The 72,089-nt window shown below is 36.3% G+C and overlaps 5 protein-coding genes across 7 annotated transcripts; 2 read left to right on the top strand and 3 right to left on the bottom strand.

The window, feature by feature from the left end:
• Window positions 1–36,368: 36,368 nt before the first annotated feature.
• On the bottom strand, window positions 36,369–37,154 carry LOC111876461 (uncharacterized mitochondrial protein AtMg00810-like). The gene is made up of 2 exons (XM_023872989.1): window positions 37,075–37,154; window positions 36,369–37,008 (listed from the first exon to the last, which is right to left on the bottom strand). Exons 1-2 carry the CDS (start codon window positions 37,152–37,154, stop codon window positions 36,369–36,371), a joined length of 720 nt encoding a protein of 239 aa, XP_023728757.1.
• A 6,491-nt stretch (window positions 37,155–43,645) lies between these two features.
• LOC111876432 (phosphoglucan phosphatase LSF1, chloroplastic) lies at window positions 43,646–46,459 on the top strand. Its single transcript, XM_023872954.3, has 7 exons — window positions 43,646–44,177; window positions 44,296–44,402; window positions 44,488–44,944; window positions 45,012–45,205; window positions 45,283–45,717; window positions 45,806–45,950; window positions 46,011–46,459. Exons 1-7 carry the CDS (start codon window positions 43,857–43,859, stop codon window positions 46,128–46,130), a joined length of 1,779 nt encoding a protein of 592 aa, XP_023728722.1. The 5' UTR covers window positions 43,646–43,856; the 3' UTR covers window positions 46,131–46,459.
• On the bottom strand, window positions 46,421–50,358 carry LOC111876433 (protease Do-like 1, chloroplastic). Of its 3 annotated transcripts, none has more exons than XM_023872956.3 (8): window positions 49,794–50,358; window positions 49,380–49,502; window positions 49,086–49,257; window positions 48,900–48,937; window positions 48,477–48,828; window positions 48,257–48,391; window positions 48,097–48,177; window positions 46,421–46,735 (listed from the first exon to the last, which is right to left on the bottom strand). In XM_023872956.3, exons 1-7 carry the CDS (start codon window positions 50,192–50,194, stop codon window positions 48,100–48,102), a joined length of 1,299 nt encoding a protein of 432 aa, XP_023728724.1. In that variant the 5' UTR covers window positions 50,195–50,358; the 3' UTR covers window positions 46,421–46,735; window positions 48,097–48,099. The 3 variants fall into 3 exon arrangements, with proteins under 3 accessions (XP_023728724.1, XP_023728723.1, XP_052624510.1); XM_023872955.3 differs by lacking the exon at window positions 46,421–46,735 and adding an exon at window positions 47,839–47,986 and having other exon boundaries at window positions 49,794–50,357; XM_052768550.1 differs by lacking the exon at window positions 46,421–46,735 and having other exon boundaries at window positions 47,839–48,177; window positions 49,794–50,356.
• A 1,420-nt stretch (window positions 50,359–51,778) lies between these two features.
• Window positions 51,779–54,843, bottom strand: LOC111876430 (protein KINESIN LIGHT CHAIN-RELATED 2). Its single transcript, XM_023872953.3, has 2 exons — window positions 54,538–54,843; window positions 51,779–53,982 (listed from the first exon to the last, which is right to left on the bottom strand). The coding sequence occupies exon 2, from the start codon at window positions 53,925–53,927 to the stop codon at window positions 51,882–51,884; it is 2,046 nt and encodes a 681-aa protein (XP_023728721.1). The 5' UTR covers window positions 53,928–53,982; window positions 54,538–54,843; the 3' UTR covers window positions 51,779–51,881.
• Window positions 54,844–67,666: 12,823 nt separating this feature from the next.
• Window positions 67,667–68,250, top strand: LOC122196636 (DNA-directed RNA polymerase subunit alpha-like). Its single transcript, XM_052768133.1, has one exon. It carries the CDS (start codon window positions 67,670–67,672, stop codon window positions 68,210–68,212), a length of 543 nt encoding a protein of 180 aa, XP_052624093.1. The 5' UTR covers window positions 67,667–67,669; the 3' UTR covers window positions 68,213–68,250.
• The last annotated feature ends 3,839 nt before the right edge of the window (window positions 68,251–72,089 follow it).

Genomic DNA, 72,089 nt, shown 5'->3' with positions numbered 1-72,089 from the left:
AAGTTACCAAATTAATTCCAATTAATTCTATGACTTATATTAATCAAATAACAATATATTATTCTTTATATTATTCTCATAATATACTAATAATATTTACTCTCTCTTAATAAATCATCCTATCAAGTTGCTATGGTGAAGGCAACCCAAAAGGACCATGCACAACCGGGTCAAATACTTGCCTAATATAGTTGCAGCTTTAGACACTATTCCAACAGTAAAGTCGCAAACTTTACGTGCATGCAAGGCTTTAGGACCCTTAAATGGAAAAACTAAGCTTGCAATGAAGTCTCACACTTGAGGAAAGGCTCCTACCAAGCATGACTGATGACTTTATGGATCTAGAGGTCAAAGGGAGTCCAGATCTGAAGTTACAACTTCGGATCTTAGCTTAAACATGGGAAGCCTTTCATAAAATCCATCCAAAGGAGGTCAAAAGAGAGATGAGCTAAAGGAACTGCTTAATACCTTCCAGGGAGTGACAACTGATGAACCTCTTAGCTCTCCACGAGTTCCTAGCCTTGATTTCCTTGCTTCCCCAAGTGTTTCTTCTTCAAAGTTCCTCCTCCAAGCTTGAAAACACCACAAGAATACACACACATGATTTAAGGTTGAGAAGGATAAAGGGCAGTAGAGGGGTGATATGTGTATTTTTATATATATTTTTATGCACTTTATCTCAATATTTTGGCCTTATTTATTCTATTTTAGAACTAAAAAGTACTCATAATACTTTGAATTATGTTTTGCAGCTATTCGTTGCCGATGAACCACAAAAGAAAAGACTGAAGCAGAAACCGGGCTTAGAAGCTTAAAGAAATCAAAAATGCTGAAGGAGTGACTTACGCCCCGCATCCAGAGTGATTACGCCCAGCGTAATGACCAAAGCAACTTACGCCCCGCGTAAGGTAATAGTACGCGCCACGTAATCGCTTACACCGGATAAACTTGATCGCGTGATTATCCTAAGTACGCCCAGCGTACTTAGGTCAGCCACAAAGACTATAAATGTCGATTTTTAGCTAACCAGAAAAGGGGGATTCGACTTCTAACCTAATTTAGTCGACAATTAACTTCTGTTAAGCCGTTTTGAGGGTCTAGAAGGCGGCCGGAAGGCCGTTAAGCTAACGGGAGCAGAGATCGGAAGGATTGGAGAGCGGATACATGTTGATTATCATATGGTTTGCTGACGTGACCATGTTTGGCATTCCATGGTGGTACTTTTCTGTATTTAGTTTCTGATTTAGGTGTTAAAACCTTTTACTTTGTGTTTATGATTGAATGAAGTTTTGATTATTAGACTAATTGCTATATCAAATAGTTTATTTGTGTTTAATTTATTTTGCCAAGCTTGGTAAAAGATCCTCATGTGTTAATGATGATTATTTTTTGTTAATTGTTAAGTAAATTGAGTTGCTTGAACATCTGCTTGATTTGCTTGTCTCTTATGATTTTTGATGACCATCGAGATTATAAGACTAGAAATAACGAATGTGAAACTAGGATTAATTTGAGAATAAGTAAGTTAATGTGTGAGCCTTGTTTGATGACCATCAACAAGAGGTTGATTAAATGTTTACATTAATTAACTATATTTACAAGTCTTGCTTGATACGAACTGAATACTAGGAAGCATGTTAGTTTAATCAACTGATCACTGTTTGAATTGACTTGTTTGCTAAAGGATTAGTTATAGTGAGCATGAATCTAATCATTTTAGGAATCGGTGAACATTGAATAAATGAATTTGTGTATGCAATTGTCTATGTTTTTAAAGTGTAATTTATCTAAACCAAAGTACCTGAAGAGATGTGCTTTCCTGTTAGTTTATCGAGAATTGCTAGTTTGAGATTTATTAAACCATTTTATTTATTATTTTCGTGTAACCTGTAACCTATAATCAAATATATTAAATTAATCCACCGTTCCCTGTGATCGACACCCGACTTACCTAAGCTATACTGTAATCTGACTAGGTACACTGCCTATAAGTGCATAGATAGTCTAAGTTTGTTAGGTTATAAATATTAAAATTAGTGGGTACTTTTGTGCACATCAAGTTTTTGGCGCCGTTGCCGGGGAACGGCTTGTCATTAATTAATTTATTTGATTATTCGTTATTTATTTTTAGTTAGTTTTTATTTTTAGTTTGATTTTCGATGATATCATTTCACTTGTCGGGAAGGTTCTTGTTTTTATTTTGCAGGAATTTGAGATTGTACACATTGCTTGAGTTTACTTTTTGCATGGGTTTCGTGATTGCAAGCGATTAGGGAATTCTTGACCTGCTTAGCCTACTACTTTGTTGATTTGTCCAACTCAATCCATGAGGCGTAGTATAGCAAGGCGTATTGTGGTGGTTAAGTGGAAGACCGAGCTCTTGCTGTTCTTGACTAGTTAGGTCACTTCTTGTTCCGCTTTTAGTTAAAGGTGCAAGGAAAACAAAGGAAATATTCTAACGGGTCCCGAAAGTGGGTGTTTTCGCAAACCAATTCTTGCATGCAAAGGTTTTTGATCAACCATTGTTGTTTGATCTTGACAAAGATAAGTGATTATGACATCTCAATTTTTTTTATCACTCATCGTGAAGTCATCATTAGCTTAAGAAATTAAAAAGAAAAAAAAATAAATAAGTTTTAAGTCCCTAGATGAAATGATTAAAAAGAAAAGGAAATTCAATTAAAAGAAGAAAGGAAAATTTAATTACGCCCCGCGTATGTTTAATTACGCCATGCGTAATAAGACCCGAATCGCGGATGAACATCTCAGGGTGTTGGGGTTACGTCCCGCGTACCCTTGAGTTACGCCCCGCGTAACACAGCGACCAGGTATATCTTTTGACCCTTTGACTTCTTCTTTATTCTGTTCACAACTCTTCTCTCAAACACGAACTGTGACGGCGATTTCATCCAATAATCTCGATTTTGCTTCTTTTCTTGTCAAATTCAACACACAAATTATGGCTCGAAGGGCACAAAGAACCAACCCTCCCGAGGATGTGACTGATCATCGTTTTTTACAATTTCCGCAAACGTTGAACGATGCTACCCGGGCGCGTTATGTCACCAACTTGAGCTTGCTTCTCACAAAGGAGATTGATATTGCACCCTCTTTCGACTAGGAGTTGGCTACCAGGACTGGACTTGTTGCATTGATCCAGGAGTTTTTGCAATATACACACTCGGACGCGAGTGGTGTGAAATTGTTTGTGTGTCAGGGATTGGCGCGTTTGTTCAGGATCCAGGAGCCTGTGTATCGGGAGTTTTTGCTGGAGTTCTACGCTACAGTTTCCTATGATCCTAGGAAGCCACTCGATGACAGGACAACCTTTGCTTTCAGACTAGGAGGAGTGAGCCGGGAATGCAGCGTGATAGAGCTTGCGACTCGGGTGGGTATTTACACAGCCGACGAGACGAGGAGTGTCCACTTCCCGGCATTCCTTGCTGACTGTCTCACGGAACGGCCAGCGGACTATAATGAGAACACATTTTGGGTCGAGATTACAGGAGGAGTTTATACACCATCTACCGCTCGAGGGGGGATGATTCGGTCCACTACATACCGAATGTTGCACCGGTTGATTTCTATGTCTCTCACGCATCACAAGAATAGTGAGAGAGTGCCTTCGACGGACCTATATTTCCTATGGGCACTAGTTACTCCAGGGAGGCACCTGAACCTTCCAGTTGCTTTAGCTGCATACTTGGGACGGAGGGCCAGGGGACTTCGGGGAGATAGCCCGATATGCGGAGGGCATTTTATCACACGGTTAGCTCGATCATACCAGTTGATGACACGTGAGATCACGAGATCGATGGTGTTTCACGACATGAGGCCGATGAGTCTTCAGCTATTGGAGTCGATGCGCGTATTAGAGCGGGGTGGTGATGGTGTTTTGAGAGTTCGAGCAGATGATGTGGCAGATGAGGAGGGTGCTGCCGAGCCACAGCCGAGACGGGTCCAGCGGCGTAGACCTGCTCCTCGGGGAGCGCAGCAGGGACCTGAGCCGGAGATCGATATGCGCTACTTAGCTAAGGGCATTGATCGTCTTGACTTGAGGGTCCAGAACCTTAGCGAGTATGTTGCACATGTGGACATGCAACAGCGGTGGCAAGGGAATGCATTGAATGCATTCTTTGCTCACCAGGGGTTTCAGTATTCGGTTCCCTTTCCACCACCATTCCAGTCACGATTTGATGGGGCCGGTACTTCTGGGACACAGCCACATGATGATGGAGATGACGAGTGATCCTTTTTATTTTTATCTTTATTTGTGTTATTTTTAGTTTAGTTTAGTTTTTAGTATTTGGTCTGTAATTAAACTTTGATTTAGTTTGATTTAGTTTGTTTTCCATGTTGATGCTCTTTGGTTGTTTAGATTTCTGCAGAATTTTCGCCCTTAGGAAGCTGGCAGTAAGTTCAGCAGCTAGGTCCGACTGTTGCTAGAGAGAGCGGTATGAGAGTTGAAGATTATAGTCGAGACCCATGAATTGTCATAAGTGTGGGGTGCATATTTATTTCGTGAGCGATCGTTTTGAAGATTGGCATTGTTACGATGTTTTGACTCTTATGATATGGATGAGCAGTTCCCATACTATAGAGTTTTATTTCGACGCGAGGAAGAAGTATCGTCCCGGCTGCCATGACATGGTTGACATTTTCCTATGTTATGGGGGATTTTCATCGCGAGTAGAGGATGTCATTCTTGACGAGACGACGTGGTCGACACTTTCCCACGTCATGGTTACTATACTTTGCATTTATTTGCAATATTTTGCACCACATTTTTGAAGATGGCGGTCTTGATTTTATTTTTCAGCAAATTCAGAGGCAGCAGTTCCAGTTTTCAATCTTTCGGCGAAATTTGAAGCAACTTGTAGCAGCCCCATTCGATCTCACCACAGCTACCCAGGGGAGTCTGTTCCTTTTTCTCCTTTTTATGTTCTTAATTTGTTTTAGCATACAATGAGGGCATTATATGAATTAAGTGTGGGGTAGGGGGTCGGTAAAAGTAAATTAAAATTAAGAGAAAAATGAAATTGCTAGAATTTACAAAATTTAAAATTTTAAAAAACTTGAAATAATAGTTTAATTTAGAAAATCTAGTGATAATTTAAATTTTGCTAATATTGTATGAAATGATCCGATGAGAACTCAAATGTTTAGTTGAGCCAATATACGTTATAGTGCATTTGTGGCCTCCCTTATTTTAGTGAAATCATGGAACAAAAACATAACCCCGCTCGGTTTGAGGGATGCAATATGTTTAGCAGCCTAAACGTGAAATGTATCCAGGAAAATTATTATCATTAACCAATAAAGGTTGAGGTTGAGCGCCTCTGCTTAAGCATGTAGGGTTTTGAGTGAAAAAAAAAAGTAAGGTATACATGTAAAAAAAAAAGAAGAAAGAGAATTACGAAAAAAGTTTGAAGAATTTTGGAGCAAATAAAGTAAAGATCAAAAGATCAAAATTCTGAAGAAATCCAAAAAGTTGAAGATACCAGAAATCAATTCAAATAAGGTGTTGAATTCAAAGAAATCAAAGATCAAAATGCCAAAGAAATGAAGAATTCAAATAAAGCTCCATAATGGTATCGGAAAGTTGTAATTCTAGATTATGTATGCTTAGGTTGCTCAACTAAAAATACCTTGAGGATTAGGAGGTTTTCTGCGGATGGATTCGGAGGGTTGCATAAAATGAGCATTGTTCGGAAAAAGTGGGCGAGTTTTTATGAAGATTGTGAGTATTTAAAATATGGGGGGGTGCTTTAGGAAAATATTAGACACAAATGTACGCGTTGAGGTCTTGGCATAATGGCTGAGTTTTAAATGGATTGTTTAGTGCGATATTGGTAAAATAAAAGTAAATTTGCTTGGGGGCAAGCAAAGGCTAAGTGTGGGGTATTTTGATATGTGTATTTATATATATATATTTTTATGCACTTTATCTCAATATTTTGGCCTTATTTATTCTATTTTAGAACTAAAAAGTACTCATAATACTTTGAATTATGTTTTGCAGCTATTCGTTGCCGATGAACCACAAAAGAAAAGACTGAAGCAGAAACCGGGCTTAGAAGCTTAAAGAAATCAAAAATGCTGAAGGAGTGACTTACGCCCCGCGTCCAGAGTGATTACGCCCAGCGTAATGACCAAAGCAACTTACGCCCCGCGTAAGGTAATAGTACGCGCCGCGTAATCGCTTACACCGGATAAACTTGATCGCGTGATTATCCTAAGTACGCCTAGCGTACTTAGGTCGGCCACAAAGACTATAAATGTCGATTTTTAGCTAACCAGAAAAGGGGGATTCGACTTCTAACCTAATTTAGTCGACAATTAACTTCTGTTAAGCCGTTTTGAGGGTCTAGAAGGCGGCCGGAAGGCCGTTAAGCTAACGGGAGCAGAGATCGGAAGGATTGGAGAGCGGATACATGTTGATTATCATATGGTTTGCTGATGTGACCATGTTTGGCATTCCATGGTGGTACTTTTCTGTATTTAGTTTCTGATTTAGGTGTAAAAACCTTTTACTTTGTGTTTATGATTGAATGAAGTTTTGATTATTAGACTAATTGCTATATCAAATAGTTTATTTGTGTTTAATTTATTTTGCCAAGCTTGTTAAAAGATCCTCATGTGTTAATGATGATTATTTTCTGTTAATTGTTAAGTAAATTGAGTTGCTTGAACATCTGCTTGATTTGCTTGTCTCTTATGATTTTTGATGACCATCGAGATTATAAGACTAGAAATAACGAATGTGAAACTAGGATTAATTTGAGAATAAGTAAGTTAATGTGTGAGCCTTGTTTGATGACCATCAACAAGAGGTTGATTAAATGTTTACATTAATTAACTATATTTACAAGTCTTGCTTGATACGAACTGAATACTAGGAAGCATGTTAGTTTAATCAACTGATCACTGTTTGAATTGACTTGTTTGCTAAAGGATTAGTTATAGTGAACATGAATCTAATCATTTTAGGAATCGGTGAACATTGAATAAATGAATTTGTGTATGCAATTGTCTATGTTTTTAAAGTGTAATTTATCTAAACCAAAGTACCTGAAGAGATGTGCTTTCCTGTTAGTTTATCGAGAATTGCTAGTTTGAGATTTATTAAACCATTTTATTTATTATTTTCGTGTAACCTGTAACCTATAATCAAATATATTAAATTAATCCACCGTTCCCTGTGATCGACACCCGACTTACCTAAGCTATACTGTAATCTGACTAGGTACACTGCCTATAAGTGCATAGATAGTCTAAGTTTGTTAGGTTATAAATATTAAAATTAGTGGGTACTTTTGTGCACATCAAGGGGAGGCTAGGGGAGGCCAATGATCCTTTAAATAGGGTGCAAAACCCTGAGATTTAGGGTTTCATCTGCCAGCTCCTACTCGTCGAGTCCCTTCTTGGACTCGGCGAGTAGGTCATTAAAATGTGTGGACCAACCCGCTGCTACTCGGCGAGTAGGGCATCAACTCGCCGAGTAACCCTTGAAATCAAGAACTCATACACTAAGCCAATACCTGAAAATCGGGGCGTTATAATTCTCCCCCACTTGAACTTGACTTCGTCCTCGAAGTCTGCTGCAGCGAATAACTCTGGGTAATGCTCCCGTATTTCAACCTCCGACTCCCACGTCCACTCGGACCCTTTCCGATGCTCCCACTGAACTTTCACCAAAGGTATCTCCTTATTCCTTAGAATCGTCATCTTCTTCTCTAGTATGGCCACATGCCTTTCTACATAGTTCAAGCGCTCATCAACCTGTACGTCATCCAGTGAGACTACCGCCTCTTGGTCCGTGATGCACTTCCGTAACTGCGAAACATGGAACGTGCTATGAATCCGACTAAGTTCCTCCGGAAGCTCAAACCTATAGGCCACTTTGCCCACCCTGGCGATGATCCTGAATGGCCCAATATACTGAGGGCCCAATTTTCCCCTCTTCCTGAAGAGGATCACACACGCTTCCAGGGTGAGACCTTCAGGAGTACCGTGTCACCTACCTGAAATTCCAACTCAGATCGGCGTCTGTTAACGTAACTCTTCTGCCGACTCTGAGCTGTCTGCAATCGCTGCCTGATCTGCTGAATCTTCTCGGTAGTCTGCAAGACCACCTCCGTCCAACCCATTACCCTGTGACCTACCTCGCCCAAACAAACCGGGGTGCGACACCTACGCCCGTACAATAGCTTGAATGGCGGGGCGCCAAGACTGGAATGATAGCTGTTGTTGTAGGCGAACTCCGCAAGCGGTAGGTGAGAGTCCCAAATCCCACCGAATTCGATGACACACGCCCTCAACATATCCTTGAGGGTCTGAAAAGTTCGCTCACTGTGGCCGTCTGTCTGCGGGTGGAATGTTGTGCTAAAATGCAATGGCATGCCCAGCTCCTCGTGAAACTTTTTCCAGAAGCGGGAGGTAAACCTAACATCCCGATCCGAGACAATGGAAACGGGAATCCCATGGTGAGACACGATCTCGCGAACGTACAACTCGGCCAACTTCTCAGCCGACGAACTCTCCCGTATGGCCAAGAAATGGGCGCTCTTGGTCAATCGATCCACGATGACCCAAATGACGTCAAACCCCTTCATCGTCCTTGGTAACTTTGTGATAAAACCCATCGTGATCTGTTCCCATTTCCACATGGGAATCTCCAGGGGCTGCAGCTTGCCATGCGGCCTCTGATGCTCGGCCTTGACCATCCTACATGTCAAGCACCTCTCGACGTACCAGGCAATCTCGCGCTTCATACACGCCACCAGTAGCTCAAACTCAAATCCCAGTACATCTTGGTGGCCCCTGGGTGAATAGAGAAATGAGACTTATGAGCCTCCTCCATAACCGTCTGCCTAACCCCACCCGACATTGGAACCCAAACCCGACCACATCGGGTCAAAAGTCCCCGACTATCCCGCACAAACCGGGTATTCTCACCCTTGATCCTTTCCAGCTTTCAATTCTCCGGTCGCATGCCCTTTATATGGGCATCGATGATCAAACTTACAAGCGGAGAATCCACCGATATTCTCATACATACCGCGGGAGTGGAAGACCCAGCTGACTTGCGGCTCAAGGCATCCGAAACCACATTTTCCTTACCAGGATGGTAAAGGATCTCGCAATCGTAGTCCTTGACTACATCCAGCCACCTGCGCTGCCTCATGTTCAGGTTCGGCTGATCCATGATATGTCTCAAGCTCTTATGATCCGTGTAAATGGTGCAGCGGACCCCATAGAGGTAATGTCTCCATATCTTGAGGGCGAACACCACCGCCCCCAGCTCCAAGTCATGCGTAGGGTATCTCGTCTCATGCGACTTCAGCTGCCGCGAAGCGTAGGCTATCACTCGTCCTCTCTTCATGAGGACCGCCCCTAAACCTGTGATGGGGGCATCACATAACACCACAAAATCCTCAACTCCCTCCGGGAGTGTCAAGACTGGTGCCTCACACAAACACTGACGGAGGGTCTCAAACGCCCTCTGCTGCTCGGGGCCCCACCGGAAGTCCACCCCCTTCATCGTCAGACGAGTGAGGGGTACTGCAATCTTGGAGAAATCCCGTATGAACCTCCGGTAGTACCTTACCAATCCCAGAAAACTTCTAATATCTGAGGGAGATTTCGGAATCTCCCACTGCATAACCGCCTTGATTTTGGCCGGATCGACCAAAATCCCCTCTTGGTTGATGAGATGCCCGAGGAACTGGACTCCTCTCATAACCAGAACTCGCACTCTGAGAACTTGGCGTACAGCCGTTCTCGCCTCAGAACTCCCAACATCTCTCACAGATGCTCCTCATGCTGCTCTCGGGTCTTGGAATACACCAAGATATCATCTATAAACACTATGGCGGAGCGATCAAGCATCGGTCTGCAGTCCCGATTCATCAGGTCCATGAACACTGTTGGCGCGTTGATGAGCCCAAACGGCATCACCACGAACTCGTAATGTCCATAACGAGTTTAGAATGCGGTCTTCTCCACGTCCTCCTCCCTGACCCTGACCTGGTGATACACATAACTCAAATCTATCTTGGAAAACCATGATGCACCCTACAACTGATCGAAGAGATCGTCTATCCTCGGGAGTGGGTAACGGTTCTTCACCGTTAGCTTGTTCAACTCCCGGTAATCAATACACATCCGGTGTGAACTGTCCTTCTTCCGGACAAAAAGAATCGACGCTCCCCATGGAGAACTGCTAGGTCGAATGAACTGCTTGCCCAGCAGTTCCTGCAGCTGCGACAATAGCTCCTGCATCTCTGGGGGCACCAATCGGTACGACACCTTAGCTATAGGGGCCGCACCCGACACTAGGTCGATCCTGAACTCGACCTGCCTCTCCGGAGGCATCCCTGGCAATTCCTCCGGAAACACATCTGCAAACTCCCTGACCACTGGTACATCAAAAACCGAGGTCTGGTCCCTAACTCGCGTATCTACCACATATGCCAGATAACCCATACACCCATGCTGAATGTACTGCCGAGCCCTGGCAACCGAACAAAATCCTGAGCCTACCCTAGTGCCCTCACCATATATAACCAGTTCTCCCCCACTTGGGGTCCGAACTACCACTCGCTGGCCCTTGCAATCAATCATAGCACCGAACCGACTGAGCCAATCCATGCCCACAATCATGCACACCTCCCCCATGGGGATCGGAATCAGATCTATCGGAAAAGACACCCCGAAAATCTCTAAGTCACATCCTCGATAAACTGAAGAAGCAGAAACCCCGTGTTCGTTGGCGATAGACAATCGCAACGGACACTCTAACTCGCCCACTGGCGCACTGAACTCTCTACTAAAAGACTGAGACACGAAGGACGGACTCGCCCCCGAGTCAAATAAGACCAAAGCAGGCAAATAGTTCACCAAAAATGTACCAACAACCACATCTGGTGCTGCTCTGGCCTCCTCCACCGTAAGCTGGAAAGCATGACCCTGAGCCTTCGGAGGCTCTGTCCTGACCGGTCTGCCATCCGTGATCCTCAAGGTAGCCGGCGCTGCAGCCTGCACCGACTGGGCGGAAAGTAGTGGACAGTTGGCCCTCATGTGACCAACCTGGTTGCAGTGATAACATAACCTCATACCCTGAATTGGGGCGGCCTGGCGACAATCCTTCATGTAATGCCCCTCCTTGCCACACTTGTGGCACCCAGTCCCAACCCGACATACGCCAGAATGACCCTTGCCGCATTTCCCACAAGTGCGGCCTTGTTGACCCCCGGTCCTAGTATCAGCGGTCTTAGACCGCTTCGCCGCCGGCTGAGATAGTGTCGGGGCCGGCGGCTGCTCCCTTAACTGCAGCTCAATCTCTAACTCCCGCCGTCTGGCGGCCTCCTGCAACTCCAGAAGAGTATCACATCGTTGGGTAGATACAAACTGTCTGATATCAGTCTTGAGCATACTCAAATAACGAGTCATCTGATACTGCTCGGAAGCAAACTCTAGGCAGAACATCGCCCGCTCAGTGAACATACGGGTGATCTCCGTCACCGACTCTCCATCCTGTTTCAAGCTCAGAAACTCCTATGCCAAACATTCCCGCTCAACCCTTGAAATGTAACGGGTGCGGAACATATCCCTGAACTGCTCCCAAGTAACAGCAGCTCTTTGATCATCAGTGTAAGCCTCAGTTGCAAGTCTCCACCAGTCCTTGGCCCCGGACCTAAGCAGGTTCAGAGCACACCTGACCTTTTGGTCAGCAGGACACGACCAAGTGAAGAAACACCCCTCCACATCTGAAACCCATCTCATAGCCTTGATGGGATCTTGTGTCCCATCAAAAGTAAGGGGCTTCGTGTTATCGAAGTCGCTGTACTGAAAATCCCTACCAACTCCTCCCCCGGTCGTAGATACAGCTGATGCAGCTGCTGTGGCGACTGTCTCTGCAAGGGCTGCGTAACGCTCATCAAAATACTCCATCATAGCAGTCTTAATCGACCCGAATATCTCCGGCAACTCGGCCCAGAACAACGCAACAACCTCATCATGCAGGATCGCTCAGATCCTGTCATCCATCTCATCTGGCCTCATCTGGCAGATAGTCTCGGGCGTTGTCAGCTCCCCCTGTCCACCCTCTCCTGATCCTAATCCTGATCCCGAATAGGATCCGGTCACAAAGCGCCTGGTCATCACCATTCTCGCAACCCAACACAAGGTATTAGATAACTCATACGAATAATTGGGGACCAACCCCCGACAAAACCTAGGGGTTGTGACTTCCTTGTTACGCGTATGGGTCCTGTGCTTTCAGTAGTACGGGCCCATACTACTTTCCACACCTACCCATATTTGTCCCAAGTATCATCACAAGGCCCTAACAATACACATAATCATATTAAGCACTCAAGCCTCATTGCTAAAAGGAAGGCTAAATGCCTCGAAGTCGGCGGACTCCTCCCAATAACCTATCTACCCATAAAACTTCCACCAACCCTGCAGCACTAGCGTACACTAGCCATACATAACGTTGGACCCTATAGACTTTCGAATATTCAAATCTACCCTAAGCTCCCAATCAAACAAGAACAGAACATAAGGCTAAATCAAACATTCTCAAGCTATAAGATCTTAATTATGTACAACCATGATGCCTACACTAGATAACTACAGTAATAATGTCAATTTCATATAAGGAAAGACCCTTGGCTAGCAGGCATCATGTATCAGGCAATTCTATCATGCAATTCCTGAAGATCCCTAGCCTAGCACTAGCATGCTGTTCTAACATATCACATAATCAAATAACTATATGGTATTTTGGGGTCTACTTACTTGCTCCGACTGAGTGTACACCCTGCATCCTCCTTTATTTATTTTGAAAACCTTTTTAGAAAAATCATTTTGAAACCCCTTTCCATGATTTGAGACTGGAGTTACATGAGGGTTCCTCCAATTCACTCAAACCAAGGCTCTGATACCAACTTGTAACACCCAAAAATTTCAAACCAATTTAAACTTTTAAAACATTTCAAGTTCATCAAAATATTACAACTTTGTTTTCAAAATATTAATTATCAGAGTATTCCCAGAAACATAAACATAATATGAGGAGTTGTACGATCATGCCTTCGCCTTGCCGCGATCCCCTGATGTACCTGAAACAATAAACTGAAACTGTAAGCCCGAAAGCTTAGTGAGTTACCCCCAAAATACCGATACACACACAGTCCCCATAGCAATGTCAACATTAACATATCATACCAATCAAACAGAACAGCATGTACTGGTCCACAACTTTACAAGCTGAACTACCCTGTGGGCCCTCAGTACGAGTCTGGAATGCCTACCGGGCCCTTAGCTCGTATCTGGAATGCCATCGATCCCTCAGTACGAGTTTGGAATGCCTATCGGGCCCTCAACTCATATCTGGAATGCTCCCGAGTCCTCGGTATGAGTCTGGAATGCCTACCGGGCCCTCAGCTCATATATGGAGTACTTTAGGGTCTGTTGGCTACCACATGGAGCAGTACAACCTCAACCCATCCCACATAACATGTCGACATGTAACAGATAAATGCACATACAGATAACCAATCAGTATCACAGGTAGTCCTACAGATCTACCAGACTAGCATATCAACTGGCATACATCACTAACTCAAACCTAACATATCAACAACTAGTAAGATATCAAATCCAATGGGCTGGCCTTGGTGCCTTAGACCCCTTAGTATAGTGAGGATAACTCACATCGCAACTGACGTCAGAAAACTAGAAAGCTTCAGCTCCCGGATCACCAACACGAACTTCACTACCTATGATTACCATACAATCCTTTTTCATAAGTTTCCACATTATCATAACACCCTCAGAAGTCATATGGTCAACTCTTGGTTAAAGTCAACGCTCATAGTCAAAGTCAACAGTCCATGTTGACTCGACTCGTCGAGTGCAGTTCATCGACTCGTTGAGTCCTTCCTGAACTCGAGAAGTTGTGAAATCCTTGATTGGCTCGTCGAGTTCCCTTTTAACTCGTCGAGTTCATACGTCCAAGAATTGGGAGAAACCCTACCCGACTCACCGAGTCCAAGGCAATCTTCAACGGACTCGCCAAGTTGTTCATCCAACTCATCGAGTTCATGGCTATCTTCAACGGGCTCGCCGAGTTGTTCATCCAACTCGCCGAGTCCTTGCAGACCTTCATCCATGCAGACGCTTTTTAAGTCATGGCAAGGTTCCAAATTTCAGATCCAAGCTTCTAGGGCATGTTTATCACGTAAAGTCGCAAACTTTACGTGCATGCAAGGCTTTAAGACCCTTAAATGGCAAAACTAAGCTTGAAATGAAGTCTCACACTTGAGGGAAGGCCCCTACCAAGCAAGGCTGATGACTTTATGGATCTAGAGGTCAAAGGGAGTCTAGATCTGAATTTACAACTTCAGATCTTAGCTTAAACATGGGAAGCCTTTCATAAAACGCATCCAAAGGAGGTCAAAAGAGAGATGAGCTAAAGGAACAACTTAATACCTTCCAGGGAGTGACAACTGATGAACCTCTTAGCTCCCCATGAGTTCCTAGCCTTGATTTCCTTGCTTCTCCAAGTGTTTCTTCTTCAAAGTTCCTCCTCCAAGCTTGAACACACCACAAGAACACATACATACACACGATTTAGGGTTGAGAGGGACAATGGGCAGTAGAGGGGAGGCTGGGGGAGGCCAATGATCCTTTAAATAGAGTGCAAAACCCCGAGATTTAGGGTTTCATCTGCCAACTCCTACTCGTCGAGTCCCTTCTTGGACTCGACGAGTAGGTCCTTAAAATATGTGGACCAACCCACTGCTACTCTGCGAGTAGGGCAATCAACTCGCCGAGTAACCCTTGAAATCAAGAACTCACACACTAAGCCAATACCTGAAAATCGGGGTGTTACTGATGTCCTAATGGATAAAGTTGGAAATTTTATCCATTTAGTCATTGAGAAGGACTAGATCTAAAGTTTTGGGATTAGATCTGTAAGGATTAAGCTCATAATGAAGAAATAAGAGTTCTACCAGCAATCAGGATGTGGCCAAGGAGGGTCCATATTGTGGTGGAATGTTGATTCGCGATTGTGTTGTCCTGACATTCCCACCACCTGACCAAGGAGGGCCCACGACATGGCGATGTGGCTAAGAGGTCTCCACGTCGTGGTCACTATTAACTTGGTAGACCATTGACTTTTGTTGACCATAATGAAGAACATGTGAATCACAACAAAGAGGAGGAGATCGTCAGTCTTCCTCCGGGAGGTGGTCCCGGAACGAGGCTCTGACAATTAAGTCAGTGAGGGTCTAAGAGGGTGGAAAGCATAAAGAGAGAATTGAATGGTTCTTTTTCTTCTGGCCCCTTCTCTTGGAGGAGAAGGGTGCCTTTTATACCTGCGGATAAGGGGAACAGATCAAAAACAATATCTTCTACCTTTTCAGTTTTGGCACAGGCTGATAGCTTGTGATTGGAAGATCGTGTTCCATGAGTGGTTGTTCGCTATTGGTGCAGACTTTGCTAGAAGCGGCGTTCGGAGCACTACACCTGTTGCTCTGGCGAACTCTTGTTACTGTTTTGTCTTCAAAGTTAGCCTTGGCGCTTGGGCACCAAGGAATGGATACGAGGTCTCGAAGGAGAGGGAGAAGGCCCGACGTTAGTAATGCGTTGCTCCTTGGCCGGTCCGTCTGTTGACCTAGTGATTCCGTTATCTTTGATGGATTCCTAGTGGGATACGTCAAAAGTTGACCATTGACTTTTGTTGACTATTAACTTTTGACCAATTTGACCTTGGGTTAAAATTGGAGGTTTTGGGTTGTGGATTAAGGAGTTATATTTATTGGTGCCAATCGGTTCGTAGGATTAATCAGTGCGAGGAGAGAGAGTGTTGTCGCCGTTCTGTAGTTTTGCGCTTCAGGTGAATTTCTCACTATGCCATGTATCCCATTGTATATCCTTTGCATGGTAGGATAGAGGTACTGTCAGAGTACAAGTATGCTAGTTGACTAGGATAAATCATTGCTATACATGTGCAGTTAGAACACTTGGTGTCTTGGTATGCTAGATTGGTAGGGTCTCGCCTGTTGATCATATGACACTGTTAGGAGTTATGTATGGTTAAGGTAACGAGGGAAGGCCAGTTATCATGTTCATGTATGATTCACCAACGAAGGACTTAACTGAGAAGTGGTCAATGACAGGGTATGTAATACGCTACTATATGTTATGTGTTTATGTACATGATTATGTGGTAATTATAACACTGGTTCTATGTAGGTTAAGTTGGATAGCCTGATAACTCCTGGTATAACGCCTTATTGTGATGTTTTTGTCTGATTGTTAGCTCTCGGTGGATCATCTGTTCGGCAGTCTATCTAATCTATGACCGCATACGAATTTATGGATTATATGAAAGACCAAGAATTGACCCCCAACAATTACATGAAAGACCATGGGAGGACCATGGAATTTGTATGAATGACCATGGGAGGACCATGACATTTGTATGAAATACCATGGGAAGACCATGGCAACAGTACATAAGAATACAGAAGGAAAAAGTAGTTAAGACTTCAGGAGGACTACATCAATAATTTATTGTAAGAGTGTGGCAAGACCATAGCATTCACACCTTTTTTGTATTGATATGTATGTTGTATGTATGTTGATAGATGGGAGTTATAGTCGAGGACCTCGTGTGGATGCATTGTATGTATAGTTGAATATGTGGTATATTGGGGAACTCACTAAAATATAAGTTTAGAGTTGTGGATTAAATGTTTCAGGTTGTTCATGAGAAGATCTTGGTGAGACTGTACACACGCATCGAAGATATCCATTTTCGAGGTTTTGTAACTCAACTATGATAATGTATGGTTTCAATCAAACAAATGTCACTCAAGGGTTTTTGAGATAAAGGTTTTAAATGGTTAATCTATTTTATAAATAAAAAATCTCTCTATATTTTTTGGGACGTTACATAATTACTTATAATATCTACTGCTAGCTAGGGTCTATAACATTGCTAATCCCCAAAGGATGACCCAGTTCGCTACAAAAGTGACCTGAAGACCCAGTGTACCAAGTGAGGTATGGCTCTTACCCGCAACACTGTCTCTGGTTCTTCGTGTTCACTACTTCGACTTTGTATGTACGAGTACGATGCATTGTCTTTCGAGAGTGTTGTAATTGGTATTTTCCACACTCATACCCCCATCCACATGTGATGCTTGATCCAACATCCCCGAGTAGCTAACATCACTCTAGTCCCCATACACCGTTGTGCACATATTCCATGTTTCAAAATGGTTATCTAGAAAACCACTCGACATCACCTTGGCTAAAGTTGTTACCCAACGGCATTCTTCCACAACTAAATATGGATAGGGTACGTGCCTAAATTTAGTTTCCTACCCTTTACAGCTATACCCCCTCTACATGTGTTTCCCTTTTTAATTAATTTATAATTAATTAATTCGCTTGCATGGTTCTTACACACTCCTCACCATTCGACATTATGTAATCATGCTTGTACTTTATTCATCAATTCATGACATATTAATCTACAAATCATATTACAAATGAATGTAAACAAAATAAACCATTTAAACAATATTCTCCACTAGCTTGAATTGCCTAATTCCAAGATAAATATGTTATACCAGCATTGCATCATGCATCAACTTCACATTTTAATCATCAAACATAATCCTCACCTCTAGCACGATAACCGCTTATTTTATGCAAATTCATCATCTCATGATTTCTAGCATGTAATTTTTACCCTATTTCATTTACCTATAGAGAAACAACAATACATCACAACTCATACTTCATACATAAATAAGATTATAACATCACATACAAAGTTCTAGACCAATAGAATTGTACCAAAACATGCAAGCTTCCATATTTGTACTAGACAACCACAAGAATGATTCACCTCAAATCCAAGTTATAGGAAGCAATAAATTGAGGAAGAAACTCTCCAATAGACCATTAAGCACCCTAAAAGGTTGCATAAAATCCTATGACACCCGGTTTTTCGTAATAGGTGTTATTTTATGAAATATGGATATTATGAAAGGGATAGGTGAGATAAACCCTAGAAAGGGTTAACTTTTAAAATTTTAATTATTAAAATATTATTGAAGAATGTTGTAGTTGTTTGATGAGGATTCTGTGGATATAAAGTTTGTTGAAAACGAAGTCCGTATGAGAAAGTTATGGCTATTTGAAGTTTAGATGAAAGTAGGATGCTATTATGAGTAAGTCAATAGAAGTCAAGTCAAAGGTCAACCTTTGACCACCACGACGTGAAACATGATTGTCACGACGTGAGATGTGATGAATCGACGAGACACATGGCGGGAGAGTGCAACGCGTGGCAGAACCAGGTCTAGACACTGCTCACGACGTGAGATCTTGCAAAGTATAAAAAAAGAGTGTTTTTAGTGTCATTTGGAAGGTTCTGGTTCACATAAGCGAAGTGCTGCCGGGATTCGGTTGCGGGAGATCGTATAAAGTGATTTGTGCTGATATACGGGAGATACGGGGCCCACAGAGGTATAATTTACCCCGTTATTATGTAATATTTTTATACTAAATTATAGTTGGGATTGGATAGATTTGAGTATATGTAGTGTACATATACTTATATCTGTGATGTGGTGTTGTTACGGACCTGTTGGTGAGATTTGTAAGTATATCTCACGGTAAGATAGTTAGTTGGGACTGTCAAGGTTATAAAAAAAGAGTGTTTTTAGTGTCATTTGGAAGAGTGTATCTGAGATCTTGCAAAGTATAAAAAAAGAGTGTTTTTAGCGTCATTTGGAAGGTTCTGGTGCATGTAAGCGATGCACTGCCCGGATTCGGTTGTGGGAGATCGTATAAAGTGATTTGTGCTGATACACGGGAGATACGAGGCTCACGGAGGTATAATTTACCATGTTATTATGTAATTGTTCTATACAACATTATTTTTGGGATTGGATAGATTTGAATATATGTTATGTACATATACTTGTATCTGTGATATGATGCTATTACGGACCTGTTGGTTAGATTTGTAAGTAAATCTCATGGTAAGATAGTTAGTTGGGACTATCAAGGTTGTAAAACCTAATCTACTGAAATTTCTAGATATGGTAGATTTGGTTATTGGCTTATGGGGTTAAGCCTAGTATTGATATATTATTTTATTTAATGAGCTTGACGACAAATAGTCATGGGGTGTAGTTAAGGGTAAATTATAACAGGTTCTAAGGAACTTGGAAATTGTTGGTTAGGTACCGGTTTGTGACAAACGGGAAAGTTGTATAGGTCAAGGACCGAAGTAGTGTGTCAACCAAGTGATTAGGAGAGTAACACTACTCTAACATCCGTTGTTGTTGGTACATGCACATTTTGGTATATGTGTATTTGTGATTAGTATGACATTATATGGTACATCGGGATGGTATAATTATTTGAATATGTTATCTCGGATTAGAGATATGGTACTTGATTAGTTAAATTGGTTATAATGAAATATTGATATATTGGTTTATATTTATCTCGGATGTAAGATAGTATCATTTGACAGGTTTGGGCTTAGCGCTTTACTAAGCATGTGATTATCATGCAAAAAGGTTTCTGTTAGATCTCTTAGGAGATATTGTGAATATATCTTCCTAGTGGATTATTTGTTATTTGGATTATGTTTTTATGTTATTGTAGTTGTCATTCACTAAGTCATGAGGCTTACATTGTTTGTTTGTATATGTTTTGCAGGTTAAAGATTGTAGCACCTGGCTCGATCATGTGCTTGCTGCCAGCATTATCCTTATGATAACTTCTTTGTGCTCCATTGTGCCAGTGTATACCAAAATGTTTTGTAAAATTTTCATAATTATGGATTGTATTTTTGGGGCATACCTGGTGTGAAAAATATGGGCGTTACATGATGGTATCAGAGCTGTGGTTTAAGTGAATTAGGAACTTAAACCGTAAAGTGGAAAATGTTATTTGATTATGCCTGCTATAAATACCTTGGAATAATATATATATATATATATATATATATATATATATATATATATATATATATATATATATATATATATATATATATGTAAGACCACGACATGAGAATCACAAGGTGAAGAATGATCATGGCCACAATGTGATTATAGATGGACCATAATGTAAGGATTACATTTTGTCTAAGGCTAGCTTTCAGCTAAATGACCTGTTTTAGATGATAGGCCATGAAATTACTATATACAGTTGATTGATGTTTAGTATTTGTTAGTATCTATCTTTTAACCGTGTGAGCTGATAATTATTAACCGTGTTTGTGATACGAGATTAGAGCCAGAATGTGGCTGGAAATTATGAAGTTAAAACTGTGCTCTGGAATGAAAGCAAGATACTTAATATTAGTCATGATGAATTTGGGAGACGTGAGGAGAAATATTTTCGGGATATGAACCCGGTAGAAGAAACTGATACTTAATATATGAATATTTGGAGATGAGTAGTGAATATGAGTAAACTTTGTTTTATTTACAAAATTTTGATTCATATATTTGTCATAAAGTGGCAATGACATGAAAATGTCGGTGTTTGAAGTATCCTGAGAAAAATATGGAAATGGATGTAAGGATAACTTCGGTATATTTTTTATTTGGTGGTTATCTCAGATTGGAGATACCATAGGAATTGAAAATATATGTATGTATATAAGTGTATGTACGGTAATCTTTGTATCAGAGTTACCACTCGAATAAGGATGAATTATTAATGTCACTGGTTGATATGATGCCAGAAAGGTTGACTTTGAAATGTCACATATTGACAACATAGTAAGAGGTATAGGTGTTTGATTGACCTATTGCATGTATAGAAGATACCAGTATGAGTGGATTTACTATGTATCTGATTTACATTATGGTATTAAAGACCATAATGGATTGGGCGAACTCGAGAAATTTTGATGTAATAAATTCATGTGAATGATGAGATGTGGAAATGTGGGATTCACTGATATGATATTCGGTAATAATTGATAATTAATGGTATGTGTGATCTCAGATTGGAGATCATGGTTTGTAGTTAATTGATTTGGTAATAATGAAATACCCGTAACTTGGAAGGAGTCGTAAATCGAGTACCTTGTATTAGTTGAGAATGTTAAATAGAAATAGTTGATTTTAATTAAGCAATAAGTGAGTACTACTTGTTGCAAAGAATACGATGACAATAAATAAAATTTATAATTAATTAGAATTATTTAGGGATAGTGAATATATTCCTATCCTTATTATGTGAGATTTTTTGTGTTATGAACTTCTCACGAATAAATATGAATCGATTGTGAGGCTCAAGGAAAAGTGTTAATAATCGAAAGGAAGCTTAAAATGAGATGTAGAAATTTGATGGTAATTGATAGCTCATAACCATTTTGTATTGAAAATGGTTATCATTGTTGATAAAGATATATTTGTATTGTAGTGTAAATGTATAGGGCATTTATGTTAAGAAAATAATAGTAAATTGTGACAGTATAATGTACAACCATGCATTTTTATGCAATTGTAGTGGAGGTTGTGATTTAATAGTTCTTCTTGGAAGGACTATAAGTTAATGGAATTCTTAATTATAGCACGAGACTTCAGGAGATTCCAGGGACAAAATCTTTTGAAGGGGGGAAGACTTGTGACACCTGGTTTTTCGTAACAGGTGTTATTTTATGAAATTAGGATATTACGAAAAGGATAGGTGAGATAAACCCTAGAAAGGGTTAATTTTTAAAATGTTAATTATTAAAATATTATTAAGGAATGTTGTAGTTCGTGTGATGAGAATTCTGTGGATATAAAGTTTGTTGAAAACGGAGTCTGTATGAGAAAGTTACGACTATTTGAAGTTGAGATGAAAGTAGGATGCTATTATGAGAAAGTCAACAAAAGTCAAGTCAAAGGTTAACCTTTGACCACCATGACGTGAAACATAATTTTCACGACGTGACATTTAACTCTCACGACGTGAGATGCGATGAATCGACGAGACCGTGGCGAGAGAGTGCGACGCGTGGCAGGACCATGTCCAGACACTGCTCACGACGTGAGCTTATAATGCTCATGACATGAGATCTTGCAAAGTATAAAAAATAGTGTTTTAGTGTCATTTGGAAGGTTCTGGTTCACATAAGCGAAGTGCTGCCGGGATTCGGTTGCGGGAGATCGTATAAAGTGATTTGTGCTGATATACGAGAGATACGGGGCCCACAGAGGTATAATTTACCCCGTTATTATGTAATATTTTTCTACTAAATTATAGTTGGGATTGGATAGATTTGAGTATATGTTGTGTACATATACTTGTATCTGTGATGTGGTGTTGTTACGGACCTGTTGGTGAGATTTGTAAGTATATCTCACGGTAAGATAGTTAGTTGGGACTGTCAAGGTTATAAACCCTAATCTACTGAAATGTCCTGATATGGTAGATTTGGTTATTGGCTTATGGGGTTAATATTAGTATTGATACATTATTGTGTTTAATGAGCTTGGTGACAAATAGTCACGAGGTGTAGTTAAGGGTAAATTATACCAGGTTCTAAGGAACTTGGAAATTGTTGGTTAGGTACCGGTTTGTGACAGACAGGAAAGTTGTATAGGTCAAGGACCGAAGTAGTGTGTCAACCAAGTAATTAGGTGAGTAACACTACTCTAACATCCGTTGCTGTTGGCACATGCACATTTTGGTATATGTGTATTTGTGATTATTATGGCATTATATGGTACCGCAAGATGGTATAATTATCTGAATATGTTATCTCAGATTGGAGATATGGTACTTGATTAGTTAAATTGGTTATAATGAAATATTGATATATTGGTTTATATTTTTCTCGGATTAGAGATAATATCATTTGACAGGTTTGGGGTTAGTAAGCATGTGATTATCATGCAAAAAGGTTTATGTTAGATCTCTTTGGAGATATTGTGAATATATCTTCTTGGTGGATTATTTGTTATTTGGATTATGTGTTTATGTTATTGTAGTTGTTATTCACTAATTCGTGAGGCTTACGTTGTTTGTTTGTAAATGTTTTGCAGGTTAAAGATTGTAAAGCCCGACTCAATCTTGTGCTTGCTGCCAACACGATCCTTGTGATAGCTTCTTGTGCTCCAGTGTGCCAGTGTATAACAAAATGTTTTGTAAATTTTTTATAATTATGGATTGTATTTTTGGGGTATATCTGGTGTGAAAAATTTGGGCGTTACAAATCCCAATTAGAAACAAGCAATCAAAACAGAAAACAAAGTCTAAGTTTCATATTTTGAAGTTTCATAGCCTAACCCCTTTTTAGTGTTTTAAGCGTAAAACAGAATCTACAACTGTAAACATGATGTTATCAGACTTTATGGAAACTAGACTCGATTTCCCACAACTTTATTCTTGTGGTGAGTTTCTCTAATTCGTACCAGAATGGCCTCTACAACCCTTGCAATATAGGTCATAAATCTATCCAAATTTCTAATTTTGCCAAACATTACCAAAACCCTAAACTCATGTTGAACAATTATCCACAACACATCTAATGCACTAGATACAAAAAATAGGATATAGGAGAAGGATTATTATCCCTGTAAATCTGATATGGTGCTAGGAACAAGGTAGGAGAGAAGAAACCAAGCTACACACCAAGAGTTCACCAAAGAAAGACCCAAACTTCTCTTCAGTCGATTGTAACTCCAAGAATGGAAGATACTCAATGACTCTCACTCACTTAGGGTTTGTTGGTTAAAAATGTTATTTTAGGGTGAGTTAAATACATGATAAGTTTCATTCTAGGCCCCTAAAGTATAAGAAAATGACTCCATGAACCTTATACATGATCAAGAATCATTTTCTTGCACTTCAGCCCTCATAAGTTAACTTTAACCACGCTAAAAGGTTAAATTAACTTATTAACATAATGGAAACTAACCTCGATCATACAACGGGAAATTTGGGTCGTTACAATCAAACAACTTAAAAATCCAAATTTGTCGCTACCTCTCTATCATCCCACCTCCCCTCATATTCAACACCCCTTGCTTTCTACCGCTACATCATAAAGAGAAACAACCACCTTCATATGGCTTCCTTTAAAACATAAGGTTTATTAAAAAAACAAAATATGTGGATATGGTACATTATAAATCAAAAACCGAAATTAGTACTTGGGTTGATAATATAAAGAAAAAGGGAAAGAAAAGGATGATGTCGAGTTATTGATTTTTCTACATCTATGTATTTTTGATTTCGTACTTGCATCTTTAGGTTATCAAATTTTTATGCATCTTTATGGGATTTACCTAATAGTGGAACTAAGAAGAGAAATATAAATATGATGTTGGATTAACCAATTTTTTTCATGCAAAACTATTGGTTTTCAATGAAAAACTTACACTCGGGTTAAACATTTTTTTTCCTTCTATTTCTTCATGCAAATTTATTGGTTAATCGATTTTTTCTAGATATCTTTAAGTTGTCGATTCTTTAGAAAAATATGAATAGATAGAGAAAAGATGATGCTGGGTTCAATTTCTTTTTGCACCTATAGGTATTAATTTTTGAATTTTATCTTTGTTTTGGTTTATAAATTTTAGCTGAAAAACTCACTCTCAAGATCCATTTAAAGACAAAAGTGAGTAGGTTGTTTGGGGGGTTTCATCGAAGATGACAAGAGTAGGAGGATTGGTGACATGGATCTGGATGGGAGTAGATGTGTTTGTTAGGGGGAGGGGGGGTGAGGTTAGACTAGTGGGGCCCAATAAAATAAATAAACAAATAATATAAGTTCAAAAAAATCTAATAAGGTTTATATAGTCAATTTATGTTGGTCCGAGACCAACCGAAACAAAAACAAACTATTGTTATGATGAGTGTTAAAAAAATTAGCAAACACACCAAATAGTAGAAAAAATCTAATAAGGGTAATATAGTAAATTTAAGTTGGTTTGAGGCCAAAACCGAAACAAAAACAAGATATTGTTATGATGAGTGTTAAAAAAAATGAGCAAACACACTAAATAGCAGAAACCACATAGACCATTAATGTAAAATTCCTTTAAAATCTAAATCGAAAGTCATAGATATTAACAATACTAGGTTATAACCCGCGTACTACACGGTTGACAAAATAAAATACATAGAGACAACAAAAATTATAATCACTAATTATGAATTTACAAACAATTATTTTTATACAAAATTTGATGTTTTGTTTGTAAAATCTATCATCGTTATTACTTAATTAATCTCTAAAATTGTTATTACTTAATTAATATCTAAAATTGTTTTAAATTTCAGAGTAATCAATACCACTGTATGATTTAAAAATCTTAAAGTAATGTAACCTAACAAACATATATGAATAATAGACAACAAAATTCAAATCTATATAGATAAATAAAAGCTAAGCCATTAAAAATCAAATAATATTTAGATTGGAAACCGATATTTGAGTTTGAGGTCCAATTAAACCAAACCAATTTCGATTTCTCTTACTTAATTTGATTACACTACTTTTGAATTATCCATTGATTAAAATATATAAAGTTGGCAGATGTTTCACAAATTATAAATTTTATCATTTTAAAAAAGAATATTGGAACATAAGTTAGATATTAATCCAAAGAACATGAAGAAAACACTACATCAGTAAAATCATGTTATCCTGCAACACAAGATTTCTTTGCCTTTCTCGATAGTATATATCATCTTGATTTTCCTATCTAATGTTTTATATAAAATCAAAAGTGTATGTCCATCAAGTAGCATGACACATTTTCCTTTCAAAGAAAATTTCAAAATGACAAATTTGCCATATGTTCTTGAAAGGATATGTTGACTTCATATCATAGCTACTAACATATTTGAGTAGTATATTGGTTGAGTTGACCAGAAAGTCGTTGATTATAGAAGATCTGCATATACTTTCATTTCCAGCCCTCTGGCTCATATTTCGAGTCCTAAACTTTGAGTCTTGTATAAGAAAAAACGACTAATAAATAAGTAATCAACTTGCTTTCAAGAATCATGTTGCCACATATAAGTCTTTTCAAGGTGAATATTTATTCTGAAATTAGAGAAAATGATATAACATGATAAATGTATGTGCCTACCCTCCATCTACGTCCACGTCAAGGCATAAATAGATCATACACAAGTCAAAGGACCTCCCTTTGATCAAAAGTTGCCAAAACCACTTGGGTTGTGGTGACTTGGTAAGGCATGTGGAAGACATGGTGGATAACCTATTGACCCATGTTCAAATCCTGGCACCACTCAGCCCTTGTGGCCATGGAGGTTCGCCTGCAGTGACTCCAGGGCATGAGGCAAAGCCTCATGTTTGCAGCGGGGGATTAGTCGGTGCACGAAAGCTGGCCCGGAAACCCTCGTTAGGGAAGTTCCCTTTTCCAAAAAAAAGTTGCCCATGCATTAAGAGCTTTATGAGGTCACATAATGAAAGAACGACATTGAACATTTTATTGTAAAAAGCTATAATTGGGTAGTTTTGCAATCTTTAATTGGTCATACTCTTTATAGCTCATTACAAGATTACCATATACATAAGCGGTTAAAGCCTCTAGAAAGTTCTATTCATAAGATCAAGCAACGTGTGTAACACAAAACTATCATAAACAAAGGACATTGGGTGACAACTTGATAAGATAATGGTTTGGAGGGTTTGATAGGTGACATGAAAATTAATTCAAACATTGGGTTATAACCAAAGCCAAATATCATAAACATAAAATTTAGTTCAAACTGGTCCAATTAAATTTTCCCCAAAAACATTTGATTACCTGTAAAAAAAAGTCTATCGGTAGTTTTGCCCAAATCAAAATTAGCCCTTTATGACATACACATACTGGAATGATTTCTTCGAATTCAAGGGGAAAACATTTAGTTTTCAATTAATACAGTTATAGAAAAAGAAAAATAGTTAACGAAAAGGTGCGTATGAAAGTGAAAAGTGCAAGAAATACATTTGGAATATAAATTAATTGAATTACCTTTGAACAACCATGGTGATTTTTCCAGCATCCTCATCATGTTGCATTATCTTCTGATCCGAGCCTACATATATTATTCAAAATCAGGAGCGACAGTTGAATTCCATTGAATCAACCGTTCAATCATACTCTTACAATACTCATTTGATAGTTTTAACTGCAACAATTGTGACTTTTCTCTCAAGCATTTCATCAAACAGATTATGTGCATTAGAGAATCATGCAAGAGAACTTACAATACCAGGGAAAGGGTCACTAAAAACAGATGTGTAGACATTCTTTTAACTAACAACATAATCCTCAGAAATTGCTTCAACAAAGAACTTGAAGCTAAAGAGATTTTTTCTTAATTAAACAACACTACCAGATTATAGGATTGATGTTATAATATCGAGAACAAACACAATCCAATTCTAAAAACTGAGTAGACGATGATCAAACCTTGTCTACTTTCTGATATCTACACGAAAGAGAATATCTTGTTCTTTGAATATATGAAGCCAAATTTAAAATTCATAAAATGAATATGAATGAAGCACTTACATATAGTTATTTTGCAAAGAACATGACTGATGGTGGTGTGGGAAGATAAAAGACGCTCTGATCTTCTTCCAGACAAAGACTTCAATACACTCTAGGTTGTGGTGGTGGTCGTCTGCTTTAAAGTGTTCTAGGCCAGGAGAAACTGCATGTCGTTTTAAATATAAACCAAATTCTCCAAGATTTGGGGATTTGATGTATTTTAAAATTTGAACCATGATTTGGTTTCCAAAACTATTGAAGAAATTGCAGAAGAAACGGTGGAAAGATAGAAGGTTTTCAAATTTCTTGCTATTTTTTTTTTGGATACTATCGATTTGAAATTGATGAAAAGAATAAGTATATGTTTGACTGCTGGGCAAATATGGAATTTCACTTAGGCGTTTTGAGGGGAAAATTAGATCGGGGAGGGGCTTAGCAATTGTCACATGGCAATAGAGGTTATTATTTATTAGGATTAGGGATAGGGATGAGTTATATTGTTTAAAAGTATTGATTATTACAAAGAGATAAAAATGATATATCAACTAACATTCATATTATTTTTCCGTTTTGAACTGAATTTTAAAAAATGTAAGCTAGTTGATATTCTTTCTATTTTTAGTTCTATTATAACAAAAATGGGAATTAGATAACAAGTTAAATAGCTTTTAATGACTACACCCTTTTTAAAATGTCATATCCGAATTGATGCACAAATGTGATACTCCATATGCATCATCAACTATTAAAGACGATATAAATTTGATATCGAAACATACCGTGTAGGTCAAAAATGTAATAATATTAAATTGAATTTAGTAAACATTATGAAAGCTATTAAGAAAATAAAATAATACTTTTTAGTAGACCTAAACAACTAAATGTTATCAAGTTGTCAATCTAGTGATTTATAGTATGTGCTATTCACCCTCACTTACGAATGAGCTAGGTCGTTTAAAGAAGTGACTTTTATGTTTTGAACTATTTAAAATTTTAAATATCACTAGTCTCTATAAAAGTCAGTCACCGTCTATAAGATAATTTTCTATACAATTTGTGTAGATAAGTATTTTAAATTTTTTTTTTAATAGACTTACCCATTCGTTATTTTTACAAATTATGAAAACGAAATAGATAAAATACAAAGGGAGTTTGGTGCATAAAAAGGGAAAGACTTGCAACACTTTTGGTAGTTTATTTGTCACACATCTCATCCTCTTCCAATGCTTCAGTCATTATTTCTTAATTACCCATCATCCATGTCTAGGCGTGAACAAAAATCTCGATGGTATTGAACGAACCGGTATTAATACCGTATAGACACATGCGACTTGGTATTCGGTTCCCTCAAATAGAGCATTTCAGGTCTGGGGACTTACGAGATTCCGTGTTTCGGGTTTGAGATTTTACTGAAACTGAAGTAATACTATATTTTGATCCTCATAACTCTTTCGTATGAACTTCGAATGAGTTTTTTTTATTCTTGCAACTTCTTTTCTTGTCTTGGCTACATGTTAAAATCAAGAATCAGCTGATTTGGATAAATAAATCATAAGTTACATAGCCTTAAACATAGGTTCTTGAACATTTTAATTTTCTATAATTTTTTTTTACAAGAATGTGTATAATTTTTCTTTCAACTTTGAACAATTATAACTCTCTCATATTAATTCGGATTGAACTTATTCTTTTTCCTATATGTTCTTTGTTGCCTTGGCTACAATGTGAGGCTTAAGAACCTCCATTTGGTTGTATATAAACTTAAATTCTACAGCCTTAAATGCCCTCTTGCAGATAAAAACTTGATACTAAAATGGTATTGGTACTGAAGTACCATTACCCACATAATCACATTTTCAGTTTCGGCACCCACAATAAAATGGTATCAGTTAGTCAATGTTTAAGATATAGTAGGTATATATCAACGTGATGATTTTCTTTCTTGTGTGGCAATTATGAATTGTGATTAATTCTTTCAAAACATGAATAAGACACCAATTAAATAGGTTTAAACGTAGAGCTGGGGTCGACTGAACCCGACACGAATATCTACTAACTTAATGTGGGAAAACCTTTATTAATATTAAATTATGTCATGCTATTGCATACCATTGATTAGATAATAGTCATGTGTCGTTATGGAAGCTCTGTAAGTCTTTTTAAATACCTTATTCTAACATAATAACGATAAAAAAATTATTCGGTACATATTCACCATTATTTTTTCCTATGGTCCCACAATTCACTAATAATGATTTTTGCTTTAAGAAGTTACCATGTGACTCAAAAGTTGTTTCCAAGCAAAGTATCCAAAAAAGGTGAAAACCATGCATCGTTTTCGTCTAATACTACAATGCCCGGTTGCTTCATCCATCACCACGCATTTGTCCACGCTGCTGTGATGTCTTTCTATATTTGAGTGCATCACTTACGTTTCAAATATAATTCAAGATTTTAATATATAAATACTACTTATATATGAGTGTCATTAATTTGATTATCGAAATAATTAATGTACAAATACGATTAAAATCTTTAAATTAAGTTATTACCAATACTTAACATCATCACCTCTGATCACTTCTCGTTTTTGCTACTCTTTGCTTTAATTCGACTATTTAAATGAATCTCAAGGAATATACTTGTTTGATGTGCTCTCTTTATCTTTATTCCTTAATTTAAAATTTTTGTCGGGTTCCTAATCGAGGATGTCAATTTATGTTATGTTGCAATTGCATCACTAAGCTTACATGTAGACGTAAGTTATGATCGCACATTTACCAGATACGTAACATTAGCAAAATGATCAGCTATTTCGTACCAAAATGAAAGGCAAAAAGAAAACACACTAGAAAATAGGGGTCATGATGCTTTAGTGATGATCTTTTCTCTTATTTAATTTGAGTAATCTTTACGTATAATTAATATCGTGGAGAAATAAATCATTAATTAAAGATTACCTAATTTTTGGTGCACATTAATATCGTGCGTTATTATTATTTTTGGCATTTGTAGCATGCCATATATATATATATATATATATATATATATATATATATATATATATATATATATATATATATATATATATATATATATATATATATATATATATATATATATATATATATATATATATATAAGGGTTAGGTTCATGTGAGACGACCTAATTTTATGAGACCGTGAAACGCATTTTTTTATTTTTTTTAGTTATTTCAAGTTCCGAAAATAATATTTAAAAAAAGAATTTTTTGATTTTTCCATTTATTTTGCATTTTAAAATTATTTTTAGAATATGTACAGTGTAATATTCTATTTAGAATATTTCACGTATTTTTCAAAAAAAATGGGATTTTTTTTTTTATTTTTTTTAGTTAATTCAAGTTCCAAAAATAATATTTATAAAAAGAATTTTTAGATTTTTCCATTTATTTTGCATTTTAAAATTATTTTTTATAATATGTCAGTGTAATATTCTATTTAGAATATTTCACGTATTTTTTTAAAAAAAAACGGGATTTTTTTATATTTTTTTTAGTTAATTCAAGTTCCGAAAATAATATTTAAAAAAAGAATTTTTGGATTCTTCCATTTATTTTGCATTTTAAAATTATTTTTAGATTTAGTCTCACGGTCTCACAAAATTAGAATGGTCTCAAATGAACCTGAACATATATATATATATATATATATGCATGTAGGTTTTTTTTTTTTGATAATTAATACTTCTTTGTCACCGATTTATAGTTTGTCACACTATTTATTTTGTCATTTTATACCGTTTATAGGTTATTTTAGTTTCTTAATAATGACGTGATAAATTCAACGAAAAGAAGGTTGGCTGATGTGATTGCTTGTACATACTATAATTTGGTATATTTGGAGATTTCAGAATGATACTGTATTTCAAACAGAAAGATACGAAGATGTATTATAATTGATTCTATAAAAGAACATTTTTTGTGTGGTATTCAAATAGAAATAGTATAGATGTTCCATAGGGTTGGTTAATTTGCTCCAAAATCCCATTAACCTTTTGTAATTACTTTCTAGCTCTTTACTAGTATTTTATTTATGGTTGACTGCTTCAAAAAAAAATCTTAAACCTCAAGTTTATATATATATATATATATATATATATATATATATATATATATATATATATATATATATATATATATGGAAAAGTGAATATACCCTTAAAGGTATATAAGTTTAGGTACCCAAACACGTTATAATACGTCATTTTGTTTGATATATTCATTATAATGTTCTTAAACTTCAACCCCTAACTTGATTTGCTTTCAAGATTTTCCAATTTTCACTATTATCTTTCTTTTACATCATATCTTTTTACCGAACACCTACTAGTCTATATATATTGTAGTTAAAAATGAAAAATATTTAAGAGGAAGATAAATGTGTAATTTATAAAAATCATGAAAGTAAATCAAGTTAGAAGTTAAATTATAAGAACATTAGACAATTAGAATGTATTATATAATACAAAACGACGTAATATAGTGAGTTTGAGTACCTAAGCTTATATACCCTTAATGGTATATTCACTTTTCCCTTTTATATATATATATATATATATATATATATATATATATATATATATATATATATATATATATATATATATATATATATATATATATATATATATGTATAAGTAGTAAAATAGATGGGCTAGTTAGGCTCATGATCGGTGAAAACAGGTTGCAAGAGTCCTGTGGGTGAGCCAATCGAATCACATTTTAGATTGCTTAGCCATGTGCAATTGGTTTGGTGGGGGAGAATTAATGGTATGGATCCTTGATGTGATCTAACTGCACCTCTTTCTTGAGGTTTGTGAAACTTATATTTCTCTATATTTAGAAATGTATTTAATAGTTTTAAGCGCTTAGGTTTCTTTTTTTAAATAGAGTTGGTTTCATGTCAGTTCGTTAATAGGTTTTTAGCAGTTTTTGTTGTATAGTTCCTTAGTTTAGCTCCTTAAGCATTGGAATGATATGTTAAAAAGAACAGTGAAGATTTTTTTTTCTTGTTTCACCAAAAAATGGTAGATGATGTGGGTTGGAGTAGACCTATTGACCTACATGTAAGTAACCAAAAAACCGAATTAAAATTGAAATAATCAAAATAACTGAACCAACATTAAAATGGGCAGTTTGGTTTTAAATTTTTTATTAATTACTTAAACCGTTTAGATTTCGATTATACATAAAAAAACTAACCGATATCACCCAAACTTATCAATAAACATTAAAAATTAGAAAAACATAGAATTGGACTTCTAGTAGAAATATAGTTTCCTTCAATTAAATTATATTGCAATGTACTTTTAGTTTCTGACTTTTATAGCAACATAGTTTTTTATTATTAAATCGTCGGGTGTTCAACTATGCATGATATTTCGGATTGTGTTTCAAAAATCCTTATTGACTTGATGACTTTTTAAAAGATAAATAAGGTAAAAAGAATGTTGGGAAATCAAAATAGTTTTTTTAAATGATTTATCCACACCACTAATAAAGAGTTTTCAATAAATGAATTCTTCCTAACTTCTTAGAAATTCTTATGAATTTTTTGAGATAAAAAAACTATATTTATCCTTGGTGATCTCACTCTTTTTCTTCATATCCATCTTATTATTATTTTTTGTCATTTGACAATTATAAGTAGTTTTGATAAACAATAAATAAAATGTTTATAACTTATAGCTTTTTTCCGTCATATAAGCTAATTCAAATATATATATATATATATATATATATATATATATATATATATATATATATATATATATATATATATATATATATATATATATATATATATAATGGTTCTAAAAAACGCGTCATGGCACACCTTAAGGCGTGTCATGGCATGAGGCGTGGTGTAGCCGTTACAAAAACGTCCAAGACGGGTTTGTTAAGCGTGACGCCCAAATAACGTGTCAAGGCGTGCCTTATCGCGATATGACGCGAGTTTTCTTCAAGGTGCGGATTTTTTTGTTTTTTTTGTTTTTGATTTTTTTATCGGGACTAAAATAATTAAGTTTTTGTTAACTTTTTATATTAAATACTAATATAACACTTCTAAAAACTTGATATACTTGATAAAAATCAATAATTATATGATTTATCACTTGTAATATATAGAAAATAGTCACGCCTTGAAAAACGCCATGACTCGCCAAGGCTTGTCATAACTTAACTTTTACCTTGCCGTCAAGCTACGTCTCACGTTATTTAGAACCTTGATATATATATATATATATATATATATATATATATATATATATATATATATATTATATATATATATATATATATATATATATATATATATATATATATATTAAAATCTCATTTTGTTGCTATATAATTTTTGAGACACAATTAAGAATTACCAAAGGCCAAATCGAGTAGGGTTATGCCAAATCAAGTCTCTTTAATATTAAATGTTATCCACTCGATGACTTTTAATTCCCAAAGGCCAAATTAGTCCTCTTAATGTATGTTTCGATTGCAATTCTTTTAAGGACCTTAAGTTGTATTTCGGATAAACTTATACTCCTTCCGTCCCAATTTTATTGTCCACAAATAAAAAACACACGAATTAAGAAAAACATTAATTACCACTAATTTTATATAATAAAATGACAGTTTTGTCCTTACTTTGCATTTAATGTTCCATTAAATGCTTAGTTGGTTAAGTAATAATGAGGGAATATTTTGGTAAAAATGTTATTTATTTTTAGAAGTTGAATATTATTTTGGGACAAACCAAAAAGAAAAGATATACTATAATTTTGGGACGGAGGGAGTATGTTTTTTATGCCTTCAATCAATGACACACTCACAAACCTATAGGTTCTTTCAAGTACCACATCATCTTTAAAAGCAAAATAATAGTAATAATAAGATGGTTACATTTAAGATAACATACAAGATCTATGCAATACAATTGAAGTCGCATGAGCTCATAAGTTTAAAAAACAACAAATTGTTATAATTGTTCAGTAATATATAAACAACACCCAGTTGGATAAGAATCAAAACAATCGAAAAAAACAATATCCCAAAAACACACTTCTTACTCATTATTCAATGCATACAACTCCAAAGAAAAACCAAAAGCTTGCTATAAGGTTTGTATCAAATACCCTTCAAGGTGAACATATATTGATATGAGAATTTATATACACGATTTACAAGTTCAGATCTTATATTAAAGGGATACAACAATATTATAAATAATTATAAGATACTATGATATCTTATCTCTAATACCCCTTCAAGCGAAGCAGTTCAGGAGCAACCCAAAGCTTGGAACGAAATTCTTCATATAGAGGACGTGGAAGACTCAGTACCGGTTTAGAGCAAGGGCAAAGTGGGCATTGGAACACGGCCTATAATTTTAAGGGGCCCAAATTTTTTAAGTAGTGTGTTCAATATCAACCCAAAATCAGTCATGTACGGGAAAAGGCATAGCAACATCACATCAGTAAAGCCAGAAGCTATCATCACGTTCAAAAAAATAGGAAGAAGTGATCAGCGACTGCAACATCATCATAGCAACTCAGCAAGGGTGAACGGTAGATTTGACGATTACTCGTTTACATATTACTCGATTGAATGTAGTGCACTCCTAATCAGAATAGAATACAGGGGAAAATGAAAAGGAATCTTAGCTAGTTTTTCGCAAGCTCTTGTTTTCAAAGAGTGTTTGATGTAAGTATATCTGCATAGCTAAGGAAAATGTTTCTTTGTTGCATCAATTTCCTCTTCTTCAAAAAGATCGAAAAACTTGTCTTTCTCATTCTTCCTTTTTGGTCCAAATGAAATTTCAATAGTTTTTCTGTATTGGTATCATTTAAATCAGCATGAAATTTCACTATTAGACGAATCTGATACTCTCTGTATGTGTACTATGGGGATTGAACTAAAAACAATATCGAAATTATTCATGTCCCTTGATTGCCTTCACTCCGGTTCCGGTGAATCCCTTCTCTTTTTTACCAAACGAGACCGAAAGGTATAGCTCTAATAAGTTTTAAGTTTAAGTAAATATATGTTTGTTAATTGTTTAAAATAAATAGATTTAATATTATATTTTAACACAACGTAAATTAAAAAAGGTTCTCATGAAAGGCAAAAGATTTAAAAACGGTTGATTAATCATAGTTAAAAAATGAGAACATGCATTTAAATGTTCTAGACTACGAAGAGTTAATCAACCAATTTGCTATTAAGAATGCTAGAAGAGCTTTACGGGTCGTCGGTTAACTGTTACTATATGTAATTACTTATTAAAATATTATGATTTTGTTATGTTTATTACTATAAAGTTTATCACCATTTTGAAAAAAAAAATAGTTTATGTAACTTAATTCGTTACACGTTAATGTCTAAGGGCCTCTTTTTTTCGAGCTCGTCCTGGGAATTTGAATCCTCAGGACCGGCCCTGGGAAAACTCTTGGTAAAAATGTCTGCAAGCTGTAAGGACGTAGGGAAACCGAGTGTATAATTGACCAGAAGCAACAAACTCACACACAAAATGATAGTCAATGTTGATATGCTTGGCACGTTTATGGGAAATGGGATTCTGAGTGAGGAAAAGTGCACTGTGATTGTCACACAACAAGGTTGTTCGATCCGGAGGTAAAGCATGCAATTCACGTAGAAGATGAGTGATCCAAACGATCTCAGCAGCAATGTTAGCCACAACCCAATATTCAAACTCACAACCTGATCATGAGACAGTTGGCTATTTCTTTGCACTCTAGGAGACTAAATTGCCACGAAGAAAGATAGAGTATCCATAAGTGGAGTGACGTGCCTTAATACATCTGGCCCAGTCAGCATCGGAATATCCAATTAAAGAAGATTCAGGCGGAGAATTGAAATGAATGCCATAAACGAGAGTGCCTTTGACGTAATTTAAGATCCGCTTGACAACTTGATAGAGGTCAATGGTAAGAGCATGAATAAATTGACTTACCTGATTCACAACATAAGAAAGATCAGGACGAGTGATGGTTAAGTATTGTAAGGCACCAACAAGAGACCTATACAATGTAGGGTCAGAATAAGGAGATCCTTGAGACATAAGATAATCAGTGGTGGACAAGGGAGTAGAGACAGGTTTGACATTAAGCATTTGAGCGTGAGTAGGTATGTCATAGGCGTATTTAGCTTGAGAAAGGAATATACCATCTCCATGTTCCATATAGGAAACTTCAAGTCCTAAGAAGTAATTGAGCTGCCCAAGATCCTTGATAGCAAATTCAACATGAAGTTTATTGATAAACTTACGAATGAGAGTAAGATCATTGCCAGTAAGAGTTATATCATCAACATACACTAATAAGTATAGGACGTGGGATTGTTGTTTAATCACAAGGAGTGAAATGCCTTCACGGCTACAAATAAACCCAAAAGTAACCAAAAAAGAGCTCAGCCATTGGAACCAAGCACGGGGAGATTACTTTAACCCATAGAGGGTCTTTTTGAGGTGACACACATGATTTGGGAAATGAGGATCAGCAAATCCCGATGGTTGTTCCATAAAAGTTGTAACGCCCGTAGATTAGGGCTAGTCAATTTAGAGACGATAAGCATAAAAAATGACCTTTTGATGGAAGATTATTTAGAAGGATTAATATTAACTAAGTTATAGTATATGTTACAGGGATTCCGTACATATAAAGAACGCTGAAATCCGAGTTATAACGAAGAAGTTATGACCTGTCGAAGTTTCGCGACAGAACCGACACGACACAGCGCGACGTAAATAGTGAATTTACGTTAGATTGATATTTAACCTTAGCGATCTAAACGAAAGTTGTAGATTTCGTTAAATTATGAGCGTGCATAAAAAGAACGTCCAAATCTGACTTTGTATGAGGAAGTTATGATTTTCTAAGTTTCGACTTAGCGATATGCAGCCCGAATACTCGATTTAAGATCAAGCGGTTTTTAGCCGAAATAATCTAAACGAGAATCGAAGATCTTGTTGATAGTAGTGTAACGGTAAAAAGACAGACGAAAACAGACGTCAGATGAAGAAGTTATGAATTTATAACGGAGTTTTCTTGTTTCGACCTACTAAAAATAAATAATAAAAATAAATTCAAAATTAGTCAACGGAGTCTAAACGAACGTTGTATATCATAGTCTCACCTACGCGGGGATATAAAGAACATCGAAAACGGAGCTCGTATGAAGAAGATATGAATTTTTGAAGTTTATTAAATAATTAAAGTATTTAATTTAAATATAAATTCGGATATTATCCACAGGGGGGAGTCAGTGGCCTTATCCAAATTACGCCCAGCGTAACTCTGTTTACGCCTAGTGTAATTCGAAGAATCAGCCCCTATATAAAGGGTGCAAGGACAACCGAGTTCCTTGCTCAATTTCTCTCCTCTCTCTCCCATTTTACCTCGTTTTTCATGCAAGAAATATCCCGAAGCCCCAGTATCATTCCCAAGACCCGAAGCAAGTCTTGAATCCCGAAGATCCCGAGAATTAAAGTTTTCGAGCCGAAGTTCTGCCCGCGTGAAGCCCGGTTTTGGAGGAAACATCCCGGTTAATTTCGTCGCAAAAAGATTATTTCAAGAGCCGTAGTGTTGTGAGATCATCTTCTAATCAAGTGAGTGTGTGGTTACTTTCTTTTAACACATAAATATGAAGTATTTGCTTTGAAATACGTGTTATGTATGTGTGTGTGTGTGTATATATATATATATATATATATATATATATATATATATATATATATATATATATTGTTGTTGTTGTTTATTTGAAGTAAGTGTATAGTCCCTTTCATAAACACGATATTAATACAAGTATTGCTTGAATGTATTAAGTATATGTTTTGGGTGAGTGTGTAGTCACTCTCTTCTAACACATAAATATGAAGTATTTGCTATGAAATACGTGCTATGTGTTTATATATTGTTGTTTGTTTGAGATGAGAGTGGAATGGATGTTTTATATAGTTTTAAATGAGTCAAACTGTATATGTATTTTATATCTACAAATATGTTGGGTAGGACATCGATAGATGAGATCCGTGAGTATGGATTAGATCAACAGGTTAGTTTTAGATCCGTGAGTATGGATCAGATCAAGATGTTAGTTTTAGACCCATGAGTATGGATCAGATCAAGAGGTTAGTTTTAGATCCGTGAGTAGGATCAGATCAAGAGGGTAGTTTTAGATCCGTGAGTATATGGATCAAATCAAGAGGTTAGTTTTAGATCCATGAGTATGGATCAGATCAAGAGGTTAGTTTTAGATCCGTGAGTAAGGATCAGATCAAGAGGTTAGTTTTAGATCTGTGAGTATGGATTAGACCAAGAGGTTAGTTTTAGATCCGGGAGTATGGATCAGGTAAAGAAATAAACTTGCTATTAGTCCGGGAGTATGGATTAAGACTAAGTTAATTGTCCCTAGTCCGGGAGTATGGATTGGGCACGGTTATAGATCCGGGAGTATGGATCAGATATGGATTAAGACTAAGTTAATTGTCCCTAGTCCGAGAGTATAGATTGGGCACAGTTATTGATCCGGGAGTATGGATCAGATCAAGATTAAGGTATAGTTAATTGTCCCTATTCCGGGAGTATGGATTGGGCACAATTATTGATCCGGAAGTATGGATCAGATAAGGAGGTTAGTTTTAGATCCGTGAGTATGGATCAGGTAGTTTTAGATCTGTGAGTATGGATCAGGTGAAAATGTTAGTTTTAGATCCGCGAGTATGGATCGAGTGAAAAGGTTAGTTTTAGATACGAGAGTTTAGATCGTGTCGTTGTGAGGATCGATGGGGTGGGATAAGAGTTGCCTTTATATGGTGAAATTGTAGAAGTTTGAATGTTCTATTTATATAAATATATGATATAACATTGTGGGATGAAAACCCTATATGCTCACCAGGCTCCCAAGCCCGACCCACTCAGTTTTCTTTGTATCATAGGTATCGATACGAAGACATATTTCACATAGAGATTTAAAGGAGATATAAATCATTAGTGTAATTGAATGTAAGTTCTATTTATGCTTATATGTCTGTATCGGAACATGACATCCCGAGGTTTTATTATTAAATGAAAATACATTCTCTTTGAGAAATGTTTTGATAAGTTATTATCATATCTTGTTTTGGGAACAAATTCCGCAACCGTTTTCTTTGAAAGATTACTCTGATTTTTAAAACAAAGCATAAACAAATCGGTCTTTTATGGCTGTGAAATTGGGGATGTCACAAAAATTGTGTCAACAAGGAGCCCGTTTAAAAATGCATTCTTAACATCAAGTTGATGCAAAGACTATTTGTGCATGATGGCTAAAGACAAAACAATGCGAACAGTAGTAGCTTTGATAACGGGACTAAATGTATAGGTATAATCAATATTTGATAGTTGAGTAAAGTTTTATGCGACGAGACGAGCCTTAAGACGTTGAATAGAACCATCATAATGATACTTGGTATGGTCAACCCATTTAGAGCCAACAACATTTGTATGAGAAGGATGAGGAACCAATTCCCAAGTATTATTAGAGTGAAGAGCAGACATTTCCTCGTTCATGGCTGATAACCAACGAGGATTTTTAGCAACAAATTTAAAACCACGTGGCTCATTGGCAGCGAAGAGAGCCTAAAATAATGGAGACTGATCAACATAAGTGATATCAACAAAGTGATGTGGTTTTAAAAATTCCTTCCTTGCCACAAGTGATCATCGGATGTTGAGACGACAGAGGTGGCGGTAGTGATGGTTCTGCGTGCAAAGGAGGAGATCGTGGTTCGTCGTCTACTAAAGGAGATGTTGGGTCGGCTTGTATTGGACAAGGTTGCTGGTCTGTGGAAACGACGGCTGGAGCGACATGTGACGAGGAACACAAGTGACATGACATCGATATGGATGGAGCAAGTGATGCCGACTGGACAGGGGGTTGAATTGTAGCCTTAGTGGAGGGAGTAGGAAGCATTTCTTCAAAATTTGAGAAGACTAAGGAAGCTTGATTAGCAGGGGGAGAAATTCCACTATAAAGAAAGACGAGTTCATCAAATACCGCATGTCGGGTGGTGTAGATTTGATATGTAGTGGGATCCAAACCCTATAACCTTTGTATTGTGGGGCATACCAAATAAAAATGCAAGAAGTACTACGTGGTGCAAGTTTGTTATGAGCATAATCTCGGAGATATGGGAATACCCGCCAACCAAAAGGGCGTAATGAAGCATCATCGGGTACTTTATGGAGCAACAGTTGATAAGGAGAATTATTGCTAAGCAATTGGGAAGGAATCCGATTAATGATATAAACAGCCGTACCGAAAGCATCAACCCAAAGTTTGGCAGGAGCACTAACATTAAAAAACATAGTGAAACCCGTTTCAGTGACATGGCAGTGTTTGCGCTCTGATCGACCATTTTGTTGTGGAGTATGTGATCAAGATATTTGATAACAAGTGTCATTTGTTATAAGTAAGGTGCGTACTCTATTATTGATAAACTCGGTGCCACCATCACTTTGGAATGTTTTCATCTTTCATGAGAACTATGTTTGAACGAAAGTGATAAAAGTTTCAAAGACAACAAAAAATTCTGATTTGCGTTTTAATGGATAAAACCATAAGAACCCAGAAAACTCATCAATAAAAATGCAATAATAATCATATCCATCTGTTGATGAGATAGGTGTCGACCCCCATAAGTCACAATGTACCAAATCAAGCACATATAAAGATCTCAGATCATTAATATGAAAAGGTAAACGCTTGCTCTTAGAAAGTTTACAAGATGAACAAATCCTAGGTTTTGGTAACAAAGAAGAAAACAGATAAATGCCCTAACTTAAATCAGAAAGGAAGATCTTTGATCATTAAAAGTGAAATAATATCAAAAGCAACATGGCCTAATCTAGAATGCCTAACTTAAATTAGCAGGAAGATCTTTGATCATTAAAAGTGAAATAATATCAAAAGCAACATGGCCTAATCTAGAATGCCTAAGTTCATATGAAGCATGAAGCTTGGAAGATCTTAAATCAGCAAGGAAGACTTTGTGACCATGCTCGAGTACGTATAGCCCATTCCCACATTTGCCCTTTCCTAGAATTTCCTTTGTGACGCGGTTCTGAATGGCAAAAAAGGGTTAGAGAATAAAACATCCATCGGAGAGTCCACAGTTAGCTTGCTAATGGAAAGTAGATTTTTGGTGATGTGTGGGACAACAAGAACATTTGATAATTTGGTTGACAACCAAAACCGATTGGTTATGAATTTGTGTTAATGACTTGGTTCCATTATGGTACGATTTTGGTCACAACGTATGATGTGAAGTGGTAGAAGAACGACAAAGTGAGAACATATTTTTTTATTGTTTATTTTTTCTTTATTTTATATATCTAATTATCTTTAAGTTGTATAGGACTATTATATTAGATTATACTTTAAACTAATCGGGTATTTGGCCTATTAAAATTCAAATGTGAGCTTTTGAAATCTTGATTTATGTATATATTTTTCCCTAAAATATTAAGTAGTTCACTTTAAAATTTTATGATAGGTCACATTTTGTATTTATATATAACCTCTTAACAAAAAAAAGAAAATGTAGGTCAAGTGACCCACCTACAATATACATAGACTCCTCCCGAGTCAAGTTTAAGTCTTTTTATAAAAAACGGTCATGGTGTCCACTAAGAGTGTTCGTTTGGATGGATCAGTTTGATCCGATCCAATCAAGTAAATCCAAATTGATTTCGGTTTTCAAAACATGAATCCGAATTGTCCAAACTAAATTCAAATCCGATCTGATCCGATCCAATTACAATTCGGTTGGATCGGTTTTTATAATTCGGTTTTCAAAACCGAAACATTTTAAAACGACATATAATTATAATATTATTCAACTTTACACAAGAAGCAAAAACAAATAATTTAGTTGTGATTTGAAATTTATAAACAACTAACAAAGATATATTATAGTTAAATATTTTATAGATATTGCATATTAATGTTTTTTTTATCGGATGAAACATTTTGAACCTATTTAAAAAAATAAATTACAAAATTAATAAATAACTATAGATATATATTATAAATAGATAAATAATAAATCTTTATTCGGTTTTTTTGGACTATTCGGTTCTTATTTTAAAAACCAAAACCAATCCGAAATCCAAAATAATAATTCGGTTTTGTTGAAAACCAATCCCAAAATCCGAATATCCGAACCAAATAGTCCAATCCAAATTGTCCAATTGAATAATTCGGTTTTATCCGAATAATGTAGAGTCCTAGTGTCCACCTCTAGTAGTTGTATAACTTGCACACCTTATGGGTCGGAAGTGAGTGAAACAAATAATACACTAGACAAAAATTTTGTAAAACAACTTTACAAATGTCGAGAGACGATACACTATCAAACGCTAGACAAGGTTACTTTTGAAATGGCTCACATATGGTTTCAAGGTGTAATCCAAAAGTAAACCATATATAATTAGAATCGAGATGTCCAGAGACAAAAATCATAAATTTGAGATGTTGAAAAATAATTTACCATATTGAAACATTGTACTGAATTTGAGTGCCTTCGAATTTTCATTCGCGTGATTCACCACCCAAAACGACATCCAACTTTGGCCCTTCTTGTTAGCATGATTTTTTTTCCCCTACTTTTAAGTAGGGTGGCTTACAAAGTTACAATTACATATGTCTAACTTTACAAATTTTGGGCTTTTGCAAACATGGGCCTAAGGATTAAGGAGAAATTTTATATGGATGTTCGAAAGGCCTAATCTTAGAAAGGCCGAATTTTATTTTCAAAACTTCAAACCGGTTCATAATATAGTCGAAAACGAAAAGAACTATCGAGCTCTACCACAAACTTTTGACTTTTCAAGTAATCACTTTACGGTTTACTCGCGTGGCAACAAAAAGAAAAGTTAAAGTGACACACGTGGAAGGCGGGTCCCATCGCAGCTAACGTGGTGTAAATCCCGCGAAAAGGTCAAAGGTTGACTGACTATGTGGCTTCTCTTTCCCGAATTATCCAGCCAGCTTACATGATTTCACCTGCACCGAGGACACCACTCTGCTCCAATCTCAATAAACCCCATTACCCCATACCATTACCATCCAATCCTCTGTATACACCCACTTTGATTTCTTCAAACTATTGGCATTCGATCTTGTTACGATCATACTAAAACCCTACCGCAATTCCTCACATACCATTAATTAATCTCCGATGTCTCTGCTTCAAGTTTCGAATTACGGTGTTTTCTGCCAATCTCCGTGTCTGAGAAACTTCTCATCGAGTCACACTTCAATGTGCTCTTCGTTTTGGGGGAAAGAGTTTTGTTTGATCAATGGAGTTGGAATTTCGGAGAAGTTACAAAGAGTAGGTTCAGGAGGACGAGGATTTAGGGTTTTTGCGATGTCTGCATCGACGAATTCCAGATTTAAGATGAATTTGAATGAGTATATGGTTACGTTAGAGAAACCGCTTGGGATTCGTTTCGCTCTGTCCTTGGACGGCAAGATCTTAGTTCATTCCATGAAGAAAGGGGTTCGTATTTTTCTCACTTAATCTGCAACAATTTTCAAATTTAATGTGGTTTCATAGGTAACTTTTCGATTTCGCCATTTTTACTGCATTTTTTAAAGATGTATCGATTCTTCTGTAGGGGAATGCTGAGAAATCGAGAATAATTATGGTGGGTGACACTCTGAAGAAGGCAAGCGCATCTCCTGGTGGCAGTCTTATTGAGATTAAGGACTTCAGCGATGCAGAGTATTTTCATATACCTTTACCGCCATATCTTAATCAGCTTTCCATCTCTTCTGATCTATTAAAATATCTGGTTTCATCCTTGCAGGAAGATGATGTTAGAGAAATCCGGACTTTGTAGTCTTGTTCTGGAAAGACCTTTCTCTCCTTTCCCAATTCAACATCTGCATCACAAAAGCGATCTAGATGTCCAATTTAACAGAGGTCGTGTTCCTATTGCCACTTGGAACAAATCAATACTCACATCAAGTTTAAGAACATCTTTCGAGGGCAACGGGAATTCAGGGTTTATCATGTTCACCCCAAGATTTTCCACACCAAAAGGATGGAATCTTTTAATCAACCAAAACGGACAACCACGTGCAAGAACACGCAAAAATATTCCCGATGAACCATTTACCCAACTAGTCACCATTTTCTCTGAAGAAGGATCTGGAGATGACTGGTCACATGGTGGCTTCCCACTTGAGGAATATATCAAAGCGTTAGATCGTTCTAAAGGAGAACTTTACTATGATCATTCTCTTGGTATGCGTTATAGCAAGGTCAGAATTCAGATCTCCACAATCAACTTGATTCATAAATTACACTGATAGACTTGTTATCCTACAGATTACAGATCAAATGTATGTGGGGTCATGCATACAAACAGAATCTGATATAGAGACTTTAGCTAATGTCTCCGGAGTCACTGCTGTACTAAACTTTCAAGGTGGAGTTGAAGCAGACAATTGGGAAATCAATTCAAAAGCAATCAACGAATCATGTCAACAGTATAATATCCTCATGATCAACTATCCAATAAGGTAAAATCCAAGTTGTACTATTTCCTTGGGGGCAAATTTGTTTTTCCACTGCTTTTTCTAATCATTTTTTTTTACAGGGAAGGAGACTCGTTTGATATGAGGAGCAAACTTCCGTTTTGTGTGGGGCTTCTTTTACGGTTGCTGAAAAAGAACCATTGTGTTTATGTGACTTGCACGAATGGGTTTGACCGGTCTCCTGCTTGTGTGATTGCATATCTTCATTGGATGACTGATACTTCACTTCATGCAGCTTACAATTATGTATCTGGATTGCACACGTGTCGACCTGATAGAGCAGCAATTGCATGGGCAACATGGGATTTGATAGCTATGGTGGAAAATGGGAAACATGAGGGCCCCGCTACCCATTCTGTCACGTTTGTGTGGAATGGACATGAGGGAGAGAATGTGGAATTAATTGGAGATTTCACCGGGAATTGGAAAGAACCAGTTAAAGCAATACATAAAGGTGGGCCACGATATGAAGCTGAAGTTCGACTCGCACAAGGGAAGTAAGTTTTAGCATTCTAATTTTAATTTATGTTGACTATTTTGGTCAAACTATGTGATGTGACTAACTTATTTGATGAGCTGTTTCAGGTATTATTACAAGTTTATAGTGAATGGGGATTGGAGGCATTCAACAACTTCACCTACAGAAAGGGATGATAGGGGGAATGTTAATAATATACTTGAGGTTGGTGACGTGGCAAGTGTGAGGCCTTCTATTCAACATCCAAAGAAGGTATACATGAAATATATTTTTAGGGTAAGACATAACATACTGACATTGTATTTGTTTTAGGATGCGAATATTGTGAAAGTGATTGAGAGGGCATTGACAGAAAATGAACGGTTTATGTTAGCAAAAGCAGCTCGATGTGTTGCATTCTCTGTGTGTCCTATAAGACTGGCTCCCAAATAGTTGCATATCAATCATACCATACATACAAATACAATGGCTTTGAAACAAGATATCATTTTCATTGCCATCTAACAAATTTTACTTGTGGAGTCTGCTATGAATCTGCTCAAGTGTGACACTAATGAAGAATACTGTTTGAAGCTTAACAAGTTTCAAGATGATGGGATCTTTGGCATTCCGGCATTGGGCATCTGGTTGGTAATTTCTTTCTTTTTGTTATTTTGTCAATTGATATAATAATTTGATACATATACATAGATACATACTTGCTACACATGTATACATTGCAATTATCTGTAAATAAATTATTCCTATACATTAAGATTGTAGATGACAATGGCATGCACGATGTGTACTTGTAAGATGCCCATATCCCCGAGTCATACATAGTATACACACACTTCACTAAATACCCTAGTTCTCACAAAATAAAATTGTCTCTGTCTCGCACACAAAAGTCTATTTCTATCTACCCATATTCACTGAATATGCAACTTCCAGAAAAGCGAAGGAACACCGACAATCCCCTACATAGATATACCCATTACAAGTTGACTCAATTTACTCTTCGATCTCTCTTAGTATCCCAAGATCCAAATATAGCCCTTTTATACACCATACACAAACAAGTATTAAGAACCTATTGCAATCATTTAACAAAAATCAAGACCAAATGCTAAAACTCAAAATCGTTGAATAGGTTTACCATATAACCATATGGCCATTATGGTGCGGCTCACATACTACAGTACAAACCGAACATTCAACAAACTGTTTGGCGGTAAGTTTGTTTAGTTAATAAATGAACGGACATCAGTAATAGAAAGATAAAAAATGGAACAGCTAAATACGAGCAACATATGAAAAATGTTGACAGTCAACTCTTATGGTCTTGATTTGGATGTTCATGTTCATATATATATATATATATATATATATATATATATATATATATATATATATATATATATATATATATATATCCACTTATGTTGTTTTAAAATTGTTCGTTTAGCACCTTAATGAACATAAACAAGGTAATTAGTTAAATGAACAAAGATAAACAATAAAATCCATCCATTTATATGTTTGTTGTTTATTCGTTTGTTTAGTCAACTTAATTGAGCAAATATAAACAAATCATTGTTCACAAATCATTGTTCATGTTCATTTAGTTTTTTTATAGCCCTGGTCTTTGGAGATTTAATAACACCCAAAATAACGTTAATATACTCATGATCAATCCATTGACATACCATCTGGATTGGAGTTTCAAAATAACTTATTGACTTGTTGGCTTTTTAAGTAGTCAATATATAGTTCATTTACAAAAGCGCTGAATATAGTTTACATCCGTTCCCTTCATCAACTCAATCCCCATCAAGTTTTTGCCCTCTTTGGTTACTTTACACTTTACATATATAAGGATTTGTTTTTTTGCCAAACACTCCAAAAAGTGTTTCTCACCTTATTGTGTTTTGCCATCGCATATATTTGCTACCGCACAAGCAGATAACTGTTTTTTTTTTTTTTTTTTTTTGTTTTTTTTTTCAAACTCAAATCCAAACACCATCTTATAGAGTTATACTAATTAACTTCCTCCTTAACACTTTAATTATAACAATCAAAATAAAGTAGTCCCGACAAGCATAAAATTCCTATTCTCATCAAAGTTTGAAATTCAAGGACAATCAAGATAAATGGCAACTTCTTCAAAGATTTTCACCATACCTTAAAGTACAGATGATGCATTCTCTTTTTCTCAATTTGGCGACTTCCTTACAAATGTTTTACGATTACAACAGAAACAAATAGATGCAGATGGTGATTTTCTTATTCTACTTCAGATTCAAAACCTATATGACATCCCATCTAAGATTAGTTATTATTTGCAGTTTTTACATCAATCATGATTCCAATCTCCCAACAACTAGCAAACATACAATAAATTCAACATTAAACTGACCTCTTATGTTTCATCAGGCTTTGGTTCAAGCATAACAGGAATCTTCTCCACATGATCACCACGCAGCACCTCAACAGTCACCTGAAACCATCCACAAACAACTTCCAATTACATCTTTAACATACTGAAAAGGACCTTACAAAATTCACCATGAACTTACCTTCTCACCCACTTTGCATTGGTCAAGAATTCTGTATAAATCACTCCCATTAGCAACCTTTTTCCCATTTACAGATGTTATTATATCACCCAATACAAGTCTCCCATACGCATCACGTTTTGTTGATACAATACCCTGAACAAACTCAAATTCAAATTATTAAGTTTTGGAAGCAAAAGTGAAAGTGAGATAATTAATAAGAACACAACCACAAAATTACCGCTTTTCCAGCTGGGCCATTTGGAGGAGCATCCAAGACAAGCACTCCACTTACTCCTAGCTGTTCCACTGATTGCTCAGGTGCAAACTTTATCCCTAAAATTGGTCGTGTAACTTTCCCAAATTGCACCAACTGGTCAACAATTCCACCTACTGTGTCAACCGGAATGGAAAACCCAACACCAGAGGATGCACCAGATGGAGAGTATATGGCTGTGTTTACACCAATAAGGCTGCCTGAGCTATCAAGAAGTGGCCCTCCACTGTTTCCAGGGTTGATTGCAGCATCTGTCTGAATTACATCTTGGATTGGCCGCCCAGTTGCTGCAGAGCTTATTTCTCTCCTTAGCCCACTATAAATGTATAAGGATCAAATTCCAAACATGTTTCTTTAAAAACTAGGTCTTTTGAGCTAATTTCATACCTGATGACACCAGTTGTAAGTGTGTGATCAAGCCCAAACTGCAGTGGGATAACATGTTATGGAGATAGATATTAGCAGAAAACACACAACATACACATACATTCATTCATATATATATATATATATATATATATATATATATATATATATATATATATATATATATATATATATATATACACTCACAGGGTTTCCAATTGCAAAAACTTTTTGCCCAACAAGCAAGTCAGCTGACACACCAACTGGGATTGGTCTCAATTTGTCTTTTGGTGCATCGATAGACAATACAGCAACATCTTTATCTTGATCAAAACCAACAACTTTTGCATCATAAGTGGTTTGATCAGCGAGAGTTACTCTGAACAAACATACATCAGTTCAATCTTAGCAGATAAAAGTTATGGATTCATAGACATTTCACAGGGAAGATAATCAATCAGTTCATAGTTCAACATAATGGAAATACCAAAAGCAACAAACCTGAGATCGGATGCACCGCGTATAACATGATAATTTGTGACAACGTGACCGTTTTTATCCCAAACAAACCCTGATCCAGATCCTTGAGGCACCTCCAACACATCCAGAGTAAACGCATCCTGCCTAAACCACATAATATCAATCTCAGTTGATTCCACGAAATCAACAAGCCAAATGTAAGCAATTAAGCGTCATAAGTTCATAACCTGTATAGCTTTTTCTAATGATCTCATGAAATGAGCATTAAAATTAAAAAAATATGTGCAAACGAGTTGGATCATTTACGGTTATACTATACTACAGAAAAAAATTGTGCTCAATACTTCGATTATATCACTCTGCATCAAATCCAGCAAACACAATGAAGGACACAAAGCAAATATCCATCGAAATCGGAGAAAGTAAGCTAAATACCTGGAAGCTAAATTGGTAATGTAGACAACAGAAGGAGTATTCTCCTGGAAAAGACGAACAGTGGCGAGCTCATCCGTCTGCAACTTCCTAGGTGTAGCGACAACGAAAGCAGCAGCTGAGTCCACATCGGTGACGAAAACAGAGGCGGAAAGAGCTACGGAAGTGCAAATCACGAAGCACGAGTTCAGAAATTTGTCCAAGGAGGATCTGTGGGTAGATTCCGGCGTCGGAGAGTAGGTGGGGTGAGAAGGTTCGCGAAGAGAAGAAGCCACGAGGCAGGAGGTATGCCTATAGCTATTGGGTGTGCGAAGAGAGAGGGTTCTAGAAAGAGAAGATATGGTGGAATTATGGGAAGGAAGAGAAGAGAAGGCGCATGTGGAAAGAAGTGAATAGGCAGCCATTGTTACTCCGTGTGCTTACACAGTCAGTCAGTCACCGGTCACCGCTTTCTCGTTTTCTGTTGGATCATTTTATTTTAGTATTTCTTTTCCACATTGCTTTTATGTTTCTTTTATCAAAGTTCAAACCAAATGATTAGAATATTTTTCATATTTAACAAACTTATTTTTTCGTAAATTATTATATTATTATCTTGTATTGTCTTTTTTTTAGTTCATTACTTATTTTTGAAACAAAATTATGAAAAAGGTCAATGAGAAACATATATAAAGTTAATAAAAAATAAAAAATAAGTATATAACATCATGCTTCTATTTCACTAGTTCATTACAATTTGTAAGCCGAAAATCAAAACTATCGATTATTTAACTTTTCAAAATAAAAAATCAACTCATTTGGTTCGATTTATGTTGTCCCTAAAGACTAAACTGTGCCACATGACCCCTAACATCTTTATGTCACTTTAGTTAAATTATTTTTGTTTAAAATTAGTGTTTCAAAACATAATGTAAGTAATTTTAGTGTAATCGATTCGTTTGGTGTGATTAAGTTCGAGATATGTTGAGCTCAATTTTTGTGACATTGCGAGTTTAGGAGCTGCAGAGTGCATTTTCTTATAAACTAATTTGATCTTAAGAGTACACTGGTTCAAGGGCTACGTGTCAGCAGACATAATCGGATATTATTGGTTCGAGAACTGGAAAACTAAAGGGCGTATATTAGCAAGCTTTCCCAACCATGTTACTTACTTGGAACAAATTAGAACAAATTATTCTCCTTGGATTGCTTAGGGCAGAAGCAATCCATGGACATGATCATTCACGGAACAATTGTTTTAGCTTCATTAGAGGAGTAATGAAGTTTCTATGTGTTGGAGGGTCATAAGTCCAAGGGAGAACTGAGGTGTCATGGAAGGATGTTTTCGGGTCGCCAAGCATGGATATAGAGAGGTGGGTGATGATGAAATCAAAGATAAAAAAAAGATATGTAAAAGGACTTGTGTCCGTATAGCTATGAAGATTGAAGTCCCTTTTAATTTGGTTGTGGAAGAGATTTAGTAGAAGGGAAGAGGAAGAGCAAATGGGATGACAGATGTGATTACTGCCATGCATGGTGATTGTAGTAGTAACAATATATGTTTAGATGGTGATCTTTTTTGCCATAGGATGCTTTCCAGAGAGAGATCTTAATTGTTAGTTTAATGTAAATTCTGTATGTGAAAACTAGAGACAGTTTTGTAGTCAACTAAGTGATGTATCCCAAATCGATTAGAATATTATTATTTGCTTGTTAATGCATTTGATAATTATCTGGATCACATAAAAAGGACACATGAATCAATGTGTAGAAACCCAAGTTGTAGAACACGCTCTAAAGATTAAAAAGTGAAAGGAGTTAAATTTATTCTACAGACTCAAATTAGTACAACAAACTTACAATCTTGTGTTACTGTATTTAAATCAACTTCATCCCATGAGCAACTTTCAACAATAAAGATTGAAAAGTGAACCATTTCTGCTACCCTTGAGATGTCATTGATACAATTAAAAGGCTCTCCATAGCCATAGCCTAAACAACCCCAGATATACAAAAAACGAAGCATCTGCATATATGCACATGGGAATTTCATACATTTGGATCAATATGTGGATTGGTTTTTAAATAAATTAAGAGAGATACTCGACTAATTTAACCCTCAAGTAGAAATTCAAGCGACAAAGACTTCTTGCTTCGGTCCCTGCGTGCATCTTTTAACAATTGGGCCAGCCGTCGTTTCTCATCATCAACGTCCGAACTCGCTGTTCCCAGTTTCTCCTCTCTCATCCCCACAACATATTCCAATATCTCAATTGCATCTTCCCATCTACCCATTGCATCATAAGTTCCGGCCAGATTACTGTAAACGCCGAGTGTCTCCGGATGATGAGGACCATATTCCACCTCCAAAACTCCCTTTGCTTCTTCAAATAAATCCGCAGCTTCATCCAACAATTCAATCTGGACACAAGCTAATCCCATCTGATTCAAAACACTACCAAATAAAGCCGATTTCTTCTCCGCCACCACTCTCAGCTTCGAAACCGCGATCTTGAAGTAATCATACGAATCGTTGTAAAGCCGCATCATGTAATACAAAACCCCCATCTGAGCTTCAACTCCGGCGATGGTGCTCAATTGACCTTGAACCTTCCCGAAAACTTTCAGCGCCTTCTTCAGAAGGTTAATCGCTGGACCAAGTTCATTCATCGATTCATAAATCGCAGAAACTTCGATAAACCCATTAGCGATTTCATCGTTAGGGCTCCCCGGCATCGGTTTCTCGTAAATTCGTAACGCATTTCCACAGTAAGATTTCGACTCCCGAAACTTTCCCATTTTGTTGTAAAGCTCAGCCAAACGAACGAAAACGGAAGCAACAGATGGATGATTGTCACCTTTTGTCGACTTGAACACATTCAACGCTTTCTGATACGCGAAAACAGCTTCATCATAACGAGCTAACGATAAATACGCGTCACCGATACACACGTCAATGGCGGCAACATCGGCGTCTTGACCGGCGGCTGACATGGTGATGCTGGCCAACACGTAATGTTCAAGTGCAGCTTCGTATTCTCCTTTGGCATCACAAACAAGACCAATAAGTCTCCTATCTGCTGCTTCTTCTACAGAAGCAGTTGTCCCATTTGCTTTGTGAATGTCAAGAGCCATTTCGCATAGTTTCTTGGCTTCATCGAATTCCAAAGCTTGAATATGAGCTTCGGCTACATACCTGCATGTCTCTCCAAATCTTGGATCTGTTACACCTAAAACTTGTCTTTGGATTCCTAAACCATTTGTGTAACATAATATGGAATTTTCGATGTATCCAAGCATTGCATATGTATCGCCTAACTGCATACACCCCGCAAACTTGGCTAGCGAGTTATTTTGGCCTTCACCCATACTTGGAATCTCGATAGAACGTTCTAGAAGAGGAATTGCATTAAAATATTGGCCTAAACTACAATACAATGCTGCTACGATGTGTAAACATAGAACATATTCCAAATTGGGTTTCTGAGATCTATTGGTTTCAAATGCTCTCATTGCTCTTATACCCAATTCCAAAGCTTTCTTTGGATTCTCCCCTGCTGACAACAATTCTCTGGTTTGTTTAAGCAAGTAAGGCCCTAAGAATGCCGGATCTTCTTTCCCGGTTGGTGGTGTTTGGGTGGGAGCAATGGGGCTCTTTTCGACTTTTCTTGGGCTTGCGAGAGGTAGAGGGAGGTTGTTTTCGTGGAAAGACTTGCTCCTTATTTTTGGCTTTGGGATTCTTGGAGATCTTGGAGAAGATACAGTACTTGTTACACTTTTTGTACTTGGAGAACGATTCAATGTCTTCATGACCTTGCTTTCAACATTATTAACTATAGACTTTTTGGTGGTAGGCTTAGTGTCTCCTCCAGTACGACAGCGTAGCTCTGGTTTATTGATTTTTGGTTCTGGAGTAGTAGCATATGATGATACGCTGGAAAGTCTTGGAGGAGAGTGGTTGAAGCTTTGCACATCAAAGGCATCAAGATACAACTGCTCATAAGTGTCGGGAGCTAGAGGACTGGCTTTGTCTAAGTCGATGATGTTGTTGTCAAGCTCTTGTGTGCTCAATGGGCTTCCCGGAGGATTGATTAGGAAAAGGTCTTTATGGGCCAACAAGGGGTGAGATGACCCTGTTTGTACGCTAAGTTCCGCCATTTTTATTCCTTAATGGCTTAGTTAGATGCGATTTGCCCCAAGAGTACTCTTGTTTCTGCATACGTACGAAAAGGAACCACATTAATCAACCTAATTAAACCTTCTTAAATATTCAGTTGACATTACATACAATATACAAGAACCAAAATACAGGTATTGAAATTTGAACAAGATAATTGTCTAAATGTGGTGCAGATAATTGCAAACTATGAATTCAATTCGTAACGACGATCATGCAGTTTTTTTGTATAAATGTAAATGTCAAAGATCGATCACAATTCACAACTTATAAGCACATATAGCCATGCACCCATGTTTATTGTGAAATTGAAATCTCGCAACTTCTAGAAACAAAGTGTTAATTATTTCTCGTTTTGAAAACACTACGAACAGAATCATAGCAATCGAATAAATATTTTGTATGATTATATATCGACATCAAGAATCAAAATCAAAACTATGTATGATCGAAGAGATAAACCAATCTATTAAAAAATCTGAAAACTCCAGCATGTTTAACCTAAGTTTGGGAATCGATAGAAATGTAACAACGTGGAAACGAATCAATAACATTACAAACTCAAAAAGTGACAAGAATTTGATTACGTACCTTGATATTTCACCTAAATAACAATCCAATCTCCTTTGTATATGATTAATGCTATCAAAGACAATTAACAGATAACAAGCAACATAAAACACACGACTCCTTTTTATCTCTCTTTATACATGCATAAAAAGAGAGAGAAAAGGAGAAGCTAATTAATTGAGGAACTCGAAGGCAGAAAAGGTGGTCAATAAGAAATTAAAAAAGAGAAAAAAAAATCTGGAAATGTGGAGAATTGGTATGTTAAATATAGACAACAATGGCAGTGTGGAAGAGATGAGAGAGGAGGGATGTTTGAAGACGACTAATCTCCACACAACCACCGCCCCCCCTCCCCAACCGTGCACAACCACTCCTCTCTCTCCCTCCCTTTATTTATTTCTTAATCGCTTTTCTTCGGTTATTATTTCATGGGGGATTATTTTTTATACATGTATTTCCCTTTTACTAACATTTCTTTTAATTTTATAAATATAAATACCAGACCGTTGATTACAGATGCAAAAAAGGTCAGATAACAAAATTACATGAAGAAGTGGACGAATGAGATTGGTTGAGATGGATCTTAACTTTTGAAAGATAAAATTCAAACATCAAGTATTTCTATAAGGTGCTGTTTGTTTTTTCGAAACGAAAATTCATGAAATCTGCGGACCACCTCTGCAATCCTCTGTAGCAGAAGAGGTGGAACAAACGGCTGCAGCCTATAATAAGAAGCATGTTTGTTTTTTAATATCTGTAGACTGCTGCAGTAAACTGAAATTTAAATAAACTAATTTTATAAACTGAAAATAGTTCTCAACACCGAAATTTAATAATTCTAGTTTTAAAACATTGAAATAATAATAAAAAGAACATGTAAAAAAACAAAAATATAAAACTTTTTTTTTAAAAAAAACTTTAAAAAATGTAAAAGAAGCTAATAGTTTTATTCTAGAAAAAAAAAAAACTAATTTTAAAAAACATTAAAAAAGAAAATAATAAAAAAAATTAAGAAAGTATTGCAAACATTGTCTACAAAGTTCGTAAAAAATTACACACGTTAAAAAAGATACAACTGAAATTGAAAATATTATTAATAAAACGGTAAAAAAAATTAAAAAAATCATGTTAAAAAAATCGTGGAAATTATAAAAATAAATTGTGTCACATCCGTAAATAAAAATTTAAGAAAGTCAAAGTTAAAAAAAAATTAAAAAAAAAAAGTTATACAAAAATTCTTAAAAAAACACTTAGAAAAAATGAAAGCTGAAGAGGTTAGAAGAGGCAAATTAAGTGCTGCGTCACGCAGCACACGCGCAGAGGTTTTGTAGTCTGAATTCTTCCAAAAAACAAACTGCTGCGAGAGGGAAAGTGTTGCGCGTGTGCTGCGCCGCGCAGCAATAAGTGGTTTGAAGAGGTTTTTATAGAAAAACAAACAACACCTAAGAGTCGGGTGGAGAAGGTTCACAACAAAAAAGTCACTATTAGCGACAACAAAAATAGTCACATTTAATTACAAAAATCGTCAATAAAGGTATTATTGTTGCAATGCGCCACCGCAATTATCGCGTAGCTAATACTCAAAAAATCGTCGCTATCAGCGTCGTATCTAATAATCGGCATCGCTACAAGCCAATGTCATCGCAAAAAAGGACGTCCCTAACAACTTTTCGGTGACCGGCCAAAGTTATTCCGGAAAAGCTTCCTGGAGTTGATTGTCGCCGCAATTGATTACAGGCGTCGCTAAGCAGTCGCCGCTAATGATTCTTTTAATAAAATTTATATTTTATTTTGTTTTATATCATAAAAATATAGAATTTACACAAATACAAAAATCATGATCTAGAAATCTGCATTACATAAAACATCACAATAATATAAACAAAATATACTACATTACATAAACAATCTAATAAAAATGGAATACTAGTCGATCTGATCCATAATCTAATCTTACATACTTATAAAGCTTGCATTTTCCCTTGATTGTCATGCATTTGAAACCCCCCACAATAATTTGCTAAAACCTCATGCATTTGAAACCCCCAAACCTTTTCACCTTCTTAATAATTAATCACACATAATCAATGGTAATTCATATGAGATAATATTTGCTAAAACCTCATGCATTTGTATGGTACTAAAACATGTTTGAGTTTTTGGGTTTTAGACTTTAGTAAATGGGTAATCTGTTTGATACGTTGGATTTGAAGCTATCTTATTCGAATTACCCAAAACAAGAGATAAATTAATAATATATGATCATGCATGTTTTGTACAAACCCCAATCAAAATACAATATATCATGATCATACAATTAAATATCTTTTATTCCATTTTTGGCTTTATAACAAAAGTTTGTTTACGTGGCGAAGAAAGAAAACTTGAAGATGAATATTTAGGTTGGATGTTTATATAAGATTTGTTTTAAATATATAATATAGATATAAATACACAAATGTATGTCAAATACAACACAACACAAATTTAATGTTATAAACTACAATATAACTCAGAGTGGTTTTCCAAATATAATGTTTATACTATAATATAATATATTAGAAGAATACCATATAGTAGACGAATCCCACATGTTGTGCAGAAATTTAGTTGCATAGATAATATATTATAATTATATTTCATTTAAAATATGTTAGGGTCATTTGGTTATTACATTGTTGTATTAGACACTATAGTCTCATATATTTTGAATGACTTTTACAAAAATTATGTCTGTAATTTGAATATAACGTAATATCTTATGATGTTTATTGAATGATATTATCTTCGATTGACCACTTTTTAATTGGAATCAACTTTATTATAGTTAAAAATTTTGGCTCCATTTTTTCTTTTCATTAGTTCTAGAATATGATTTTTTATATTAACTTAAAATATGTCACTATCTTAAAATAGATTGAGAATGAGATTTTTTATATTTACTTAAAATACGACACCATTTTCTATTCAATAGTAAACTAACAAAAGTCGTTAAATATGTACTTTTATGAGGTTCAACATAAGTAGACGACCACATATGAGAATCCATATCTAATCAATCATCAACTAATTACATTAGATACTAATGTGTACATAAAAATTACATTTAAAATTTTAAACTAATAGTAAAAAATTTTCATTATTTATTATGATAAAAAATTTATAAATCAAAAAATATACATGCTATTTAATCGCATACAAGTTTTATGTATGACTTATTCACAATACATTAAACCATATATAACCATATTAAATTGTATAATTATCCCACTGCGCAACGCGTGGACATTCGCCTAGTAAATCCATAATAACATCATCTATAACATAAAACAAGAAATACTAGTCATCTTTTCCATCGTCGTTGTTGCTCGCATTGTTGGCTTTGTTACTAAACAAGCGGATAATGTCTCTAATTGCCGTCACAAATGTTGGGTTTTGACGAAAAGCGTTAACATCCACATCCTACAAAGTAAGTATATAAGTTAAAATATCAAACTAAAAAAACAAAATATTATTACTTAACAATTAAGTCTCAAGCACAATAAGTCATTAACAGTTTAACAAACTATTAAACTACCAAATCAATTAAGTTCTTAACAATTTAACAAACTATCAAACTACCAAATCAATTAAGTTCTTAACAATTTAACAAACTACCAAATTCATAACAAATGAATGAAGCACTTAACAAATAAGAAAAATACCAAACTACCAAAATTTATCATGAAATGCATTAAATTCTTAACAACACAACAAAGTACCAACATACCAAATTCTTTAAGAGTTTAATGAATATCTATGTTGGTTGTGGTGTTGGTGACTATGACTATGTCTGCCACCGAGACGGAACACTTGTACCCACCGCAGAAGGAGGTTTAGGCCAGATGCCTCTCACATGTCCCCTTCGAGCACCTAACACATTCTCAAATGTGCCTACCCAATCAATGGAGTTCAGATCACCGCCAGAGTCGGTTATGTGCTAAGTTTGAAATTTGATGGATATGTAAGTCTCTTTGCTATTTTTCAGTGTTTTATTATTGCATAGAAACATGATTAGTTATGTATATGGTGATAAAGTTAATTCCTTTGTTTTGTTTCAGGCTTTAGAAATGGTATGTGGATTCAAAATTGTGTATTAGTTTGTGTACTTCAAGAGAGAGGTATATCCATAGTTTGTGTTTTAGTAATTTATTGTAATATGAAAGACCAATTTGCTAATATTTAAAATTTGAAAAATGGTGATTTCAATTTATACATTAATTTAGTATTCTAATTGTTAAAGTTGTATATTTCTCTTGTTTCTATATGTTGTTTATACTTAATAAGTTTTTAGCTCTTCATTTTTAGGTTTGTAATTGTTTTAAATTTAGGATTTCTTGAAAGATGAAGACTATACAATTTCTTGTATTTGAATCCCTAATTTGGTTTTATATTTGTTATTATGAACAGATCTTTAATTATTATACTATTGTTTAATTATTGATGATATCTTTATGTATTGCAGATGCAAAGATTTCAAAAAATTGAAAAGTCTTGCCCTTAGTCATCCTCAAGATTCCTCTTTCAGGAAAATCGTTCTTACCCTGAACCTCATTTAATTGATAATTTATTAGTTTAGATTAATGCTTCTAGAGTCATCAAGTTGATAATATTCGTAGGTAAGAAACAAACCTAAACAAATATTAGATGTAAAGTTGATCTAATTTTTCAAACATGATACATTTTAACTTCAAGTATGATCATTTTTTTCAAGCTTCATACCAAGTAGGGTATAGGATAAGAACATCAAGATATGAAAGCTATGGGTGACTATCACCATGTAAGATGTGTGTGGTGTGTGATGCGCTTGCTTATGGTTAAAAGTGTTAGAAGGGTCTCAAAGGAAGCTGAAAGTGCTTTATTTGATTTGAACGACTTAGATGCATCATCCTGTCATTAATTTCACTGCTATTGTAACATCTTGTTTTGAGGTACCTTCACTTTTGTCCCTTATATTGAGATTTATTACATTTTGGTCCTTAAAATGTAAGATTTGTGGCTAGGAGGGGCTAATATTGCCATTTTTAGAATTATGGGGCAGAGCCACGTATGTTGGGCGTACGTTTACATATGTTGGGCGTACGAGGTGAAGTCCCAAACCCTAATATTGGGGTTTGGACCCTATTTATTCTTCATTAACTCTCAAACTTGGTTCCTTTCATCAACCTCCATCCTCTCAAAACGTTTTTGCAAACACTAATCTACCTTGTGAGCATTTTTGAGCTTATATATATATATATATATATATATATATATATATATATATATATATATATATATATAGATGTGTGTGTGTGTGTGTGTGTGTGTTTTGTGCCTTTGAAGAAGAAAGAAGGAAGTATAGACCATAGTCGGACATGGTCAAGGATTATGACTGCGAGATCCTTTACCATCCGGGTAAAGCAAATGTAGTAGCGGATGCCTTGAGCCGCAATTCGGTTGGATCTTCAGTTGGAGAGATGTATATGAGGATGTCCATTGATTCTCTACTTTTGGGTTTGCTCAGAGAGGTTCAGGCAGAGGGAGTTAAACTGGAAACAAGAGAGGATCGGGGGAGATATCGACAGGTTTATCACCGATAGTCGGGGGTTGTTGAACCGGTGTGGTTGGGTTTGGGTTCCAATTTCTAGTGGGATCAGGCAAATAGTGTTGGAGGAGGCTCATAATTCTCACTTTTCTATACACCTAGGAACCACCAAGATGTATCAGGATTTGAGATTGAGTTTCTGGTGGCCGTGTATGAAGAGGGAGATAGCCTGGTATGTCGAGAGGTGCTTGACCTATAAGACGGTCAAGGCCGAGCATTAGAGGCCACATGACAAGCTGCAACCTTTGGAGGTTCCCATATGGAAGTGGGAACAGATCACCATGGATTTTATCACCAAGTTGCCGAAGACTGCTAAGGGTTTCGATGCTATATGGGTCATCGTGGATCGATTGTCTAAGAGTGCCCACTTTTTGGCCATTCGAGAGAGCTCTTCGGCCGAAAAGTTGGTTGATATGTATGTTAGGGAGATTGTTGCTCATCATGGGGTTCTAGCCGGCACCAATCGAAGTTGGAATTTCAGGTCGACAATATGGTATTATTGAAGGTCTCACCCTGGAAGGGTGTGATATGCTTCAGGATGAAGGGGAAACTGGGTCCCTAATATATTGGACCGTTCCATGTGATAGCCAGGGTAGGCAGGGTGGCCTACCAGTTAGATTTGTCGAGTGAGATCAATCAGATCCATAACACTTTCCATGTCTCTCAGTTGCGGAAGTGTGTGTTAAATGTTGAGGCAGTGGTTCCATTGGACGATATTCAGGTCGATGAGCGCCTGAATTATATTATTGAGAGGTCGGTGGCTATATTGGAGAGAAAGATGAAGGTCATGCACAACAAGGAGATACCTTTGGTAAAGGTTCGGTGGCAGCATCAGAGAGGCTCTAAGTGGACCTGCGAACCCGATGATGAGATGCGGGAGCATTACCCGGAGTTATTTAATGCAACAGACTTCGAGGACGAAGTCTAGGTCAAGTGGGGGAGAATTGTAACATCTTGTTTTGAGGTACTTTCACTTTTGACCCTTACATTGAGATTTATTACATTTTGTTCCTTCAAATATAATATTTGTGGCTGGGATGGGCTAATATTGCCATTTTTGGAATTGTGGGGCGGAGCCACGTACGTTGGGCACACATTTGCGTATGCCAGGCATACGGGGTGAAGTCTTAAACCCTAATATTTGGGGTTTGGAGCCTATTGATTCTTCATTAACTCTCAAACCTGGTTCCTTTCATCAGCCTCCATCCTCTCAAAACGTTATTGCAAACCCTAATCTACCTTATGAACATTTTTTAGCGTGTGTGTATTTTATGACATTGAAGATGAAAGAAGGAAGTAGAGACCATCTTGGAGGAGTGAAGCACCTTAGATCCAGAATCACATCATCATTTAAGCTTGGTGAAGTTATACACAGATCTTGTTTTGGGCTTGATTTTATGTTCTTTTGGTCCTATAAGCTTGGTATTATGAGTGGGGGTTACTCTAATCCATTTGAGTTGTCTTTTCATAGGTTTTGTATCCTCTTGAGTCACAAAAATATAATACTGGACACTAGTTTCTTCTCATGAATGGCTTAAGTTGTCTTAACGGATTAAGAGGTTAGGATCTTTGGTGTTGGGCACTTAATGGCCATGCAAGACCATAAGGTTGGAAACTTTATGTTCAATGATATTATTTTGGACTTGGATCTGGAAAATGGACTTAAGGGCTTAATGATTAAGCTCTTAATTATTTGGGTTAGCAGCCAGTTGCGTACACTTGGCGTACAAGGCGTACGTTGCACGTACGTGGTCAACATGCCTGTGCCTGGTCAACCAACGCGGACGTTGGGCACACAGCTGAGTACGTTTGGCATACTCAGTTGGATTGATTCGGTTGACTTTTTGGAATTTTGACTTTTACCTAATTTTGACTAAGTTTGACCTAGGAGTATTTTGTATTGTGTTTGAGAATTGGTCATTTGGATGGATATGTGACAGTTAGAGCTGAGATTCGGAGTCGGGACCTCATCAACTGTTGTTCAGATTGAGAGGTGAGTCTTCATCACTTTACTTATGGGTCGAAGGCACCAAGGCCGACCCATTGGATTGATATCCTGTTATACATTGATTTATGGTATGCTGAATATGGGATAGACCTGTATGATTATATGATAGTTGTTGATATGCGTAGACTGGTAGATCTGTATGACTACCTGTGATTTCTGGCTGCATGATTATCTGTCGGTTGATTTTGTTTGTTATTTGTTATATGTAGATATATTGTGTTGGGTTGACACTTTACTACTTTGTGTGTGAGCCAACAAATCAGGGGTATTTCTATCCGATGACTAAGTGGACCCGATGGTACTCCATTCCGATAACTGAGTGGGCTCGTTGTATATTGGTATTCTTGTCCGATGACTCAATGGACCTGTTGCATATTGGCATTCCAGATGATTGATTGGGCCAAGGGTAATCTAGACCGATGGTTGTGGACCCGTGGGTATTCCAGTCCGATGACTGATTGGAATAGCATGCTTGTTTGTATATGATATGTGTATTGTATGGTGGTACTTTGGGGGAAACTCATTAAGTGTTGGATTATAGTTTTTAGTTATGGTTTCAGGTACTTTAGAGGACCGTGGCAAGGCGAATGTGTAACTATACACATCCTGATTTTTATACTGTTGATCTTGGGAGACTAGTTCTAAATAATATTTTTGAAGCAATGGTTATGTAAATGAATCATCAACTATACCTATTATAGTTTATCAATTATTTGTTGGGGTAGTGAGCACAAACTATACTTGTCATAGTTTACCAATGTTTGTATTTAATGGATGTAGATTTGTTTATAACAATTTATCAATTACTATGCTTAATATAGCAAAAGTCCATTTGTTAACTGATGTATGTCTATATGAAAAGAAAAAACGACATATATGGTAGTAACATATCATCACATGAAGGTTACACACCTTGCTCAACAAGTTACAAGGTGTAAATGAAAGTGAAAGCATTTTTCTAGAATTACCATTTCTATTCTATTCTTAGAAAATTCATAGAAAAATCATTAAAGGTCCAAATCAGAATCCGTAAATTCTAAGGGTTTGGAAAATGAGTCTAGTTTGTTCATAAATTTTATCATGATTTTTAGTAATCTCCAACTTGGGTGAACAGACCACAATCACAAACTGGTCTGGATGTTTTCTTGAAATGATAGGCAGTTTTGTAAAACTCACCATAAATCATAGAAAAAAATCATATGGAGATGTGCAAGTAGTCATTTTAAAGGTATAAACCTGAACTATTTGCATCTAATACAGTTTTGAAAACTAAAATGTTTAAGTTAACCAAAACAGTCTGTGAATGGAGTTAAACTTTCTTGATGAAAGTTGTTGAAAAAGTTTAGTTGTGTTCTTGGTGTTTTAATTTGTATTCCCCCCCCCCCCCCCCCCCCAACAAAAAAAAAAAACTTAAGAAAACATGAAAATGTAGGGGTATGAATTCACCTTATATGATTTCAGTGGGTGATTGTTGAAGAAGTGAAGTGTTCAACTCAAGAACACTTGAAGGATCACTTGAAGATTTGAGAATCTAACACAATAATGATGGAGTTTGTGTAAGGAATCAATGATTTGAGTAAAAGGAATGTAATAACCATAAGGAGGGTAATGATACCTACTAAATGAAGATGGAAAGCTTGAAAAATAACTTGGAAATCTCGAAATTGTATGAGAGAATTTGAGAGAAAAGATGTGTTTGATCTTTGGTGGAAATGAAAGAAATGAGTGAGAGTGAGGAGAGGGGGTGGGTTTTCAGCCTTTGACTAAGAGTATGGCTGGTCAAATGGTGGGGAAAGTACCCTTGAATGACCAGGTATGGTGGGGAGAGGTGTGGGTTAGTCATGTAGTGGGTATGGGGGTGGTTGCTTGTGTCTAACACTAAGGTAAAGTCAACACTCCACCTCAAATATTCACCCACTAGATTTTATTCTTAAATAAACATTTCCATAAAAATATGTTTAAATTATGAATAATTAGGGTCTTATATGTTATAATATGATTTTTGGAGAAAATCTCGCGTTAAAATAATTAAAAACGGGCTTAAAACGGAGTTGTGGTCGAAAACCGGGTAGAAAAGTGGCAAATCCGAAGTCAGGAGGGGGTTGGGTCATCAGCAACCTAAATCCGAAGTGGCTTGGTCGCAAGACTGCGGTCCGAAGGCGAGATCCGATGCGGTCTGATGCGGTCCGAAGCTAAAGTGGCTGCGGTCGGTGGCTGCGGCTAGGCCAGAGGACTTCGGACTCGGTCCTTGGGGCTTCGGCTCAAGAAGGGCTTGGTCCTTATAGAGGGACTTCGGTCCAGAAGCCTAATTTTCCATGGAATCTTCCCGTTTTGAGTGGTTTTTCACCAAGTCAAGTGTCGGGATGCCCCAAATGACTAAAATAAATCAAAATATGTTTTGAGAGAGATTTGGGAGAGATTTGTCACACCCCCAAACCAGAACGGCGGAGGACGTCATATTCAGTATCATCACAGTTCATAGAAAGGAAAGTACACACCACCATACATATTAAGGTTTCCAAAATGTTTACATAATTGTATTCGTTACATGTTCAAAAGATAAATACATAAACATTTTTCAAAAGAAGTAATTAACGTCAGCACGTTAATCCTCAAAAGTTGATTTCCAAACCTGCTTAGCGGTTCCCTGAGAATACAAGTTATTTCAAAGAAAAAGTGTCAACAATTAAGTTGGTGAGTTCATAAGTGGTGTTTTGAGAAAATGTATGCCATTCGAAAGTGCTTGTATGTTTTCCAGAAAATCCCTTATTTTCTATTAGATGTATGAAATGAGTTTGAAAGATTGTTGTATGTATTATATGTATTTGAACCACGAAAATCCCTTATTTTCCTAAAAGTGAAATGCAGTCTCAAATGACCAAGACTGTAAGCTATAAGAAACTATGACATGCTCAAAAGAATGATGTTGTAAATCGTTATTGTACAAAATGAATGTATTTGAACCAGGAAAATCCCTTATTTTCCTAAAAGTGAAATGCAGTCTCAAATGACCAAGACCGTAACCTGTAAGCAATTATGACATGCTAAAAAGAATGATGTTGTAAATCGTTATTGTACAAAATGAATGTATTTGAACCAGGAAAATCCCTTATTTTCCTAAAAGTGAAATGCAGTCTCAAATGACCAAGACCGTAACCTGTAAGCAATTATGACATGCTAAAAAGAAGATGTATAGTTTTATTGTTAAGTAAAACTAGTTGTGGAAGTGTTTTAACCAGAGTTTTGATCATGCCGATAATACCCTAGAATATAGTTATTACCCCTCGAGCATGATTGAGTTAAGTATTACTACGTGCATGAGTCATTGTTTCCGCGTGTTGTGAGTTCCTCATAACCATACTAGACGCAGTACCTAATGTTGACATTTGTCACCCCTAATGACGGACTGTAGCTAACAATCAGGGTGCGGAGTTGTCAGCCCCGTATAGATCTATACACACTTGTCACGCTCTCTCTCCAGGAGACTCTGGTTATAGGTGAGGACTTTCGTTTGGTACAAACAAAGCCATATGCCATCACATGATTGCTAACAACAAGTTCACGAGTAATATGATGAAAATCGTTCGTATGAAATGATTTCGTTTTCTACCGTGTTACAAAAACGTGATGATGAGTTGAGTTTTCTTGTAAAAGCATCATGCTATAGTTGAAATGGTTACTCTTGACATGATGTAGTATGCAAACGTATAAATAAAACCTATTTCTATTTATAAAACATATTGTACCCCAAGAGGGTAAAGTTGTGTTGTGAGGTGTTTTGCATGATAATAACTTCATAAGATAGTTTAAAACAACAGTATGAAAAGTATATAAAAAGATCGATGTTTCACACGATTTTAGTTGTGTGTTTACTTGTATTCCCCCCCCCTAAAAGTGTTTCAAAAGCATTTAAAAAGCATTTAAAGTGTGGTTGTAGGGGTATGAACTCACTTGATTGAAGTGGTTGATTTGAAGTAGTCGAGAGGAGAATCGAGCAGAACTTCGACAGGAAGAGTTGAAAACGCGGGAAAAATCTCAGGATTCTCGGGAATCTCGGGGACCTCGGGAACACAAAGCCTTCCTTCGGGACTTGAAGGTGAAAACCGGGGCTTTGGGAGGGTCTCGGGGGCTTAAACGCAGAGTTTCGGCGCGAGAAAGAAAGGAACTGAGCAATGGAACTCGGAGCCCTTGAAATCTACTTATAGGGGCATTTTTGGGGTGTGCCACATCGTGGCAAGGTATGGCCACGTCGTGGGGAGTCAAACCTATCCTCTTCCATTGATTGGACGCCCTCAGTCACTTGCCGGGTCGCGGCAAGCTTGTGCCACGTTGTGGGGCCTGACAGCCTCGGATTTTGGACCCCGAACTTGTAAAATCCATAACTTTCGCATACGAGCTCCGTTTTCGACGTTCTTTATATGCACGCGTAGCTAAAAATATGATCTACAACTCTCGTTTAGACTTCATCGGCAAATTTTGAACTTATTTTTAATTATTTATTTTTAACGGGCCGGGACACGAAAAGTCCGTTAAAAATCCATAACTTCTTCATCCTATGTCCGTTTTCGTCAGACTTTTCGCCGTTGCGCTACTAATGTTGAGACCTTCGATTCTCATTTAGGTTGTTTTAGTCAAAAGTATCTCGAGCTCTATTTTGAGTTTTTAGCTGTCTACTGCTATACCCGAACCTTGGAAAAATCATAACTTCCTCATACGAAGTCAGATTTGGACGTTCTTTTTATGTACGCTCACGGTTTGATGTTATCTATAGCTTTTATTTAGATACTTAAGGCTAAAAACTATTGTATTGAAACTTCGCGTTTTTCGTTTAATCGGTGTTGCCGGTTTTGTCGGGAATTTTAGAATGGTTATAACTTCCTCGTTATAACTCGGATTTTTGTGTTCTTTATATGTATGAAAACCTTGCTACAATATTTACCACTTAGTATAATCAATTACGGTTTTATAAAAGTTTAAATTTTGACCTGAATTTTGCTGTTGTTACAAGATTTCACATTCTTGGAGAGATTTGGGAGAGATTTGACATACTTGGAGAGATTTCACATATAAAGAGAGATTTGGGAGAGATTTCTCATTCTTGGAGAGATTTCTCATACAAAGAGAGATTTGGGAGAGATTTCACATATAGAGAGAGATTTGGGAGAGATAGAGTGAAAGAGATTGAGAGAGACTTCTTTTGAGACCTTTTTGAGTGTTTGGCTCTGTAATTCAAGGTTCACAAACCTCGTTAAGTCTTGTTATGACTGTCATATGCCCCCGAGGGTTAAGGAATAATGTTTTATCGAGTAGTTTCATCACTTGCCCTGATTAGGGTTTAGAGTTTCCGAACACATGAAAACTCTAAGTGATACTTTGCATTAAGAGTGCGAGTTGTTTAAGAAGAAACAAAATGAAAACCCTAGTATACGAGGCTTAGATGAGTTGACCGGCTTGACTTGTTGACTTTAGTTGACTTTGACTTGACTGGAAATTGACAGTTGTCACAATATTCTCCGCTTATGAAAGGTCAAGTAGACACAATAGGCATTGCTATGCGAAGAGCTTTGCTTGGAGAAATCGAAGGAACAAGTATCACACGCGCAAAATCTGAGAAAATATCACACGAATATTCTATCATAATGGGTATTCAAGAATCAGTACATGAAATTTTAATGAATTTAAAAGAAATCGTATTGAGAAGTAATCTCTATGGAGCTTGTGAGGCGTCTATTTGTGTCAGGGGCCCCGGATATGTAACTGCTCAAGATATCATCTTACCGCCTTATGTAGAAATCCTCGATAATACACAACATATAGCTAGCTTGACGGAACCCATTGAGTTGGTTATTGGATTACAGATAGAGAAGAATTGCGGATATCTTATAAAAGCGTCAAATAACTTTCAAGATGGAAGTTATCCTATAGATCCTGTATTCATGCTTGTTCAAAATGCGAATCATAGTATTCATTCTTATGAAAATGGTAACAAAGAGATACTATTTCTCGAAATATGGACAAATAGAAGTTTAACTCCTAAAGAAGCACTTTATGAAACCTCCTGAAATTTGATTGATTTATTGATTCCCTTTTTACATACCAAAGAATAAAATTTAAATTTAGAGATTCCAGAACCGTACATGAGATTCTCATCTCATACGGCTCCTCAAAGGTCACAAATGAATCTAAGGACCCGTCCAATATTATTTTTCTTGATATGTTTGTAACATATATAAAGAGAAAATCAAATCCATTGTAAGGTCCCCATTAGACACTGAAATTTTATTTGCTATATTTATAATAAAATGCTTCTGAATTCATCTTATCTTTTAATAATTTAAATTCTTCTTTTTTGAGTAATAACTTAATTCTTGAATAAAATGTTTCATGTAGCAATATCCATAGATATATTTGATCAATTAGGTTTCCAAACATTTTTCGGAACAACAGTTTGAAAGTTTTTATTTTCAATATCATTTGAGACCAGAAAAATGCCCTCTTTCCCTTATTTTGGATGTGCCTACCTTAATGTTCATAATTTTATAGGAAGCGAATGGACTTGATGACTAAAAATATCCCGGTCATTGAATTAACTTCAATAAAATGTCTCTTGAAAGATTTAAAAGTTTACTTAATTAAGTGACAGGATCAATTTTTTTAATTAAGAAAAAAAATTATTCTTGAATCCGCAAAAAGTTCAATTTTAGCATCAAATCCCAGTTTTTCTGTATGAAATAACTACTATTATTTGGTGGCTTACTGTTATCAACTTTAATGTAACTTTGTATTTGTGGGGCCTTGGTGCAAAGATTGATGAGTAATCTGAGCGAACATGCTCATTTGCCAAGTAATGCTTTTCCTAAACCCAATCAAATGAAAGTCCCATAACTTTATTTCGTTATTTTTGTTTTAAATTCTGTTAATGAACTAAGAAAAGATGATTACGAAAAAGATAGTTGTGAGCGTTTGAATATTATGATTGATTGATCAACATGCATGTGATATGATGGTTTTCAGTAAGAAGGGAGAGTTGGCACATACCAAGCTTCAAACGCCTAACTCCAGTTCCTACTATAGAGAGGATAAAAACTTGGTTTACCAATTCAATACCGAGAAATATGCCCAAGTGTTGCAACTATCTTGTTCTGAGTACTTATTTTATGAAGATTTATTGTATATTGAGAGGTTGTGGTAACATGTAACATGTTGCAGAAAATAAAATATGCATTAAGGATTAGAATACTTATCTCGTCCATTAATTTTCTTTTAATTCCATAAACTATTTTATTGTCAACATAAATATTCGAGTGTATACTCTTATTGATGTTGGAAAAATGATACATAAAAGCATGGTTTGCTAAAAGTGAAATGGCTTCAGGAATTCTATAATTAGATATACTAATTTCATAAAAAAATGTCATTGAACTTTTATTAATCATACAACTACGCTTACTCAAACTACAATGCAATAATTAGATATATTTCAAAAATATAACATTTCGATTAGAAAGGAATTCTATAATATATAAACAAAGTACCATTTTTTGCTTTGAAAAAAATGGCATCATTTAGTACTCACCCAATAAATTCAAAATCAACCAAACAATGTTTGCATGTGGTTTATTATTTTTGTAGCGGCGATAATTATTTGGTCTAGAACCGAAAAATCCGAAAATCAAATTGAACCGAAATTGATTTCCGATCAAAAAGTATTCAAATTCGGTTTTTGGTTTGGTCCGAGAATAAACCTAATTACAAATTTGGTTTTTGGTGCGAGATTTGGTCTCATAAAATTTAGACCAAAACGAAGTGAAAAACTGAATTTTATTAGTAATATATATATATATATATATATATATATATATATATATATATATATATATATATATATATATATATATAAAAGACATTTCAGCCCTTTTATAGTTTTAGCAATTTAGGATTCACTTTTCACGACTCATGTTGTCATGCAATTAATGTTCTCCAAAAACGCTGCAAAGCTACAAAACGACGGTGTCGCGGAGAGTCTCAGCTCACTACCTTGAAAATTGGAACTTTTTAATTTATGGTTGGAAAATTGCAACGCTAATTTTTTAAGATAATATTTGGTTTCCTCGGTTTCCAAACCGAACTAAACCGAATTAGAATTCGGTTTTTGGTTTGTTCTAGACAAATTTGAATTCGCTTTGGTTCGGTCTTCACTAGATTTAATTTTTTGGCAAAAACCGAATCATGCGCAATAATTCTCTTTGGCCATTCTGATTTTTTTTTGTACAATCCAAAATTGAATCTTAAACAAAGTATAAACATACGGTTGGTCACACCCCTTTTCATTGAAAAAAAACAAAGTCATGTTGTCATTATTGATTGCTTCTATTGCTCTTGGTTTTTCATATGCTCGATCCTAAAACTATTTATTTCATAATATACTCCACCCTTGAACCATCATCTCATCGATTCTCAATTGTTCCAACATCGTATGAAAGCTTACCTTCTCATATCAGTTTCAACAACCCAAGAAAACACACTTAAAATCAAGAACACCTTTCCCAAGAGAAAATCAAGAAGGCATAGTTATATTTGTTGCACACCCTTCTGAATAATTTAATCAAGTAATAGTTTACATCTTAAACAATGTATATCAGGAATATAAAATGTTTCCATATAAAACTACTCGCCAAAGAAAACGATTCACTAAAATAAATTATTTGACAACTGTGTAAGGGAAAGTAATCATAAATAAAAGATTATACACTAAAATAGATTATTTTTTGATAGGAAATTATTCAACAAAATACTATTCATTGTCCAACGAAAGGGAACTAATATCCAAAAGAAGATAACTGTCACTGCCGTATCGTGTTGGTACTATTCGTTGTTGCAAACCTGATCGATGACAGTATGAGTGTTCCTATAAATATAGCATGTTTTCAGATGGAATTAAATTGTTGAAAGAAACTATTCGTCGCCGCCGCTTTGCGCGGATACACCACAGTGTGTGTGTGTGTGTGTGTGTGTGTGTATATATATATATATATATATATATATATATATATATATATATAACATCCCAATTTTCAAGGCCAAAAATTTCATTTTTAAATAAGTTATTACATAAAACCATCAGTATAAAAGCATTCATAATAATATCTCATGTCAAATCCAAAGTGTCAATAATCAAAACATATCATTATAAAACCATATCATAGTGCAATCCCAAAGATCTCATGTGCGGAAAACATAGTGTGATGCGTTGTGCTCAAGTCAGCTCCTTTTCCTTTAAACACGAAATACCTGAAACCAAAACTGAAAACCTTAAGCACGAAGCTTAGTGAGTTCCCCCATTATACCACATACCATACAAACACATAGCCTACATACTACCGGGCAATTCTGGGGTGCCCGACCTACCCGGTACGACCATTTTGGGGTGTCGGCCTACCCGTGTCAAGCCATTTTGGGGTGCTGACCTACCCGTGTCAAGCCGTTCTGGGGTGTTGACCTACCCATTGGTCCTAACAACCGAACCTCGGGGACTATTCCCCCTAGTGCTACTATCACATATATCATAACATAAACATATTATCAGACATATATGGGGTGTCCGAACTACCCTTCGGTCCTAACAACCGAACTTGGGGACTATTCCCCTCCTACTATCACTATTACATATAACATATCATGTCAGCATATAAACATATCATAACATACTGTCAGACATATCTGGGGTGTCCGACCTACCCTTATGTCCTTAACAACCGAACTTGGGGACTATTCTCCCCTACTACCACTATCATATATAACATATCTTGCCAGCATATAACATATCAGGTAGTAGCAAACCTAGATGAATATCAAAAAGACAATCATCTAACATATAGATCTTACTGGTGGGCCAGCATTGTGGTCGTAGACCCACCGCTACTAGAAGGTAATTCACCT

This window comes from Lactuca sativa, chromosome 2 (genome assembly GCF_002870075.4).
Source record: "Lactuca sativa cultivar Salinas chromosome 2, Lsat_Salinas_v11, whole genome shotgun sequence".
NCBI lineage: Eukaryota > Viridiplantae > Streptophyta > Magnoliopsida > Asterales > Asteraceae > Lactuca > Lactuca sativa.
The sequence above is the reverse complement of the archived record's forward strand: the minus strand, read 5'-3'. Positions and strand labels throughout refer to the sequence as shown.

Coding starts and splice junctions, on each gene's coding strand:
- LOC111876461 (XM_023872989.1), bottom strand. CDS start 37,154: ATGGAACAACCATCGGGATTTGCTGATCCTCATTTCCCAAATCATGTG. Junction 37,009..37,074: donor AAGACCCTCTATGGGTTAAA/GTAATCTCCCCG, acceptor GTTTATTTGTAG/CCGTGAAGGCATTTCACTCC.
- LOC111876432 (XM_023872954.3), top strand. CDS start 43,857: ATGTCTCTGCTTCAAGTTTCGAATTACGGTGTTTTCTGCCAATCTCCG. Junction 44,178..44,295: donor TTCATTCCATGAAGAAAGGG/GTTCGTATTTTT, acceptor ATTCTTCTGTAG/GGGAATGCTGAGAAATCGAG. Junction 45,206..45,282: donor ATGATCAACTATCCAATAAG/GTAAAATCCAAG, acceptor TTTTTTTTACAG/GGAAGGAGACTCGTTTGATA.
- LOC111876433 (XM_023872956.3), bottom strand. CDS start 50,194: ATGGCTGCCTATTCACTTCTTTCCACATGCGCCTTCTCTTCTCTTCCT. Junction 49,503..49,793: donor ATTACCAATTTAGCTTCCAG/GTATTTAGCTTA, acceptor TATGTGGTTTAG/GCAGGATGCGTTTACTCTGG. Junction 48,178..48,256: donor AATGCAAAGTGGGTGAGAAG/GTAAGTTCATGG, acceptor GGATGGTTTCAG/GTGACTGTTGAGGTGCTGCG.
- LOC111876430 (XM_023872953.3), bottom strand. CDS start 53,927: ATGGCGGAACTTAGCGTACAAACAGGGTCATCTCACCCCTTGTTGGCC.
- LOC122196636 (XM_052768133.1), top strand. CDS start 67,670: ATGAAAGGTCAAGTAGACACAATAGGCATTGCTATGCGAAGAGCTTTG.